Here is a 72089-nt window from a genome sequence, read left to right as displayed (position 1 = left end):
ACAGATTAGGATCAAGTACAAAAGTCTAACTAGAATCTTTACTCTCTGCAGATACAATGTCGGCTTCAAACCCTTTGACCCGTATTCTTGAGACCAACCGACTGACCGGAACCAATTACAAGGACTGGCTTAGAAATCTCAAAATAGTTTTGGACTGTGAGAAGATAGGTTATATACTCGATTCAGATATCCCCACATTACCAGCACGTCCCACTGATGTTCAGCGTGAGATGCATAAAAAGTGGTTGGACGATGACATTAGAGTAAAATGCTATATGATGGCATCTATGTCTAATGAACTCCAATGCCAGCATGAAAATATAAAGACTGCTAGGGACATACTGGCACACCTGCAAGAGTTGTATGGTGAGCAAAGTCGCACAGCTCGTTTTGAAGTGTCCAAGAGACTTTTCAAAGCGAAGATGCGCGAGGGGCAGTCTGTCCATGATCACGGTCTGACCATGATCAAGGACCTAGAGGAGCTTGAGAAGCTCGGTATGGACATGCACAAGGAATTGCAAGTGGATTTGATCCTACAGTCACTTCCTGATTCATTTGGTCAGTTTATAGTAAACTACCACATGAATAAGATTGAATGCACTAAGACTGAACTAATCAACATGTTGGTAACTGCTGAGGGAGCCTTGAAAGGTTCAAGGGGCAATGTCCTCGCTGCTGAGTTGACTTCTGGTTCCAAGAGAAAGTGTACTTGGAAGAAAAAGAAGCCTGCAAAGAAGCAGAAGAAAGACAAGAAGCCAAAGAAGAAAGTTCAAAAGAAAAAGGCTAACGACAAAGGAAAATGTTTCCACTGCAATGTCGAAGGCCACTGGAAGAGAAACTGTCCTTCATACCTCGAGAGCCTGAAGAACAAGAAAGGTGACACACCTTCAGAAGGTATAGACTTGCTCATTATTGAAACTAATCTAACGGTTTCTTCTACTTCTAGTTGGGTTATAGATTCTGGTTCTAGTGCTCATTTGTGCACTACCATGCAGGGTCTAAAGGAAAGTAGAAGGCTGGCGGAAGGTGCGGTAACCCTTCGGGTTGGCAACGGGGCAAAAGTTGCTGCTGTGGCTGTGGGCACCTACCATCTGCGACTACCGTCTGGATTTAGTTTAATACTTAGAGACTGTTATTATGTACCTGTTGCTAGCAGAAATTTGATTTCTGTTTCATGTCTAGCACAGGAAGGTCATGTTTTTACATTTGACAAAGACTGCTGTTCTATTTATTTGAGAAATAAAATAGTCGCACGTGGTTTCATGATTGACAGTCTCTATCATTTACATATGGATGTATCTGTGAATGTTACCGAACAAGATGTGAGTGCCAAAGGATCCAAAAGATCCAGAGATGAGATAAACCAAAGGTATTTGTGGCACCTTAGGCTTGGCCATATTGGAGAGGACAGAATGAACAAAATGGATAAAGATGGACTTTTAGGCTCATTGACTTCCGAGTCATATCCAGTTTGCGAGTCCTGTCTTCAAGGAAAAATGGCTAGACTGCCCTTTGTAGGACATGGGGAGAGGACCACTGAAATACTTACCCTAGTACATACAGATGTATGTGGCCCATTCGATGTGCTAGCCAGGGGACGTTATTCTTACTTCATTACCTTTACCGATGATTATTCACGGTATGGGTATGTGTATCTTATGAGACACAAGTCTGAATCCTTTGAAAAGTTCAAAGAGTTCAAGAATGAAGTAGAAAAACAAACTGGAAAACCTCTTAAGGCCCTTCGATCAGATCGAGGAGGAGAATACCTTAGTGGGGAATTCCGGGACTATCTCAAAGAAAACGGCATAGTCTCACAACGGACACCTCCGGGTACACCTCAACTCAACGGGGTGTCAGAGAGGAGGAATCGGACCCTATTGGATATGGTCAGGTCCATGATGAGCTTCACTGATTTACCTATGTTTCTTTGGGGAGATGCCTTACTCACAGCGATTTATTTATTGAATAGAGTTCCCTCTAAATCCATTCCTACCACACCGTATGAGATATGGCATGGTAAGAAACCAAGTCTGGGTCATCTCAAGATTTGGGGGTGTCCGGCCCACGTCAAGCGACTACAGGCGGACAAGTTAGAGGCTAGGACCATAAGTGCTCGTTTTATAGGATATCCTAAAGAGTCATTAGGATACAATTTTTACGTCTCAGAGGATCACAATGTGTTTGTGAGCCGTCATGCCATCTTCTTGGAAAATCAGTTTATCCTTGATAGAGGCAGTGGGAGGAAAATTGAGCTTGAAGAGAAAGTCTCTGAAAAGCAACGAGTCATGGATCCTATAGAACCCATTCATAAAGAGCCAGTACATGATGTCCCTCAACCACCTCGTAGATCTAGTAGGGTCTCCCATCCTCCCGATAGATACTTAGGTATACTAGAAGAGGATACCGAGGAAATGTTCCTAGTGGAAGATAGGGATCACATACAGGATCCCAAAACCTACAACGAGGCGATATCTGATATCGATTCCGAGAAATGGCTGAAAGCTATGAAGTCAGAGATAGACTCCATGCATTCCAACCAAGTCTGGACCTTAGTAGATCCACCAGAAGGTATTGTACCTATTGGATGCAAATGGATCTACAAAAGGAATATAGGTTCGGATGGAGAGGTAGAGACCTATAAGGCAAGGCTTGTGGCGAAAGGGTATAGTCAGCGCGAAGGTATTGACTATCAGGAGACCTTTTCACCTGTAGCCATGCTAAAATCCATCCGGACATTGCTTGCCATTGCAGCATTTCATGACTATGAAATCTGGCAGATGGATGTGAAAACTGCTTTCCTGAATGGATATCTTGATGAAGATATCTATATGGAACAGCCTTTGGGTTTCACTTCCAGTGATGGAGATCACAAGGTCTGCAAGCTGCAAAGGTCCATCTATGGACTAAAGCAAGCCTCTCGGAGTTGGAACACTCGTTTCGATGATGCAATCAAAACGTTTGATTTCATCAAAAACGAAGAGGAACCATGTGTTTATAAAAAGGTTAGTGGGAGTGCTGTCATTTTTCTCGTACTGTACGTAGATGACATTCTCCTGATTGGGAATGATATTTCCATGCTAACCTCGGTCAAGGTCTGGTTGTCAAAAGAATTCTCCATGAAAGACCTTGGGGAAGCATCCTATATTTTGGGAATAAAGGTCTATAGAGATAGATCTAAAAGGATGCTTGGCCTTTCACAGAAGATGTACATAGAGGAGGTGCTGAAGAGGTTCAGCATGGAAAACTCCAAGAGGGGTCTCTTACCCCTAAGGCATGGAATTCATCTCTCCAAGAAGATGTGCCCCAACACATCTGAGGAGATTCAACGCATGAGCAAGATTCCTTATGCATCGGCAATAGGAAGCCTCATGTATGCCATGCTATGTACACGACCTGATATAGCTCTTGCTGTGAGTGTCACAAGCAGATATCAGTCGAATCCAGGTGAAGAACACTGGACAGCTGTGAAGAATATTCTTAAGTACTTGAGAAGAACTAAAGATTTATTCTTGGTTTTTGGAGGATCATCAGAGTTAAAGGTAGAAGGGTACACAGATTCAGACTTCATGACTGATGTCGATGACAGGAAGTCAACATCTGGATACGTGTTCTTGTGCAATGGTGGTACGGTGAATTGGAAGAGTTCTAAACAACCGATCATTGCTGATTCGACTATGGAAGCCGAATACATCGCCGCCTCTGAAGCTGCTAAGGAAGGCTTCTGGTTCAAGAAATTCATTGCAGAGCTGGATGTGATGACATCAGATGCCATAACACTCTACTGCGATAACAATGGCGCCATAGCCCTTGCTAAGGAGCCAAGGTCTCATCAGAAGTCTAAGCATATAGAGCGGCGCTTTCACCTCATACGCGACTATGTGGAGAAGAAATATGTAGAGGTGCAGAGAGTAAACTCCGCGGATAACGTGGCAGACCCTTTCACTAAGCAGTTGAGTCGGCAAAAGACTGAAGCCCACCTTGAGAAGATGGGCCTAAGATATATGACCAATTGGCTTTAGTGCAAGTGGGAGATTGTTAGATGTATGCCCTAGAAGCCAATTTGGCTGACACACTGTTGATTCTAGGGACATAATTTTGTACTTGACTATTTATTATTGAATAAATAAAAGGCATCTTTTCATTCATATTGTTTATGTGTCTATGAATCGTCCAAGAAATTAATAAGATGATGATACATATTCTCAAGAGTTGAGAATTTGAGCCATGTATCATTGGTGATTAATTTCTAAATGCTCCTGATCAATGGATCATCACGAGGACGGTGATCGATCCGATCAGTGCACAGATCACTTTCCTTCTGGATGGACGAGACTTGAGTCCACAGTGTAGGGACACTGAAGTGATAGTGCAGGTGCTTGTTAGAGAACAAGGGTACTGAGCGTGACCAAGACAAGAAGTCACTTGGATGTCTATCCACTCGTCAGTGACTTGCTTGATGTTGCAGTAGTGTGACTGGTCCTTTGACCTGCGGTGCTTCGGCTACTCACAGTGAGGTTATTGTAGTTTGACTGCATACATACATGGTCTCTAGCCATATGGGTCCATGCAGTGTAGATTGGCTGCAGTAGGTTCACTGTAGGAGTAGGGTATGCACCTATAAGGAATCTATCGACCTTGATAGAAGAGGAGTGATCCTATGTGATTTGTTAGACTGAGTTCTAAGACCTTGGCCAGGGCAGTAAGTGGAAAAGGAGTTTTTCATTATCGAACTCGAGTCGAATAAATCTTGACATATGACAGACGATGGGGTTTGACGAGTTGTCCATGACCTCCGTCCTGTAGGGATCCACGATAGTAGGACTGTATCACACGTTAACTGCACCTAGAGGTTCATCATTCCATTCTGCTGGGTAGCCACTACATGCTGCTAGGTGTCACTGGTGGATGGTGGGACTCATAGGGATTATCTTGATGATCGATAAACCCTAATGAGTTGAGTTGGAATCGTTCCAACCCATTGAAAGGAGTTTTCAATGATATAGTGATAGAGATCACAATATATCTCACTACCAGTCAGAATAGAACCTATGGGGTCACACACACTAGAAGTAGTGACCGATCCGATGGTTGAAAAGTGATTATGAATCACGAGTAATCAATTTGATTGATATGAAGTTGAAGAAGGAACAAAGGGAATTAATTAATTGGACTTAAACACAAATCCTACTTCGAGTAGGATTCCTAGAGTCCTAATTGGATTAGGACTGGGAATCCTAGTTGGAGTAGGACTGGAATTCCTATTTGGAATAGGATTCCTACAATCCTAATGAGATTAGGAATTTTGAATTAAAATTGGATTCCTACTTGGAGTAGGATTCCTAGAAATCCTAATTGGATTAGGACTTCGGATTCAAATAGAGTCCTAATTGGATTAGGACTAAAATTAAAATACATCCTAATTGGATTAGGATTCCTTAAGTCTAAATTAATTATTAATCTAATGAATCAACATGACTCCTAATTGGATTAGGATTGAAGAGTTCAATTGAGTCATGATTCATTCAAGTCCTAATTGGATTAGGACTAGCATAGATTAAACCCAATTTGGTTAAGCCTAATTGGATTAGGACTTAACCACATTAGGGCATCCAAATCCTTACCTAATGAGGATTAGGGCAACCATGAAGGAGGGGCACACGCCCCTCCTCCTTTCATATTGCTTGGTGCGGCAACAAGAGGGGCCGGCGCCCCTCTTGGAATTATTTCAAGGGAGCTCCTAAAAGTTAGGAGCTCCACTTGTTATTTAAAGAGGGCTTCATGGGGGCTGACCTAATTCATGAGAAGGCTTCTTCCTTGCTGCCGTACGCCCCCTTCTTGCTCCTCCTTTGGTTCAGCCGCCAACAAGAAGAAAGAAAAGAAGAAGCTAAGGCGCCCTCCTCTTCCTCCTTTCCTCCTTCCAACGCAGGGAAAAGAAAGTAGGCTGCAGGGACTTTGCTTCTTCCTCTTCTTCATCCTTCTTCTTCCTCCTCTCAAGTGCAATCAAGAGTTGATTGAAAGAGAGGACATCAGCCATCAAAGCTATCTCTGCAAGGGAGCTAGCACCCCGGTGAGATAGAGAGCTTGGATCGGATCCTGCTTCGTGTGGATACCCGTAGAGGCCGGACGTTTGAACGGCTTCAAGCGAACCTTCTTCCAAAACCACGAATTCAGATTTGCGGTGATCATCTACCCGCGCAAGGTGAAGATTTGATCTTCCTAATAGTTTTAAAAGTTTTAATTCTTACCTAATTACGAAAGGTCTCGAAACAACGTTCATGTGATGAACGTCGAACCCGTGCATGCCGATTCCGCTGCCATCTGAAAAATTTTTGAAATATCAGCGGCATGGGCGGGTACCCAACAATAACAATGTAAACAAATAGAGTAAAGAGAAGCCCTCAAACAAGTTTTGTAGATGAGGAAACTCGGCTTCTTCTTTACTTGACCCTCTTCTGATTTCGCATGAGGTAGAGGATCACTGAGGCAGCACACAGTTGGAGAGGAAGCTTTGGGATTCACTTGGATGCTCTTCTTCTCCTACTTTTGCTTTGAATGGCCCTTTTGTGCTTTTGGGAGGTTTCTCTTGAAATCTCTTTGAAATCTCTTTCCTATGTGTTCTCTCCCACTTTCTTATCTTCTCCCATTGCTCTCCCCTTGATTTTATAGCTTTAGAGGGAGTGGGGACAAAAATCTAGCCGTTAGAGACAAAAATAGAGCCGTTGGAGTCAAGAAAAAACTAGCCGTTATGCCTCCCAGCGTGTTCGAGTCGACTCGGCTAAAGTAGGAGTCGACTCGGCTGAACTAGGAGTCGACTCGGCTGAAACAGGAGTCGACTCGTGAATAGGAGTCTGCCGGCACTGTAGCTGGAAGTCGACTCGAGCACTGTCGCGCTGAAGTTGGAGTCGACTCGAGCACTGTAGCGCTGAAAATCAACTCTCTGTCTTTTTGTCTGTTCTCAGTCGAAGTCAACTCGCAGAGTCTCGGAGTCGACTCGCAGAGTCTCGGAGTCGACTCGCAGAGTCTCGGAGTCGACTCGAACACTGTTCCTTGAAACTCCAGATGCCAGAGTCGACTCTGAACTTCCAGGAGTCGACTCGAGGACTATTCTTTTGAATCTTTCTTTGAATTTGCTCCTCCAACTTGAACCCTTTGAACTTAAAACTTGGGCCACTGAAGTATAACTTTCTTTCAACTTTTTGAGAGCTTTTGAGGCCTGTTCCTTGCAAAACAAATTATCTTTCTTCTTGCAACACAAATATTAGTAATTATACTTCAAGGTTTTGTGATCATCAAAATCAATCTTTAACTCAATCTTTGGGTCATCAGTCTTCCCCTTTTTGATGATGACAAAACTTGGAGTATGTGCAATATAAAATATCTTGTGTTCTAGAACTAATGCATAGCTAAGTTGCATGAAGTAGAAAATATATATCTTTAAAATATACTTTGTGATAATGCTTTAGATTTAATAAACTTAACATAATCAACACATAAAGCATTATGAGCATATACTCAGATATTTCTTCCCCTTTTTGACAACATCAAAAAGGTTGCAAGATAAGGAACATTAAGCGCAAAGATAATGATACTCAAATATTTTTTTTCCTTATTGTACTCTGATTTTCAGTTAATGCATGTCAAATTATTGCAAGAATATGAATCATATAACTCAAGGCAATAATGTCAGAATAAGATTAATTAGCATAGATCAGAGCCAATTAAGATGATTTCAGAGCAAATTATAATGAGAGCACATCGAATGTGATTCCAAAGATAGTTTTCAAATCAAGTGTAGGTGGAACATTTTTCAAGTTAATTCATGGAGTATCAAGACTGATATTTAAAGAAGGCACGAATGGAAATCTAACCCCCTTTTAAAGACTTTCTTTTACTCCGTTAAAAAGAAACACATTTTGATACATATAAAAATGAATTGGCACAAAATTGAAGCTCTAAAGAGCAAGCCAATAAGAACTCTTTAGTGAATTTCAAAATAAATTTTTTAATAGAGACAGATGGAATTCGTTTTCAAATAATTTTCAAGACAGCTGATTTTCTGATTTTAAAATCTATAAATCTATCATATGTAGCAGCTACTTTTAAATTTGTGTTCACAAGAGATACTCAAGAAAATTCAACACATTATTCTTCCTCTTTTTCATTAAACTAGAGGCTCTTAAAATCAACTATATGAATTGCAATTTGGTTCATGATTGATGCATAAGATATATTAACCAAATAGCAAGCCTCAAGGTGTATAATAGAGATTTTCATATTTAAATTTCAGATATTTATAATACATATTGGAGAGTATTAGGATCACTTCTCATTTAGTATTCTTTCTCTCGCCTTTAGTTATGGATTTATGCAATTAAGTTCCATATGATCTCTCCCTCTGAAATTTTCTTTCTCCCTCTTAATTGATCATTCCATTTAAGAGTTTAGAATTTGAAGATAATTTTCAATAAAACATTCAAATTGTTAATCTTGAAAATATATTTTCTACAAATTTCAGCATATTTTCAACTTAACCCATTGAGAGCATATTTGCAAGTATCAAATCATATTCATTTGAAATAATAAATGCTCTATAGAATTAAACTCAAAGTATAGGCTATATATAATTAAGACAAGTAATGGCAACACAAAGAGGTTCATCAAAATCAATTCATAAAATATTCAAGGAATGCATCAAGTGAAAGTGACTTTTGAATAAGATACATAATGCATTTAGATTAAATATCTAAAGCTCCCCCTCAAAAGGTGCATTCTTCTTTAATTATTCTTTTCTTTTTGTTGAATTTTAGATTTTGATGATAAACGTGAATAAAACTGAAATTCTATGATATAAAGAATGTAGAGTGATCTAGAATTATTCAAAATTTGTAGCAATCACTCTTTTTAATCTTTCAAGAACAAGTTATGCTTCCTCTTAATCTTTGAGAAAATGTTCTGAAATATTAATAAGAAAATAATTTATTTGAAGCTCAATTTCTTTCAAAAGTAATTACATTTTCTTTCTTTTAAGAGTTATTTGAGTGAGCTGAAATATTTCTAGCTTTAAGATCATTCACTCTTTTAAAAAATAGCTTTTTCCTTGAATGATAGAAACACTTTTAATTATGCAAAACAAAAAAAATATAGAAGATCATTCAAGTATATAGAATCCAATAATTTTACAACAATGTATATATATGAAACATAATTTTTTTAATATTAAGCAAAAATCATATATTTAGAAACATTTGTTTGCAATCAAGATCATTGAAAGATACATCAATTAGACCAATTTTAGTACACTTATAAGATACAAAATGATATATTTCGGATGCATATCAAGGCAATCAACCAAGGCATCAAAATTAATTCTATTTTTCTTAAGTTAAAATTTTCATTTAGGAATCATATTGAGTTATGCTCTAGAATGATGAGATCATTAAAGCATATAACTAAGGTTAAAAAGATGTAACGATATAAGCATTTTTAATTAAGTTGAAGCTTTTATACAAAATCAGACACTGAATTTCATAAAAATTTTCAAGAAGGCTTTCAAAATTATAAATCGAGTTATGTATCTTCCACATTGTAGCTCATCTTAAATCATTAAGAAGGTTCTGATACCATATTTCAAACACATTAGAGCACATTCAGAATCTTTATATTTAATATTGAGTTTCAGTATAAACTGGAGGATATTTTAACAAGTATTAGGACATTATGTACCAAAGTTAGGCAAGTAGAAGGATAGATCAAGATCAATTCATTTTGCCTAAATAAAAATATCCTTCTTTTCTCCTTTTTGTAAATCTATTTAACTTTCAGATTTCAAAGATGATTGTGAGCGACAAATCTGAAAAAAAATTTCAATAATACCAAAAAAAAATTTATGTAGTATTTCAAACATTCAATCAAATTATCCAAGCATAGAGCATTACAAAATATTGAGAACCCATAATTCAAAACATCATGCCACATGCAAAATATATTATGTGTTAAGTCATGCATTAAAGTATTAAGAACAAGCATGTCAAGGATCAAAATCAATTCTTTTCAAATAAACTCCCCCTATTTAAATATAATCTTGCACTGATTTCATCCTTAAGGTGTGTTTCCAAGTGATTAAAACTTGACTTGATTCTTCTTATATACTTTCATTTACTTTGTCATTCATTTCCTCTTTTTTTTTTGAATTTCTTTCCTTAACCAATTAACGAATATTTTGATTTTGTTTTTCGTTTTTACTTTCTTATGCTCTATACTCTATTTGCTCCCTATCCGGTGGAGTTGGAAGGGGCACGAGGTACTACCACTAGCCTCCCTCTTATGCCGTCCCTAATATACCCTACACCGAATAGTTGGGTCAAATAGTGCCGGGTACTACCACTAGCCTTCCCATTGGTACAATCCCTATGATGAGCAATATAGAAAGGTTAAAATGTTCACTTCAAACTCTTCCTGTTTAAGTGTAATTAATTACGGTTTTACACCTTCCAAAAGAATGCTCACACAAGTCTCACAAATGTGCCGAATATATTATGCTTGTTTTGCTTTTCCTTAAGATTGGAGTATTTGCCTTTACTTAGATTTTACTTCTCTTGAATAATGTTCATTTTCTTTTCTTTATCTCTCTCTCTTTTTATTATCTCAAGTAATTTACATGAAAGAGCAGAATAAAGAAATAATCTTATGTATCATATACATGTATATCAGCAAACAACATTTTCATTATGCTCAAGGATTCATAGCTTCTCACAAGTTATTTTAAATCAAAATTTTAAGCATAAACTTGTGTATTTCATGGTTATGACATAGGCAAAGATATATTTTAGTTTGGGCGAACCATGAAACAATTTCTAAAAGCATAAGTCAATCAATACATATATAGACATGATATCAAGAAATTAATAATTAAAGACTATAATCATGCCATAATAAGATTTAAATTATTGACTTTGCTCAGCTAATTTATGAGAGAGGTATCTAAAACTACCGATTCATTCTGCATTCTTCAAGTCAAATACCTACTAGATTTCTTATGTGTAAACTTTTGGCTGAAGAAGTTCCCCTTTCTTGTTTGCATGTGAATGTTTATTGTATCTTATGTGGAGGTGTCCTTCAAGTTGAAATCTCTCATTTTCTTACTTAAGGATCGTGCATTATTAACAAAATCTTTTTCTTTCTTGAAGGAAAGTCATTAGTTTCTTCAAGATACAAAACATTCATACAACATATTTTTTAACTAGATGACTCAACATAAGATATGACAATAATTGAATATTGAGTCACTTTACTCAAGAGATTGCCTAAATATAAGCAAGCACATGTCATTTGAACTAAATAGATAGTTTCATTAACCAAGATGGTTCAAGGACAAGCATGTGAGGCAATAGAAAGATTCATCAAGGTCAAATCAATTTCTTGTTTTCAGAATCAATTTAGCTTAGATTCTATTTGCTTAAGATAATTATCAATAAGACATGCTAGCTAAGTTTTAATCAATTTATCTTAAACAGTTGTTCTATCAAAATTCAGATTATGATTCATTTGTTATCAATAAAATATGATTCATTAGAGTTAGATTGAAGTCTTACACAAGGGCACATAATGAGCATACAATCTGGTCTACTAGCTGTATGATAAAATAATTATTCTATCATGCTTCAATACAGCTTTAAAACAATAGATCTACTTTGCTCATCCTTTTCAAATTCTACAAGATGGGGTCATAGACATACCTTCTTCATGCCAATCTTCTATAGGAGTTTTCTTGTGGACTAACTTTGGTCAATGAAGATCCCCTTTCTTATTTGTCTTAATTTGGAGTTTGAGAGAAAATGTTAATTCATTCATCATACATATTTCAAACTCACCTTGCATAAGCTTAGTAAAATCTTCATATAAATCTTCATTAGTAGAACCAAAAATAATGTCATCAATGTATACTTTGAGCAAATAAGATATTACAAATTCTTCTTTTTGATGCATAGATTTATCACTATTACTTTCTATCAAAAAAGTTACTCAAGCTTTTATATCATGCTTTTGGTGCTTGTTCCAAATCACATATTGCTTTATCATATTTGTAATGAGTGTTTTCAAATAAGATGGTTATTTTATATAGATCTCTTTTTTAATAAAATAACCACATAGGAGTGCATTCTACACATTCATTTGTCAGAATATAAAGCTCATAAAGCAAGCAAATGATAATGGTGATCTTTACTTTTAATCATGCAAGAATTTCATCAAGATCTATTTCATCTTTTCTTGATTGAATCTTTTAGTAGTCACCATTTTTTCTTCATTAAGTGCATTTATGAAAATTTCAATTTGGTTCTAATTATTAACAAGTTTTCAGATTTCATCGGCAAGATTTCAAATTCTATCTCTTTTTTAAAAAAAATGATTTAGTTTAACTCGACCAATTATAATTTTGTTCATTCTTAGGTGTTTTAGTTTCAGATTGTTATATGTAAGCAAAAGAATTAATCATATACATATCAAATAATCTGATTTTAGTGTCTTGATGAAAGATCATTAGTCTCATAAAAAATAAAATGAATTGATATTTCTACAACTAGAATCTTTTCATTGAATATTCTATATACATTGGTTGATGAATGATATCCAAGGATAGAAATATCTTTATCAGATTTGGCATTATTTTCATAAGAACATATCAAGCATAACATGTACGACTGAAAAATATGAAAGATATGCAATAGTTCATTTTCTATTTTTCAGAAGATCAAAAGAAGTTTTCATCAAAAAATAGATCTAATAGAAACTATATGTATGACAAGCAGTGATGATAACTTTTAACAAAAATCATTTAAGTAGATGACTATCATACACCATTGTCTTTTTCATTTCTTCAAGTATTCTATTAACCCTATTTTACTTATGGTGTCTTTGGTGCTGAAATAATTGTATTCAATATAATTTTCTGTATAAACCTTATCAGAATTTTAGTTTTTAACACTGTGCCATGATACTCTTTATCTTCACAGTTTGGAAACCTTTTTCTTTTGAAACACTTTTACAAGATTTAGCAAATACAGAAAATACTTCAATTTTATTTGCCAAGAACAAATCCAATGTAAGCTTTTGAAAAACTTAGTGATGGAAACAATATCTTTAGATTTAGAAATTGATTCTTGTTTGTTTTCTTAGTTAACATGCATAGCAAACTTTGACCTTTCAGAAGATAATCTAAGTACATACTAGCATGAGTTGATTTTATATGTCAAAAGTGGTTTCTTTACTCTTGGTATTCATAATGCATAAAAAATATACCAAGTACACATTCTTATGCCTAAGATCAATAAAAGATAATACCATGGATAAAAACTCTCAATCAAGCATATAGAGGACTCAAAAAGATATTTTAAGAAAATTAATTAATCATTAACAACGTATCCATCAGTAAGTAAAGTATAACATAGAAAGATGGAGGAATTTGAATTTATTTCTTCTATTTTAATTGCTTTTCTTGATTATATTTTAAGTTCCATTCTTTAACGTGTGTCTAGAACACCCATTTGTATGAAAGTTCTATTTGTTCCATGGGTATCTTGGCACAACTACATCTACATCCTCATATTTTTATTTTGGGTACCCAAGCTTGCTTGGGTCCTTGAGAGTGAGGACATATGGTTCCTTTTGGAACCCAAATTTGTTTAATAGAAATAACTTTACCATTTGATTTAATTGTACTAGAACTATAGGTAAAGTTGTTATGCCCATTCTTTTGATGTTTGAAATACGTTATCCTTTTTGATGATTTGCTTGACGAATTTATAACCTTTTTCTTTAGGGATTCATTGCTAAGCGAAGGAGTCAAGCCAAATTTTGATTTATCAAAAACAGCATGTTGGCTTTCAAACATCATTTTTAATCTTTCTGAACTTACAGTGAATTTGTTAATAAAAGATTTTAGTTGGTTAATTTCTTCACTTAAGTTTTGATTTTCTTTAATTAAATTTTGATTTTTCTGAATCAATTGTTCTGAATTTAACCTTAAGCTTTTATTTTCAGAATTTAGTTTGTCTTGTATTTCAGCAATAGAATTTCTTTCTTTTGAAATTTTCAGATTTAGTTTCTTAAAATTTTTTATTTTTTATAGCTAATTTTCTACATTCACCATACAAATCATGAAAAGCATTTAATAATTCATCATAAGAGAATTCTTCTTGAAAATTATTTGATGTAAAAGTAGATTCAGATTTTACCTTATCTTTTTGTGCCATAAAGCACAAGTTAGTTACCTCTTGTAGTTCTTTGGAGCTAATATCATCATTGTTGCTCCTAACTTTCATTTTCTTGCTCGACTCTTCCTTGGTCAAGGCTTTCTTTCTTTTTATCTCTTTCTTCCTTTCTTCTTGCTTCCTCTTCTTCTTTGTCTTTAGGAAGCTTTTGAATTTTTTTGTTGTTCTTTCTTCCTCGAGTCGACTCGGGTTTACTTGGAGTCGACTCGACTGACTTGAGAGGCGACTCGAGATCTTCGGAAGACGGCTCGTTCTCAGAGGCCTAAAAAACGATTCTCTGTCTTTTGAACTGATCTGCCTCGGAGTTGACTCGGGCTTTGTTGGAGTCGACTCGGCTAACTTGGGGGTCGACTCTGAAATACTTGGAGTCGACTCGTTCACAGGGTCTCCAAAACTGAGTCTCTGCCTTTCAGACTGTTTTCCTCTAGGAGTCGATTCGGACAAACTAGGAGTCGACTCGGCTGATGTGGGAGATTCTGCAGTCTCACTGTTAGTATACAATTGAAGCACATGTGAGCTAATCTGAGATTTATCATAAATAATTTCTAAAGTATCCCAGATTTTTTTAGCAGATAAGCATGCAGAAATCTTATTAAATATAGTTTCATGGATAGCACAATATAGTATGTTCGTAGCATTAGCATTCAATTGTGCTAAGTCTTTTTTATTAATAGTTTGAGAGAGTGTGTGAAGGTCATTTATTACGATATTCCATAAATCATAGTTTTGTGATTGAATAAAAATGCGCATGCGTGCTTTTCAATGTGTGTAGTTTATGCCATTAAATAGTGGAGGTCTATCAATTAATTGTCCCTCTCCTAGAAAACTATCTATTTGAGTTGTCATAATCTTTGGCTCTTGATCGTGAGATCAACAATTAATCTTAGAGCACCTGCTCTGATACCACTTGTTGCCCAAGGTGACAACCCAAGAGGGAGGGTGAATTGGGTTTTCTAAAAATTATGTTCCCTAATTTTTACTTTGAATTGAATGCAGCGGAATGATAAGATGTTATTTACTTAAGCTCTAGGCAATTACAAGTAAAGCAGTAAAAAATTAAGCTAGAGCAATTATACTATGGCTTTAGGGTGCAATTGATCTAAAATTAACTTATAGTTGTATGATCAATTTTAATCTATGTGTATAGTAAGAATGGAGTGGAAGCTAAGCAAATTCTAAACAATCACTTATAACTCTATAGAAAAACAAAGCTAGAGATATTACACAATCAAGTATGAATATAAGGCATGAAATACAAGAGATAAGGCATCACAAACACAAAGATGTATAGTGGTTCGGTGCATCCCAGCACCTACATCCACTCCCCAAGACCTCTTGGAAATTTCACTATAATCCCTCAGATTACAGCCGGTTGTTTTACAAGCTCACAACCTAACTTGTTGTTTTCACGAGATCACAACGAACTCGGTCGGTTTTCACAGGCTCACCGACTAGAACCAACCGATTGTTTTTCCGGGTTCACAATCAAACCCAGTTGGTTTTCCCCGGTTCACCAACCACAACCTTACACCGTTGGTTTTTCCTTTGGCTCACCAACAAACCTTAACCCCTTGATTCAATCCCTTAATTGAATCAAGTTACAAGATATTAAAACAAGAGTTTCAAACAAATCAAAGCTTCTTAAACAAGCAAATATAACAATGTAAACAAATAGAGTAAAGAGAAACCCTCAAATAAGTTTTGTAGATGAGGAAACTCGGCTTCTTCTTTACTTGACCCTCTTCTGATTTCACATGAGGTAGAGGATCACTGAGGCAACACACAGTTGGAGAGGAAGCTTTGGGATTTACTTGGATGCTCTTCTTCTTCCACTTTTGCTTTGAATGGCCCTTTTGTGCTTTTGGGAGGTTTCTCTTGAAATCTCTTTGAAATCTCTTTCCTATGTGTTCTCTCCCACTTTCTTATCTTCTCCCCTTGCTTTTCCCTTGATTTTATAGCTTTAGAGGGAGTGGGGACAAAAATCTAGCCGTTAGAGACAAAAATAGAGCCGTTGGAGTCAAGAAAAAACTAGTCGTTATGCCTCCCAGCGTGTTCGAGTCGACTCGGCTAAAGTAGGAGTCGACTCGGCTGAAGTAGGAGTCGACTCGGCTGAAACAGGAGTCGACTCGTGAATAGGAGTCTGCTGGCACTATAGCTGGGAGTCGACTCGAGCACTGTAGGGGCTGAAGTTGGAGTCGACTCGAGCACTATAGTGCTGAAAATCAACTTTCTATCTTTTTGTCTGTTCTCAGTCAGAGTCGACTCGCAGAGTCTCGGAGTCGACTCGAGCACTGTTCCTTGAAACTTCAGAGTGCCAGAGTCGACTCTGAACTTTCAGGAGTCGACTCGAGGACTATTCTTTTGAATCTTTCTTTGAATTTGCTCCTCCAACTTGAACCTTTTGAACTTAAAACTTGGGCCACTGAAGTATAACTTTCTTTCAACTTTTTGAGAGCTTTTGAGGCCTGTTCCTTGCAAAACAAATTATCTTTCTTCTTGCAACACAAACATTAGTAATTATACTTCAAGATTTTGTGATCATCAAAATCAATCTTTAACTCAATCTTTGCGTCATCACTTTTAGATTTCATAAAGGTATGAATCTAGATCCAAAGTTGTATCACTTATAGATTCCAATCCCCGAGGGTTAAACCTCTTTTGGGGCTCTTCATAGAGTAATCTTCAGAGCCTATTCGATGGGCATTCGAAGATTAGTTGAGTGTTAGATTAATTGAGTTTAGAACTTAATAATCTCATTTCAGATCTGAAATTAATCATGCAATGATTTTAGCATAATCATTTAAACGATCCCGGCATATTGATCACGAATACTTGTAGTGGTACTTTGAAATTTGATTTCTTATGCATGCTAGAATTAAAATGTTTAATTTAGTTTTTTCACTGCGATTTTCAAAATTAAAAGAACTACATGTGGCTTGATCCCTCTTATGAAGGGGTACGTAGGCTACCCGAACAGGTACAACCATTGATTCTGAAAAAGTTTTAAATTTCAGCATGCTATCACTACTAGAACTCATCGATTCACTTTCAGTGGTATCAGAGCTAGATTGTTTGTTTAATCTTTTATATTTTAATCATTGCAATTAAATTTGGAATCATGAATATGTTTAGATTAGATCTAAAGTATTTTTATGATTGATTTAATTGCAGATTATGCATGATTAACTAGATCTGAAATCTAAATGCATGTGATGCAGTGTTAATGAAAAAAAAATATGCAAAAGTTGTATGATGTTTGAATTAATTCATGACAGTTTATATATATGATGTATGAACATAAATCGTAATGATTTAAACATGAATTAAAAGGTGAATTACACATGATTAATTATCAAACTCAGATCTAAAAAATATTTTTAAAACTGAATATTGATAATTAAGGTGTAATTAAAAGGATTATGCAAAGATCTAAACTTTCATAAGCTTACACTTAATTAAGAATTAAGTGATATGAAAAACCTAGATCTAGAATTGTAACTCAATTAAATGACAATTGCATAAGCCTTTGGAGATTTGGGTTAGCTTGAATCAAGTTCTTAAGATTGGGTTAGACCTAAGGTTAGAATCATTCATGGACTAATAGAATTAATTGATCAAATCTAATTAAGTAGTAACTAAATTAGGTCAAGGTAATTCTAGTTTATTTTGCAATAGTTGTAGATTGATCAATTCCATGGCTTTAATTAGACCAAGATGGTACTTGATTAAGGCTCAGAGGTAGAGCCCGAGTCATTTAAGTAATCAAATCGAAATTGATTAACCAGTCGGTGTCCAAAGTAAGTTTGGCAGCTTGACCGGTGGTTTTTAATTGGAAGTGTTGCCCAAGAAGACAACTATAATAACCCAAAATTTTTTTTTATATATAAAAAGGGGATAGAATAGTCCTTTAAATTGATATAAGGGGCAAAATAGGAAGGAATCAAAAGATAATGGCATAGTTGTAGATGCGTCGAAGTGGCAAGGGTAAAATTGGAAGGAATCAGAAGTTAATGGCATAACAGCAGATATGTTGAAGTGTTAGGGGTAAAATGAAAATTTAATAATATTAAACAAAGGATGAATAGTGTGTGATGTGACTTAATTAGGGGGGTTTGGTGGCTCAGACGTGAAACAGAGAAGGAAGGGGGGGAAGTCTCAGGCGGTGGAAACATAGAGAGAGGGAAAAAAAGAAGAAAAAGAAAAAGAAGAAGAAGAAGAAGAAAGAGGGAGGGGATTCGAGGTGCAAGGAAGCTCCGGTTGCGCTGCCAGCAGGAGGAAAAAGTGTAGGTCTCCTTCCCCTCTACGCAAAGACCTCGATTTTCCAAAGAGAAAAAGGTAAATATCCATTCCTACCTAGTATTTTGATGAAATTAGGCTATACAAAGGGTGGATATAGTCTAGAGGGGTCGGATAAGAATTGTAGAGGCGGTTAAAAGAGGAAGAATCGGATTCTGACAAATTTTTCCGGCACTACGGAAAAACTATGTCGAAGTCCCAAATTCGGAGAATTATTTAGGGGGTCAAACGACCTCCGATAGCAATGCATGTTACCTCTTTGGCATTCCCTATGAGTGTAGAATGTTAGGTAAAAATTTCATCAAATCAGGAGTTTGGAAAGTGGATCAAACCCGGGATGAAGTAACCGGCTGTCGGTCCTGGTTACTGTTCATCCGGGTGGGAAAATAAGAAATTTTATGCCAAAGGGTATTAAGCCTAGATTAGGCTAAGGGAGACCTTGTACTAGTGCAAGGGAGTTCCTAATACACATAAATGATGAGTTAATTAATAGAAAAAGAAAAAGAGAAAGAAAAGAAAAGATTTAGGGAACGGAGAAGTTGAACCAATTAAAGTTTCCTATATGATAATTGGCACGTAGATTATGGCCCTTGATACAAGACTAAATGTATTGTAAATGCATGTCACAGTTGGGCAAGAAGCTAGGGAACAAGAGGAAAAAGTTTCTCACTGCCTGCTGTAGATTTTTAGAGGCGTATCAGGGCTGTGCCGGATTGACAGGTGAGTGGGAGTTTGTACTTTGCACCATGAGCACATTTCTTATTCATTTTCATGAATGTTGCCAAGTGTGACTTGATTCCACCTGAGCTTATTGATTAATTGTTGTGGTAGATTCCTCTATATTTTGTTCTCCATGCTTGATTATTCTGTACATGCATTTGAGGGAACATTGAGAGGAATTACGAGGGGTTGATGAGTAATCAAATTGGTTCCAAATTGTGAAATAATTTCTTTTGTAAATTGATTTCATTTTCTCTATTTCAAAGACTTGTCAGTGGTACCTTTGATTACACTCCTTTATGAGTAATTAAATTGGATCTGAATTGTGAAATGACTTTTTTTGTAAATTGATTTCATTTCCTCTATTTCAAAGATTTGTAGAGCCCTTCTTAGTGGTATATTGAATTGCATCGCACTCCCTTGACTTCTCACTCACAACCCTGATTTTAGTTATGATTGGGTCGTGGTCGAGTGAGTGGTAGTCTTGATTATACTCCTTTTTAGTAGAGTATTGGGAGGGTGCATTCTGGCATTTATGCATTGCTTGGCAGTATCTACAGGACACTTATAGTCGATGGGGTTAGACATCGGCCTGTGTGCACATAGTAGCCTTCTGGGTGGGCGGAGCCCAGTCCCTTTCTAGGGGGGACACGGCCCTAGGCGTAGGATCGGCCGGTCCTACGACTTATATTCTGCTTGCCGCCGGGCATAGTAAGACCCCGCGAGGTGCAGTATGGCTTTCCGCGGATGTAGAATTCCCGCGGGTGCCGTTTAGTATATAGATGTGAGATGGATTTCTGTTCTGGATACTGGCCAGCATTTACATTATCAGTATGGTGTCTTATCCTGCATACGTGATGAGAATGCAAAATGTCATATTTTTCTTTCTTAATGTTTAGTCTTTTATACTTATTTTGTGCCTAAATGTACTCATTATTCTTATATTTTGATTTAGGATGCAAATGGAAGCGTTAAGTACAAAACGAAGCTAATTGGATGATTTTGGACAGTTTCGACATTGCTTCGTAATTTAAGCATAACGTTCTCATCCAAGCTCTGATTGAGATGATTCAAGATGCTGTGGAAAGACAAGAAAACGCTCTACAACTTTCATGTTTTGAGTTTTGATAGATACTGACTTTATCAAGGTCAAAATTGATCTCGAAGTTGCTGCACGTCCTTAGCCTGCAAATGTGGATTTGACTCGGTCAATTTTCAGAAGTTTCCAGATTTGATGCACGAAAATCCTAGCTGGAAACACCACTTTCCCAGTTATATTAGGACTTTATTTTATTTTTCGTAATTAGTCAGATTTGAATATTTGTTAGGAGATTTTTTTGGAAGGGATAAAGGTGAAAGAAAGGGGGCTGAAAAGGGGGCTCTTTCTCTTTTCTCTTGGAGGACTCCTCTTTCTCTTTTCTCCTTGGAAGTTTGCATCCATGGCTCTGCGTGGCTAAAGCTTTTATTGGTCTAAGAAAACAGAAGCCTCGGAATCAATAAAACTGTGAGATCTGAATTTGTTTTCATTGTTCAATTCATGCTTTGATGTCGAATGTCCTTCTGTGCATATTTTCATGATTATTTTCGTTTAATGACTAGAAGGCCTACTAGTTTATTATTCGTTGCAATCTACTGCTAGGTTAGATATCAAATCCGTAATTGTTTGATTCCTCTAATCTGTGAAGCAACTAAGATCTAATAATTTGCTGCATCAGAAATTTTCAGATCTTAGGAAGAATACTCAGCTAAATCAAATGCAACCGCTTGTGTTTGTGTTGTTTAGTTTCATCGATCTCTCTAATTCTTAAGGCTGCTACTAGATTAAACCTTTAGCGCTTGTCTTGGGTTGTTTAGTAGTTCGGGTTAATTAGATCGCTTGTTTTTAATTAACTACAACTAAGAAGAGATAGAAAAATATTTCTATCGGTGGACATTCAAAGTGCAAATTGATATCTTTGCATCAATGATCAGTTGTAAAATTCCGATGGTGGATGTTGACTTAGACCAAGATTTGTTCTTTTGATTGATTTCAATACTTAAATCTGAATTCTTCTTTAGTTGTTTTATTATTTTCATTATACTCAAACCCCCCCCTCCGTCCTTGTTCAAGTTGCATAAAACTAGGCTAGATACTCTCCGTGGGAACGATCCTTACTCGCACTACTACATATATATTTTTAGAAGTATAGGTTTTATTTTTGGTTGCCTACGACAGCACACCAATACGCATGTGACAGTGGGGAGTTGTTGCTGGTTTGCCTGGGACGTAAAACCCACCTCCCGACAGCTGTCTAGCATTTACATTATCGATATGGTGTCTTATCCTGCATATGTATGTGACAGTGGGAAGTTGTTGCTGGTTCGCCTGGGGCGTAAAACCCACCTCCCGATAGCTGTCTTGTTGATGATTCAGCCTATTGACACCTGATTTATATGATTCAATACTATGACCTGTTGAGCATATTCACGTTATCATACATACTTATTTGATTATTCTATATATGCTCCAGATGAGTTGATTGGGATTGTGATGATTTACTCCTTATTTCTTATGTTGAGTTATGTGTACCCTGTTCTTGACGACTGCTCATATGCTCTTGAGATTTTACCTCGAGCCATGATTATATCTTGTCTCATGTGCATAGTACTCTCTACTCCACTCACTGAGTATTTATATACTCACTCCCCAGTTTGATATTTTTGATTGTAGGGCAGATATTGTATAGAGAGGAGCAGGATTAGTGGTTGCCTGCTAGCTGTGCCGCTCCATAGTATAGTATAATGTAGATAGAGGTTTATACCCTTTTGGTGTATTATAAACCTTCTGTTGTATATAGTATATAGTTACAGTCATAGATTGATAAGTGCTAAATAATGCATAAATTAATATCTTATTCATAGCACTTATCATTATTTTAATTCACATATTTTGTAAATTTAATTAAAAAATTGTGTTACCTTCATCATTGCATTTTAATAAATTATTAAAGGTAATTCGAGTTTTACTTATTTACTGATTGAGCTTAATGTATGCAGGTCAAGTCACGCTTAATTAGGTAAAGCCTAAACTACACTGCATCATTTCACAATTTTACATCCTCCAGAGTCGACTCCAAGAACTCTTCTCCAAAACCCAGTGCTTCCCATTAATTCCTGACTCTTCACACGTTCACTTAAATTTCTTCCCACTCGTTCCAACTCTTTTTCCACATGATCCAATTCTCCTATTTTAATAAAATCCCTTCAATTATTTGTTTCTCAGATCTCAAAGCATACCATCTAGTTGCACGGATCCCAAAGCCTCATCCCATCTCTTCTTCCCAGCTCATCTCCCCACCCACGTCATTTCGGATGAACTTCATCTCTCTTCCGAGTCCAACAAACAAAGCTTTGTTCCAGAACAGATCCAAGACCCCTCTCCCATGATCCACGGGATAGAATCGAACCAATCTTCTTCTGGATTGATCCCAATGTCCCGCACTCCATCTCCTCATCCTCCCGAATCATCCGCAGATCCAATCTTAGCTCCAAGCCATCAGCCGTGAGCTTCATCCGCATCCCCTGTTTCGCATGAAGTTTCGCGTCCAAATTCCCTCCATGATCCACGGGATAGAATCGAACCAATCTTCTTCTGGATTGATCCCAATGTCCCGCACTCCATCTCCTCATCCTCCCGAATCATCTGCAGATCCAATCTTAGCTCCAAGCCATCAGCCGTGAGCTTCATCCGCATCCCCTGTTTCGCGTGAAGTTTCGCGTCCAAATTCCCTCCACGTCCACGGCCTTCTTCCCGTTTGATTACAAAGATTATCTCTTCAACCGTGAACAGCATCCCCTGCTCCCAGCCAGCAATCTTCTTCCGGATTCCCTGCATCCCAAAACAAAATCGCATCTTCCGGCTTGATCCCAGGGAGTCATCCTCATCCCGTGAGCATCCCAAACCCCCTAGCCATCAGCCGAGATCCTTTTCTTTCCCAATATTCCACGGATCAGCTCCATCCTTGCGAGCTTCACGGCAATCAAACATATCCTCCCCTGTTTCGGAAACAGAACAAAGTCATCTTCCCATTCCGTGGATCACATCCCAGCCAACCAACCCATCCTCTTCCGTCGGATTGACCCCAGCAAACTTCGTGAAGCACCTTCATCCCGTTGTGATCCATCTTCATCCAAGATCATCCCAGCATCCACGTTTGATCCTAGCAGCAATATCCCCTTCAGCCGTATCCACGTCCGCAGCCCCCTACCATTCGTGATAGCCTTCAACCACCCATAGATAACTCCCAGCTCATTCCTTCCAAAGCTTCCACGGATCACATCCATCCAAATCCCTGCATCCCAGTCCGCGATTCATCTACATCTTCTCAGCATCAGGATAAGAACCAGCAACCATCCAACGCCCGGATCAGCTCACGTCTTCATCCTTATCGGAACAACTAGAGAGGAAGAGAGAGAGGGGATGCTGAAGCTATAAAGGGAGGGTGTTGACCCCCTAATGGATTTTGATGAATACAAAACACTAGAGTATAATTCCATTTATCTTAACAATTTATTTGAGAATTTCAGGTGATTAATTAACAATATTGTTAAGAAATGTCTAGGCAAGTTCCCATAATTTTTAAGGATTTATTGAAGAATTTTTGAGTTGAAGAAAATAGATCAGGGACAGCCGAGACGTCTCCGAGTTGTCTCAGAGATGTCTCTGGCACAAACAGGAAGAACTGGCACGTCTGGAGACGTCCCCGGCACCTGGCGAGGCGTCTCGCCATGGTCGGAGTCGACTCTCTCAGAGGCGGAGTCGACTCTCTCAGAGGCGGCAGAAAGGCCGATTTCAAGGGATGCACGCGAGTCGTCTCCACAGGACGCGGAGTCGTCCCCGCGAGTAAAAAGCAGACTTCTGGAGTCGTCCCCGAGGTAGCAGAGTCTTTTTCGATGATAAAACAGCGGAGACGTCCCCTGAAAAAGCGGAGTCCACTCTCTCAGAGAATTCCAGAGGACTTGTTTTTCGAAGATAAAACAGCGGAGTCGTCCCCATGCAAAAAGTGCAAACATCCCGAGACGTTCCCGTAAAGTGCCGAGGCGACCCTCTCAGAAAAACAGAAAAACAAGCATTCAAATGGTTCATCATCAGGGTCGTCCCCGTAAAGCGCCGAGTCGACCCCAAACAACGTCAAAAGAAAAATCTTACAGCCGAGACGTCTCGCGTTGAAGCGGAGACGTCTCCGGAGCGCCTGGAACGCGACTGACACCTTTTTGCAGGTTTGTTTGAATTTCAAACGTTTCTTTTTTTGTGTCTAACGGCTATATTTGCTTTTTGGGCTATAAAAGGGAGCTCTTAAGTGCCTTCCAACAACTTCTCACCAACCCAACACAAGATCATTCAAGAGAGAAGTAAGAGAAAGAGGTTCAAGGGAATTAGTGCATTCAAGTGAAGAAATCAAGTGCTTTCAAGCTTTCCAACTGATTTCGAGCTCAACTACTCTCTTCCGATCGGCATTCAAAGCTCACATTCAAGACAACGCGATCCACATCGGAAGAACCACCATTTTCCACGCTTCCAACGGCTAAAAGTGTTCTTCCGGGTTTTGTTATTTCTCACTGTTTTATCTGCTTATTTAGAGCTTTCAAATCTTTTGTAAAACCTTTGGTTATTGTGCTTGTTCCAGTCAAGGGACTTGGAACAAGGGAAAGGCGTCCCAAGCCTAGGTGAAATTGGGGGTGTTGCTGGTGGTCCAAACCGAGAACGATTGACACGACGGTGTGAACGGGGTTCCGCCTGAGTTGTCTTGGTTGGTGCTGGTTGCGCTCCACCTTCCGCCAAGGAACCTGCAAACAAGCCTTGCACCACCACCAGGGTGGTGATGGCCCTCCGACGGTCAAGTCAGAGGAGATTGGAGGAGGAGAGATGATAATCACAAGTGGGAGAGAGTGCTCTGGGAGGTATTGCTTACCCCCCCCCTTCTCCCCCCAGCCGCATATATACCTGGCTGGAAGGTCTCTCAGGGGGGTTTGTCGTCGTGGGGCACGATAGAATGGCCACTGACATGGCCGTTACGGGGCGTCGTGGAGCAGTGCTGGGTACGGTCATGGCAGGGCGTAGTGGAGCTCCGCTTCGTACGGTTGATACAGGAGATCGTGGGCAGCATCGGGTACAGCCGTTGCAGGGAGTAGTGGAGCAGGAGGCCGCGGCGTGCCTCTGGAGAATAGTCTGTCGTTATCAAAAGATCTCCGACTCGGGGTCGGAATGCTGGATCATAGGGCAGCCGACCCGGGGTCGGGCTGCGAAGCCGAGGAGGTCCGACTCGGGGTCGGAGTGCTGGATCATAGGGCAGCCGACCCGGGGTCGGGCTGCGGAGCCGAGGAGGTCCGACTCGGGGTCGGAGTGCTGGATCATAGGGCAGCCGACCCGGGGTCGGGCTGCGGAGCCGAGGAGGTCCGACTCGGGGTCGGAGTGCTGGATCATAGGGCAGCTGTAGCTTTCCTGGATACGCGTGCCGATCACGTGGGGCATGGCGGCTCAATTCCCCCATAACAGTAGCCCCCCACTTCCGAGCCTGGAACCAGAAGGGGAACAGGTGAAGGGAGTGATGTTTCGAGATTGCCGCCATCCTTCGGAGAGGCGCGCGCGCTTCAAGCTTCCCGCCTTCTTTATGGCGTATGGCGGTTGCTGCTGACCTGGCAACCTGAGGACTTCGGCGGACATCCTTCCTTAATGGTGTCGATTCGCCTTTGGGGTGAGAGCGACCCTTCGGCGGCCAGGCGTCTTCTGGCGTCATCGAGGTGTCACTTGCCCTTTCGCCTATTTAATCGGGGGCCCTCCCCCGTCCGTCTTCTTCTTTACGGACATTTTCGAGTTTCTCCTTTGCGCTACCATTGTTGCCGCCGGAACGTTCGCTTGCTTTTCCTTTGACGCTCTCGGAGCCGTTCTTCCTCCTCTTCAAGTGAGTTTCCCACTCTTCCACTTTGAGCTCTTCATACTTTTTCTTTTTGTACTAGTGCACCCCAGTCGTTCCGGCCCTTCCCTCCTTCTTGACCCCGTCCTGACCGTAGATTTATCGGCCATTAGGGATGGGCGAAGTGGGAGCAGATAGCATCCAGTCAAAACTGGTCGCCGAGGACTTAGACGGATTTGTGGCTCGGTACCACCTTCCCGAGGCCTGCAATGTCACGCTCCCAGGGCCTGAGGAGAGGATGTCTCATCCTCCTCGAGGGAAGATCGCCATCAATGAGGGCATCCTCCAGGCCGGGTTCCGCTTTCCCCCTTCAGACCTAGTCTTACAGGTGCTCCGGGGTTTAGGAATGGCACCGACGCAACTGGTGCCGAACTCGTGGCGTGCTCTGACGGTCTTCCAAGTTCTCTGTCGCTTGCATGCGATTCCCGCCACCTTGAACGTTTTCTGGGAGCTCTACGGCCTGAGCGGCCACCCTCAGGACAAAGGGTGGTGGTGCTTCGCAGCGCGGCGAGGGTGCGGCCTTGTCAAGGAGGGTCCTACCTCCATTCACCACTGGAAGGAGCGCTTCTTTTTCATTGATGCAGACCCCTCCTGGGAAATCAGGGCAATCTGGGGGACGCCGGTGAAGTCCCCAATTGGCCTGTCGAAGTTGTCGAGGGAGGAGTCCGAGGGCGTCGCCGCCTTGAAGGGGTTGGTCGCCGAGGGCCAGCTTCCCCCGGTGGGCCGCCTTATTTCTGAGGATACCTTGGTGAACGTCGGTTTGAGCTCGGTCCCCACCGACCGTGAGTCCGCCATCGTTTCTTTAGCTCTTTTCTTCTCTTTCGTTCCTTCTTCCTTTCAGTTTCTCAGTCCCTGACTATCCCGTCCTTCTTGCAGAGGTCGACGACGTCATGCGGTCGGTGAAGTCGAAGGCTGTTGGTAGGGCGTCCCTGCTGGAAGCAGTCCGGAGGAGGAAACGAGCTCTTCCGAGCGGGGCCCCACCGGCGAAGAAGTCCCGTAAGGAGATACCTCCGATGCCGACCGACGAGTCCGGGCCCACCGGTCAGGGAGATGTCGTGGGCACCGACCGGCAGCTGACGCTGTATCAGCCCTCCGGTGGTAAGGTTGCCGCTACTCCGGAGGTGCCACCCGAGCCTGCTCAAGACGGACGGGTCGGACGTGATCGGTCCCCGACCCGGCCTTCGACTCGGTCGGCTCCTGATGACTCGAGGAGGGACGCGCCGAGGCTCCGGCCGAGCGGGACCTTATCAATTCCTGGGGCGACCCCCGCCCCGAGCGCGATCAGCCGGACTCTTCCCCAGGCGATGGATAAGGGTAAGGCTGCAGAACCACCATCCGGCTCCGGGGAGAAATCGGGGTCTGCCTTTACTACCGATGGCGCCCGAAATCTCATCGAAACAGTGTTGCTGGAGAAGGACCGTCGGCGGGTCCGGGAGTTGGATGTCTCTGACGTTGGGGCCGCCAGCTGCGTCTGTCTCATGTCGGTGAGTGTTCTTCTGGCCGTCTTTCACCATTTATTGGCTCTGTTGTTCTCCGCCTGACTCCCTTATTTTTCCTATTTCTTAGCTCGCCCAGTACATGATCCGTCTGGAGGAGTGCTACAAGGAACAGGCGGGGCTCTTGGCGAAGGCCGAGGACCGGCTGAAAGCAATGGAAGAGGGAGGCCGGGCTGCGGCAGGCAGGACGACCGGGGACCTCGAGGCGAGGCTCCGGGAGGCCGAGGAGCGGGCACTCGGCTTCGCCGCCCTGGAGGAGCAACTGTCAGAGGCTCGGGAGCAACTCAAAGCCGCCTCGGGCCTCGAAAGCAGGGTCAAGAAGGCGGAGGAACGGGCTGAAAAGCAGTCCCGGAAGATCGCGGACTATCGAGAGCGGTGGGAGAAGGCCCAGCGGTCTGCCGACAACGCCTGCGACCGAATCCGCTCTTTTGAAGCCAAACTAGGCGAACTGGAGTTGGCCCTGGAGAAGTCATGCACGGACGTCCAAGAGCTCCGTTCGCGCCTGAAGGAAGCCGAGGCCGCTCGGGTTGCTACCGAGGCGAAGCATAAAGAGGCTCAGGCTGATCTGCTGAGGGTCTCCTCTGAGGCCGAAGGCCGGATTGTGGCGAAGGTCTTGGAGGCCAAGGCTCAGATTATGGAGCGAGCTGAGGCGGAGCTGGCCGAGAAGAGGGCGGAAATCGGGCGTCAGGCGGTTGAGGCTTATCGCCAGTCCGCCGAGTTCGCCCATGATATGTCGGAGGCAGTGCGGACCTATCGCCAGTCTGACGAGTTCGTCCGTGACGCGTCGGACGCGGGGGCCGAAGCCTTCACCTTGGGCTTCGAGGAGGGCCTGGCAAGGGTGTCGGCTAAGTATCCCGAAGTCGACCTGAGCGAGATCTCCCTCCCGGACTCCTCTCCGGCGCCATCGCCTGCTGGTTCTCCTGCTGCTTCCCTACCTCCCGCGGACGAGCCCGGCGTTCCCGACCCGGGAGTTCCTCCAAGCTGACCTCTTGTACCTTTCATTGTCTTTTTTATTTTTGTATGTCGGCGTTTTGCCCAATTGTATGGGCCTCGGCCCTGAAAATTAATGCACGTTGAATATTTCTTCATCTCGCCCTCGTCCTCTTTTTTTTAGCTCTTGGTTGCTTCTTGCTGACTTTTGATTCCCGAAGTTCTTCCGGCGCTAGGCCAGGCATCCGAGGGTTAAACCTCAGGAAACTCTTCCGGCGCTAAGCCAGGCATCCGAGGGTTAGGCCTCAGAAAATTCTTCCGGCGCTAAGCCAGGCATCCGAGTGTTAGGCCTCAGGAAACTCTTCCGGCGCTAGGCCCGGCATCCGAGGGTTAGGCCTCAGGAAACTCTTCCGGCGCTAAGCCAGGCATCCGAGGATTAGGCCTCAGGAAATTCTTCCGGCGCTAAGCCAGGCATCCGAGGGTTAGTCCTCAGGAAATTCTTCCGGCGCTAAGCCAGGCATCCGAGGGCTAGGCCTCAGGAAATTCTTCCGGCGCTAAGCCAGGCATCCGAGGGTTAGGCCTCAGGAAACTCTTCCGGCGCTGAGCCAGGCATCCGAGGGTTAGGCCTCAGGAAACTCTTCCGGCGCTGAGCCAGGCATCCGAGGGTTAGGCCTCAGGAAACTCTTCCGGCGCTGAGCCAGGCATCCGAGGGTTAGGCCTCAGGAAACTCTTCCGGCGCTGAGCCAGGCATCCGAGGGTTAGGCCTCAGGAAACTCTTCCGGCGCTAGGCCAGGCATCCGAGGGTTAGGCCTCAGGAAACTCTTCCGGCGCTAAGCCAGGCATCCGAGGGTTAGGCCTCAGGAAATTCTTCCGGCGCTGAGCCAGGCATCCGAGGGTTAGGCCTCAGGAAACTCTTCCGGCGCTGAGCCAGGCATCCGAGGGTTAGGCCTCAGGAAACTCTTCCGGCGCTGAGCCAGGCATCCGAGGGTTAGGCCTCAGGAAACTCTTCCGGCGCTGAGCCAGGCATCCGAGGGTTAGGCCTCAGGAAACTCTTCCGGCGCTAAGCCAGGCATCCGAGGGTTAGGCCTCAGGAAATTCTTCCGGCGCTAAGCCAGGCATCCGAGGGTTAGGCCTCAGGAAACTCTTCCGGCGCTGAGCCAGGCATCCGAGGGTTAGGCCTCAGGAAACTCTTCCGGCGCTAGGCCCGGCATCCGAGGGTTAGGCCTCAGGAAACTCTTCCGGCGCTAAGCCAGGCATCCGAGGGTTAGGCCTCAGGAAATTCTTCCGGCGCTAAGCCAGGCATCCGAGGGTTAGGCCTCAGGAAACTCTTCCGGCGCTGAGCCAGGCATCCGAGGGTTAGGCCTCAGGAAACTCTTCCGGCGCTGAGCCAGGCATCCGAGGGTTAGGCCTCAGGAAATTCTTCCCGTTGGTCGGCCAAGGCTGGCGCAAGCCGAGGCGACCGGTCGGGGCTTCCGGCTAGTCTGCTCCCGGGATGATCATCGGGTTAGCCAGGCATCCGAGGGCCGAGCCTCGGGAGATTCCACTCGTTGGTCGGCCTAGGCTGGCGCAAGCCGAGGCGACCGGTCGGGGCTTCCGGCTAGTCTGCTCCCGGGATGTTCATCGGGTTAGCCAGGCATCCGAGGGCCGAGCCTCGGGAGATTCCACTCGTTGGTCGGCCTAGGCTGGCGCAAGCCGAGGCGACCGGTCGGGGCTTCCGGCTAGTCTGCTCCCGGGATGATCATCGGGTTAGCCAGGCATCTGAGGGTTGTCAAGCCTCAGGGAAATTCCACTCGTTGGTCGGCCTAGGCTGGCGCAAGCCGAGGCGACCGGTCGGGGCTTCCGGCTAGTCTGCTCCCGGGATGATCATCGGGTTAGCCAGGCATCTGAGGGTTGTCAAGCCTCAGGGAAATTCCGCTCGTTGGTCGGCCAAGGCTGGCGCAAGCCGAGGCGACCGGTCGGGGCTTCCGGCTAGTCTGCTCCCGGGATGATCATCGGGTTAGCCAGGCATCCGAGGGCCGAGCCTCGGGAGATTCCACTCGTTGGTCGGCCTAGGCTGGCGCAAGCCGAGGCGACCGGTCGGGGCTTCCGGCTAGTCTGCTCCCGGGATGTTCATCGGGTTAGTCAGGCATCTGAGGGTTGTCAAGCCTCAGGGAAATTCCGCTCGTTGGTCGGCCTAGGCTGGCGCAAGCCGAGGCGACCGGTCGGGGCTTCCGGCTAGTCTGCTCCCGGGATGTTCATCGGGTTAGCCAGGCATCCGAGGGCCGAGCCTCGGGACATTCCACTCGTTGGTCGGCCACTTGTCGCTCGCCGCCCATCGGGGTTTCTCCGTGCCCAGCCGCGACCGTGTTTCTCCTCTCCTCCAAGCGTTGCCTGGGGGGAACACGAGAAGGGTATTAAACGCTAATTAATGCGTTACCTGGGAAATCAGATCGCCAGTTGCTGCTGGTGAGGAGTGTTAGTTGAGCGGCCGCGATACGCGGGTTCTTCGAGGAGGATGCGGCCTGGGCGCGAGCGGAGACACGTGGACCTAGGGGTATACGTCACCCGGATCGTCCTGCACAAAGAATGCGATTTAAGGAGAATGACGCTTAGGAAATCGCGGGGAGATACGCCTCGGGAGCCGGAACGGCTCCGGATTCAGTGCGCCTGCATTTATTGGAGCCACCCGTATCGGAACTACCAGGGGGCCGCAGCTTGGCTATAAATACAGGTGCAGGTACGATGGAATTTGCCAAGCCGGAGCTGCAGGTTGCCATGGATCGCGGACCTCCTCCTTGGCATATGACTGAGAGACTCCCGTCGAAGGAAAGGGGAGGCGCTCCCCTTACAACTTCAGCCAACTAGCCGTTTCATCTGGGATCAACAAGGAGGGTCTCCCCGGCGGAACTCCGCTCTAGGCGTTTCATCCGGGATCACGTCTCCCCTCCTTGAAGTTCGGCCTCCCGGTTGAGCTCTGCGCCGGACGCTCAATCCGGGACCGCGCCTCCATATACTCTTCCCCCTCGAATCCCTTCTCTTCCCTACCACTGGGGAAGATGGGAATATCCTTTGGAGGCGGCGTTCCCCTGGGGGCAGCGGGAGCTTCTTCTGCGGCGGCTCCTCCTCTTTTTGGTGAGGTGCTGGATGGCGCCTCCGGTTGGAAGCACCCACTTCTGGTGGGACTGCAGCCGCCCTGGGTTGAGGGTTTGGGTCCCCACCTCTTCTTTACTTTCTTTACTCCCTAATTCCCCTCTGGGAATTCCTTGTAATCACACGAGCACGCCATTGTAACCAGAAATTATTGAAATGAAAAGTATTGCACCTTTTTAAATTGTCTTTCTGGCCTTGTTGTTCTACTGGTAATACATCCGCAGGTTAGCGGAATTCCAGCCCCTTGGAATTTCTCGGCCATCTAGGGCTTCCAACTGGTAGGAGCCAGGTCGGTTTACCCAACGAACTTTATACGGGCCTTCCCAATTTGGCGCTAGCTTCCCACCTTCCGTAGGTTGAGATGCCTTAGCTCGCCTCAGCACCAGATCTCCAATTCTGAAAAGCTTCGGTCGGACTTTGGAGTTGTAATATCGGGCCACCCTCTGCTGATACATTGCCATCCGAACCTGAGCCATTTCCCTTGCCTCTTCCAAGAGATCCAAGTTCCCTCGGAGTTGCTCTGAATTGGCCTCGGGTCGGTGCGCGGCCACCCGAGGCGAGGGGAGTCCGAGCTCCACGGGGGCAACGGCTTCCGTGCCATAGGTTAGGCTGAAAGGCGTCTCTCCAGTAGGAGTCCGTTGTGTGGTCCGATACGCCCAAAGGACATTCTCGAGTTCCTCGACCCAAGCTTGCCCCGTCCGGCCGATCCGCGCTTTGATACCTTGGAGGATTGTCCGATTTGTGACCTCGGCCTCGCCGTTGGTTTGGGGATGCGACACGGATGTGAACCGATGCTCGATCCCGAATTCCTCGCAGAAGTCCCGGAAGTGCTTGTTATCAAACTGTCGACCGTTATCCGAGATGAGGACCCGAGGTACTCCAAATCGGACAATGATGTTCTTCTTCACGAACTTCCGGACTTGTGCCTCCGTGATGGTGGCCAGTGGCTCTGCCTCCACCCACTTGGTGAAGTAGTCGATGGCGACAATCAAAAATTTCCGCTGGGCCGAAGCGACGGGGAATGGTCCGAGGATATCCATTCTCCACTGTGCGAAGGGCCAGGGCGCGGTGATTGGCGCCAAGGGGACAGAGGGGACTCTCTGGACGTTGGCGTGGCGCTGGCAGGCGTCGCATTTCCGCACGTGGTCCTTCGAGTCCTCCAACAAGGTCGGCCAATAGTAGCCTTGCCTCATGATCTTATGCGCCAAGGACCTAGCCCCCAAGTGCGATCCGCAGATGCCTTCGTGGACTTCGCCGAGGGCGTAGGCCGCTTCCGCGGGGCGGAGGCACCTTAAGAGGGGGGCGGTAAACGAGGTCCGATACAGCCTCCCTTCATAAAGTACGTAGTGGGCGGACTTCTTTACAAGCCGCCGGGCCTGATCTTCGTCTTCAGGGAGGATTCCTTCGGCGAGGTAGGCGACGAGCGGGTCCATCCAAGACGGCTCCGGATCAATTGCCATCACCGCTCCAGCCCCGTCAATGCTCGGGGCATCCAGGGTCTCCAGGTAGATTGCCCTCGACAAGTTGGGCGCGTCTGCGTCCACTAGGCGGGACAACCTGTCGGCCCTGGCATTTTCGCTCCTCGGGACCTGCTGAATGTCAACACTGCCGAGGTCGGGAATGAGTGTTTGCACCTTCCGGACGTAGCTCTGCATGGTCGGGCTCCGCGCCTCGAACTCCCCTCGAACCTGCCCGACCACCAGCTGGGAGTCGGTGAAAACTTTCAGACGCCGGATGCCGAGCTCCTTGGCGAGTTTGAGTCCCGCGACTAGGGCCTCGTACTCCGCCTCATTGTTGGTCACTGGAAATCCGAACCTCAAGGCATACTCGGCTATCACTCTATCGGGATTGGTGAGGACCAGCCCCTTCAGGGTTCGACGACCCGTCAATGTGGAGCGTCCAGATCGGGAGATCGAGGCTGGGTGTCTCCGGCGGCTTAGGTTCCGCCTCCTGCACAGTGCACTCAGCGAGAAAGTCCGCGAGCACCTGGGCCTTGATGGCTGGTCGGGGCTGGTAGCGGATGTCGAACTCACCAAGTTCTACTGCCCACTTCACCAGCCGTCCCGCATTCTCTGGATTGCTGAGAATCTGCCGCAGTGGTTGATCGGTCAAAAGGGTGACAGAATGAGCCTGGAAATAGGGGCGAAGCCTCCTGGTCGCAGTCAGCAGCGCGAAGGCGATCTTCTCAGCCTTCGTGTACCGCGTCTCGGCATCCCGGAGGACTCGGCTGATGTAGTACACAGGCTTCTGAAGTCTTGCCTCTTCCCGAACCAGTACTGCGCTGACTGCGGTTGGGGAGACCGCCAGGTAAAGGTAGAGCATCTCCCCCTCTTGCGGCTTGGACAGCAGGGGAGGAGACGCCATGTACTCCTTGAGCTGGTCGAACGCCGCTTGACATTCGGCCGTCCAGAGGAAGTCTTTTGGGCGCTTCAACACCTTGAAGAATGGTTGGCAGCGTTCGGCCGACTTTGCCACAAATCGTCCGAGCGCGGCGACCCTTCCAGCGAGCTCCTGAACCTCCTTCACTTTGGTCGGAGGGGACATATCTTGGATGGCTTTGATCTTGTCCGGGTTGGCCTCGATCCCCCGTTGGTTGACAATGAAACCGAGGAACCTCCCGGCCGAAGCACCAAAAGCGCACTTCGCTGGGTTTAGCTTCATGCGAAACTTTCGCAAGGTGGTGAAAGTCTCCTCCAGATCTGCAATGTGCTGGACTGCATGGCGGCTTTTTACCAGCATATCGTCCACGTACACCTCCATATTCCGGCCGATCTGCTCCTTGAAGATTTTATTGACGAGGCGCTGGTAAGTGGCGCCAGCGTTCTTCAGACCGAAGGGCATTACCTTGTAACAGTACAGCCCCCGGTCTGTTATGAAGGCAGTTTTCTCCTCGTCCTGTGGAGCCATCATTATTTGGTTGTAGCCGGAGAAGGCGTCCATAAAAGACAGTAGCTGGTATCCGGAAGTCGCGTCGACCAGTTGGTCTATCCGTGGAAGCGGAAAGCTATCCTTGGGGCACGCCTTGTTCAGGTCGGTGTAGTCGACGCACATCCTCCACTTCCCGCTCGCCTTCCGGACAAGTACGACGTTTGCCAGCCACTCGGGGTAGCTCACCTCCCTTATGAAACCTGCCTCCAAGAGTTTGTCTACCTCCTGGTCGACCACCCGGATCCGATCCGGGGCACAGTGTCTCTTCTTTTGCTTTACTGGTCGGTGGGTCGGGTCGACGCTGAGGGCGTGAGAAACGACCTCCGGGTCGATCCCAGGTACATCGGCCGCCGACCAGGCAAACACATCTGCATTGGCTCGGAGGAATTCCACTAACCGGAGCCGAGCTTCCAAGTCGAGGTTGGCACCGACCCGGACCGTGCGGTCTGGGCGGCCTTCTTCGAGGGGAACTTCGATTACGCCCTCAGCCGGCTCCCCGTGCCGCAAGGCCACTTCGTCTCTGGCGTCAAGTGACTCGACGCTTAGGGCCTCCATGGGCTTCTTCCCTTTGAGAGTTGCTAGGAAACACTGCCGTGCGGTCGGCTGGTCACCTCGGACCTCTCCAATCCCGGCCGCCGTGGGGAACCGCATGAGCAAATGGTAGGTAGAAGCCACGGCGCGAAGGGCGTTCAGTCCGGGTCGTCCGAGGATAGCGTTGTAGGCCGAGGGGACACGGACGACCAAGAACCCGAGCCGCACCGTGGCTTCTGCGGGTGCAATGCCCGCAGTCACAGGCAGCTCGATGACACCTTCGGCTGAGATAGCGTCTCCAGTGAATCCTATGAGGGGGGTGGATGTTTCGTGCAACAATTGTCGGGACAAGCCCATCTTTTGGAAGGCCTCGTAATACAAAATATCAGCTGAGCTTCCACTATCCACAAGAACACGCCTTACATCATAGTCCGCCATAGTGAGAGAGATCACCATGGCGTCATCGTGGGGAGTCTGAACCCCCTTTACATCTTCATCACAAAAAGTGATTACATTTCCTACCCGCTGCCTCTTCGCGGCGGCCACTCCTGATACTTCCGCCGAGCCCCCTGCGTTCCTCACGGGCCGAGAGCAGCCCCCAGTGATGGTGTGGATCACTCCCGCAACGGGTCGATTCTGCTCCCGAGGCTCCTGAGGGGCCGGGTCGGCTGGACGTGGATCTGCGGGGGGACGTCGGTCGTTTACATATCGACCGAGGCGCCCTCTGCGAATGAGAGCCTCGATCTCGTCCCGAAGCTGGAAGCAGTCTTCGGTATCGTGGCCGTGGTCTCGGTGGTATTCACAGTACGCCCGTGAAGGCTTCCTCCCAGGGATCTTCTTCATCTGCCTCGGGACCGGGAGGTCCTCCCGCCCCTTGACCTCCATGAGGATCTGGGCCCGGGGGGCCAGGAGTGGGGTGTACCGGTTGAAGCGTCGGTGCGGAGAACGAGGGCGTATGGCGCCGTGGTTCCTTGCTGGCGACGGGCTTCTGCGCCGGCGTTGAGGCGTCGGGCTCCTCCTCTGGGGTGCCTCTTTTCGCCTTTTCTTCCCGGGCTTTAGAGGGGCCTCGGCGGCCTCCTTATTCCGGTGGGAAGCTGCCTCCTCGGCGTCTGCATACTGGTTTGCCCGAGACAACAGCTCCGGGAAGCTCCGCGGCAGGCGTTTGTCCAGGGAGAAGGTGAGTCTGCCCTTCCGGAAGCCTCGCTTCAGGGCTGAGAGAGCCACCTCCTGGCTCAAATTCCGGACCTCCAGTGTTGCCTTGTTGAAGCGGGTGAGATAATCCCGCAGGCTCTCTCCCTCGTTCTGCCGGACATCGAAGAGGGAGTCGGAGACCAGTCTTCGCCGGCTACTGACGGCGAAATGGCTGATGAAGAGACGGGTGAACTGGTGGAAGGACTGGATGGAATTAGCCTCCAGGCCGGCGAACCACGCCCTTGCCGGGCCGCGGAGGGTCGCCGGGAAGGCCTTGCAGAGGAGAGGATCCGATGCTCCATGGAGGAGCATAAGAGTCCTGAAACTCTCCACGTGGTCCCGTGGGTCCGCCGCCCCGTCGTAGGGTTCGATCGCCGGCATTTTGAACCCCGGCGGGTTTAGGGTCCGCAGGATCCTTGAGGCAAGCGCCGGCTGGGAGGAGATCTCCAAGTCGGCGAAGGGATCTTTGGAGTGGCCCTTCAGGACCTGGAGCTGTCTGTGGAGATCATCCACCCGCCGTTCCAGGGAGCGCGACCGGTGGGTGGGAGACAAGGAGCGGCGCGAGGGGGACCGACTGGAGTGCGGGCCCCTCGAGGACTGGGGTGTCTGAGAACGCGCCCGGGTCCGCCTCTCGTACCCCGCGCAGCTCCGATGAGAAGGTCCTGGCAGAACGGACCGCACCCGAGAATCCTCCTCGCGCCGGCGCTCCTCTCCATGGGAGAGGAAGGAGCGCGGGTTGTGAGGAAGAGGCGAGTGCTCGGGGAGCAGCGGCTCCTGAGCCCGCTGCGGCACCCGAGAGATCACACCCTGTAGATTCTGCACTGCCTCCGCGAGGGTGCGAACCTGCTGGGCTAGCTGGTCGAACTGAGCAGGTTCGACCGTCTGAATGGGAGGAGAAGCGGTGGAATGCTGCTGAGAGTGTGTTGGGGGCGCAGCAGCCTCCCGGCCAGAGGCGCGAGAGGCTCCGCGACCGGAAGCATTGGAAGCTCCGCGACCACCTCGCCGTGCCATTACGATCGTTCTGAGATTCGGGTCCCTTCCTCTAGCGCCAACTGTTGCTGGTGGTCCAAACCGAGAACGATTGACACGACGGTGTGAACGGGGTTCCGCCTGAGTTGTCTTGGTTGGTGCTGGTTGCGCTCCACCTTCCGCCAAGGAACCTGCAAACAAGCCTTGCACCACCACCAGGGTGGTGATGGCCCTCCGACGGTCAAGTCAGAGGAGATTGGAGGAGGAGAGATGATAATCACAAGTGGGAGAGAGTGCTCTGGGAGGTATTGCTTACCCCCCCCTTCTCCCCCCAGCCGCATATATACCTGGCTGGAAGGTCTCTCAGGGGGGTTTGTCGTCGTGGGGCACGATAGAATGGCCACTGACATGGCCGTTACGGGGCGTCGTGGAGCAATGCTGGGTACGGTCATGGCAGGGCGTAGTGGAGCTCCGCTTCGTACGGTTGATACAGGAGATCGTGGGCAGCATCGGGTACAGCCGTTGCAGGGAGTAGTGGAGCAGGAGGCCGCGGCGTGCCTCTGGAGAATAGTCTGTCGTTATCAAAAGATCTCCGACTCGGGGTCGGAATGCTGGATCATAGGGCAGCCGACCCGGGGTCGGGCTGCGAAGCCGAGGAGGTCCGACTCGGGGTCGGAGTGCTGGATCATAGGGCAGCCGACCCGGGGTCGGGCTGCGGAGCCGAGGAGGTCCGACTCGGGGTCGGAGTGCTGGATCATAGGGCAGCCGACCCGGGGTCGGGCTGCGGAGCCGAGGAGGTCCGACTCGGGGTCGGAGTGCTGGATCATAGGGCAGCCGACCCGGGGTCGGGCTGCGGAGCCGAGGAGGTCCGACTCGGGGTCGGAGTGCTGGATCATAGGGCAGCTGTAGCTTTCCTGGATACGCGTGCCGATCACGTGGGGCATGGCGGCTCAATTCCCCCATAACAGGGGGTTGTAGGGTTCGTTGTTAGCCCGGTGTAAAACAACGAGTTGGGTAGTGCACTCGCAAAACTACCGGACTGTAATCTTGGATTATAGTGAAAATTCCCAAAGGTGCTTTGGGGAGTGGATGTAGGAGCAGTGGAAGCTCCGAACCACTATAAAACCTTGTGTTTGCGATTGTCTGTTTTCATACCTCTATTTTTATCTTAGCTCATACATTTGTGTGTTTTATTTTTAATTGGACAAAAAGTTTTAAAACACCCAATTCACCCCCCTCTTGGGTGACCATCTCTGGGCAACAAGTGGTATCAGAGTAGGTGCTCTGTGTATTTCTTAAAGACCTAACCGTCTTGGCCAAAGATCTAGATGGCAACACCCTTCAACAATGTTCCTACTGAGGGGCAGGCAACCAATAGACCTCCACTCTTCAATGGGACAAATTATACCTATTGGAAGACTAGAATGAAGATCTTTATTCAAGCACAAGATTATGCCTTGTGGAGGGTCATAATCAAGGGACCACACGAACCATCTCACATGGTTAATGACATTCAAATTCCCAAACCTGAGGAGGATAGGGATGAGAATGATAACAGGATGGTTCAACTCAATGCTAGAGCTATGAACTCATTATTTTGTGCTCTAGATGTGAATAAATTTAATAGAGTCTCCACATGTAGTTCCGCTAAGGAAATATGGGATAGGCTTGAAGTTACTCACGAGGGTACAAATCAAGTCAAAGAATCTAAAGTGAACATTCTAGTTCACAAGTATGAGTTATTTAAGATGGAACCCAACGAAACCATCTCATGCATGTTCACACGCTTCACCGATATAATAAATGGTCTAAAGAATTTGGGCAAATCCTACACTAACCCAGAACTTGTGAGTAAAATTCTCAGGTCCTTGCCAAAAGCATGGGAAGCGAAGGTCACGGCGATCGTGGAAGCTAAAGACCTCAACACATTGGGACTTGAACAACTATTGGGCTCATTGATGACGCATGAGCTCACAATGAAGCAACATGAAGAAGAGTTGCCAAAGAAGAAGACAATCGCACTCAAGGCTACTTCGAGTGTGTGTGAAGAAGAAAGTAGTGAGAGTGAAGAAGAAAGCGAAGATGAGGACTTGGGTTTAATAGTAAGGAAATTTAAGAAATTCATGAGAAGAAAGAAACCCTTCCCAAGAAAGAAGTTTGGAGGGAGAAATGATTGGGAAAAGGAAAAAGATAAGGAAAGAGACCCAATCATTTGTTATGATTGCAAGAGACCGGGACACATCCGTTCCGAATGCCCTCAACAGAAGAAACATTTTGGAAAGAAGAAGAAGAAGACATTGAAAGCAACATGGGATGATAGTGACACATCATCCTCCGAGGAAGAGAAGGAAGAGACCGCCAATTTGTGTCATGGCATTCGAAGACGATGAGGTAAGTCATAGCTCAACTACAAATTTTACTTTAGAAGAATTATATGAAGCTTTTCAAGAACTCATGAGTGATTGTAGTATGTTAGGAGCAAAGAATAAAGAATTAAAAGCCTCCAATCGAAAACTAAAGGATGATATTGAAAACCTATTGATTGAGAAGGAGAGCTTCAAAAATGTTAATACCATTGACCTAGAAAATAAAAATTCAAAACTTAGCATTGAAAATGAAACGGCAAAAACACAAATTAAGGAATTAAATCTAAAAGTTAAATTCCTACTCAATAGTAATACCTTACTTGCGCAAAATGTTGAACTCCTTAAAAAGGATAAGGAAGAATTAGTTAAAGAAAATGTGGATCTCAAGAATGAGGTACATAAGTACAAACCAATTGTTGAAAAATTTACACATAGCTCTGAAAAGTTAAATCTTATTCTATCCAATCAAAGAGCTGTTTTTAATAAAGCCGGTCTAGGATATAAAACTAGCAAACAATAAAAGTATCTAAAGAATTTCTTTGTGAAAGTAAAAGATGTCAAATCTGAAAAACCTACATGCTTTCATTGTGGAAAAAGTGGACATAAAGCCTACTCTTGCATTCAAAGAAAGATTCAAACTAACAAGAGTACATTTGTAAGAGGTAAAAACATAACTAAAGTGTGGGTGCCTAAGGGAACCAACTATACTAACCAAGAAGGACCCAAGAAGACTTGGGTACCTAAGAGCATCACTTGATTATTTTGCAGGTATGCCTTGCAGCCGGAAATAGAAAGAGAATGTGGTATCTTGATAGTGGTTGCTCAAGGCATATGACCGGTGACAAGAGTCTCTTCGCCACCTTGAAATCAAAAGAAGGATGAGTAGTCACATTTGGAGATAATGCTAAAGGTCAAATCGTTGGTGTTGGTAAAATCTCCATATCACCCTCCTCTTTTATTGACAATGTATTGTTAGTTAATGGACTAAAACATAATTTATTAAGTATAAGTCAATTTTGTGACAAGGGATTTAAAGTGTCATTTGAATCATCACTATGCATAATTAGTAGTCCAATTGACAATGAGATCATACTCACAGGACATAGGCATGGAAATGTTTACATGGTACACTACAAAAGAAGGAAGAACTCCCGACGCTTTTTTTTGTCTCTACCGACGCTTATAAGCGTCGGCGAATTCCCAGCCCACGCTTCCCAAAGCGTGGGTCAGATGTCGGGCAGGTGGGCGTGGGTCGGGTTTAACCCGACGCGTCAAAAAAGCGTCGTTGGTCTATGCCGACGCTTTTAAACGTCGTTACGTTTACCATACTCCGACGCTTAAAAGCGTCGGCAAGAAGGGTTGGTTACTACGGCTTTATGCCGACGCTTAAAAGCGTCGTTAAAGGCGTGCCAGTTTACGTTCCTGTTGCTTTTCCCGACGCTTTTAAGCGTCGTTTCTTCTATCAGACTCCGACGCTTATAAGCGTCGGCGAGAAGGGATGGTTACTACGGGTTATGCCAACGCTTAAAAGCGTCGTTAGAGGCCTGCCATTAGGTTTACATTTCCTGTTGCATTTTCCGACGCTTATAAGCGTCGGCATTAAATTTTTTTTTAAAAAAAAATTTGTAAAAGTAATTTTTAAATACTCTGTGTACATTAAATTCTTACAAAACAATAGAAACAAATACACTGAATCACATATATAACAAAATATAAGTCACAAACAAGAACTTTGATTACATTCATATTATCATATTTGATTACATTGTACTTCAAAAACATTCTAAAAACATACAAGTCAAATTCCTAAGTACACAATCTACAATATGTATCAAGGGTCGGCATCATCATCTCTACAATATTGTCATTAAGCTTGGGGCGAGCCCAGTCAACCAAGCTCTGCTGTTTGCTCGGGACCCTTTGTTCTCATAGAAGCCTTCTGCTGCTTGCAGGGGCAGACACCTTTGTTCCCATAGAAGCCTGGGGACACGCAGAGGCACTTCATGCAGCATTTCTGGCAGAAGAACATGCATGGGTTGTGGTATTGGGTATTCGAGCATCTCCTTGAGCATTGAGAGGGGCATTCTGATTACAGAAATTCAGAAGTTACACAAGGTAAAAAAAAAAAACTACAATAGTTTCAAAACAATTGATCCAAGAGCTAAATTTTGGAAAGTTTACTGCTCCTAAGTCATATGAGATGTGCAACATCAATATCAAATGGGAGGGGGCTGTATGTGGTGAATTGCATTTTCCAGTCTGAAGGATAGAAAGAGTAGAAATCACTAAATAATTATTTAGAAGAGTATGATAAACACTATATTATAACTTATTAACAAACTTTCAGTAGAAGTAGATGCAATTTGACATAGGTAGAAGTGAACTGGGAAAACAAATGATTGTTAAGCTTAGAAACAGAAGATAAGAGTTGCAGAAAGGTAATATAACACCATAACTTGATACAATTCAACTTCTTAATTACTCATAATCATTTACAAATACCCAAGGCCTAGTTCTGTGATTAGTGAGAGTCGAATAAACATATCGCAATCTAGGGGCATCTAGCTAAAGTCACCAGAAAAATCTATGACAGGAACAATGCCTGCCACTAGGTTTTAATGTTTAATCTTCACAGTGAAAAGTAGACAATGGGATTCCAGAACCAAGCAATAAGACAGTTCATGGCATGAGATAACATGAAATTTATAAGCTGATCCTCTCATCAGAGGATCAATCTGCGTACACAAGAAAATACAGTAAACAAACACAGCTTCAAGGCAGCAAAATATATACAGTAGCAATATAAACTAAAATCCTGGCCTTCTCAACAAAGAGCAAAATACTTGTCTTGTTATAATTTGCTAACCTGTATGGTCTCTCTTGCCCTGGCACCAGAACTGAAGAAGCATAAGAGTCTTACGGATATCACCTAGACAAGATCTGATTAAGTGCTCCATCAATTGGGCAGAAATTTGAGCTTTCTCAGAAGCACAAATCTACAGAAAAATTGAGAATGAACAATTTGGAACACCAATTAACGCATCCAAGGTACCCAAGGCATGTAGAAATGACAGATATATGATTTCAAAATTGCAATTTTTTTACCATGTGTACAAGTGACAGCAGCTCCTCAGATGATGGATGTTTGAACTCCAAAGTGACCCGGTCCAGAAGCTGTGGTAAGATAGGATTCTTATCTACATATCAGATAAATATACAAGGGATAAGAAATTTATAGTCGCTAACAATCTCTACCATGGATTGATTAGTTACTCACTATTGCTTGTAAGTATTATGGGTCGCTTTGCAATTTCAGCCAGCTGAAGTATAGTAGAAATAAAACCACGATCTTCATCAAAAACAGTATCTACATTCTCAAAGAGAATTAGGGTTTTATTTGCAACTTGGGTCAGGGCAATTCTCTAAGTCCTCAGCTTCTCTCATGCAAACTGTGTTAGGCAGTAACTCGGAGTTATGCTTTTCCCTCGGACCTATCAGTTGAGACCTGGATGAAGGAACACAAGCACATCATGTTAATCTTCATCAATAAAAATAATATAAAAACAATGCAGTTTGTTTTATCCCTGACTGCATTGCAAAAGCAGTGGAGCAAAATACAATACATGCAAACATAGACAGTCTGTCAAAGTCATCGCTCAAAATATACAGAGAACAATCAAATGAAAATATAGCTTAAACAAGCTATAACACCACCTATTTTATGTGTTGCATTCAAATGGGTCAGCACTTGTTCCTTTCAGATTGATAGAATAATAGAACCATCATAAAAAAAGATCCGTATAATCCTTCTGTGCGGCTCATCTCTATCATAGTAGATATTTAATACTGCAGAGAGCTTTTTCACAGAATCTAGAGAATATTTTGTACCGAGATCTAAAAACTAGAGAATATCTTGCTAAAAGCAAACTAAAGAAGAACATGTAAATTAAGTTGATAAACAGCGAGAGGGAACTGGCAGAAATTAATGAGCAAACTAGTAATGTTATAATTGATTTACTTTTGGATGTGGAATCTGTGCTAGTGCTCCTTTCTGTAAGTGATGATGGCTCCATTTCTCCTGTTATATTTGTATATTTTTCATGCAATGCCTCTTCAGATAAACTTGGCTGAGCATTCCCATATGCTGCAAGCATTACAAAGTAAGGTATGCGAGATTGCTACATAGCTAGAGTTGATGCCAAGATATAGGGGGGGAACTACTTACGCTTGATATAGGTAAGAGCCACAGTGAAAAGGATATTGAAAAGGATCGTATATCCGGCCAATGCACCCGTACCAATCCAGTACCATTTGGCCTCTGTAAAAATTCCACGCCTGTGGAAACAAGATTCACACCTTGTACATATGCTTGGCATGCCTGTGGAAACACATCTTTTGTGGAAGTATTTGTCCATATATAGTTAGAAAGCTAAGGAGAAATTAAACAAAATTAACCACCTAAAATATGGCATACAACTTAAATTTCTATAACTAACAAATGCATGTTTTTTGGCTGGATGATGCCAATTCAATACTTCAATTGATCAAGCAATAGTAATACGTGTTAAAAATTCTCACCCTGCAAATCCACTATGGATTAACTCAGCATTACTGGGATGCTGGACCTGTACCAAGTAGCAGCAAATGATCCATGTCAGTCACTAATTTGCAGAGAAAAGAGCGAGAAGACTTGTCAATAGTGCAAGGGTTATACCATTATACCAGTAATGGGACCGGTCTATTGGCCCTGGAGCCCGTTAGGACCTAAAATGGAGTGGAGTGTCTAGATAGTGTTTCTTCCTTTGGCTGAGGTTGACCGAATCTGCATTATCTATCTTAAACCGATCAAACTCTACAAACTAATTGTTATACATAAGATTTTGGAAACCATGTTCCTGTCAAGTCAACATAGAACATACTAATTAAAGTCCTTTCCAAGATCTATACTTATCAAAGTTCTGGCATAATCGTATTTTGCAGAATTGAGGTGAGTATCAAAAAAAAAAAATTAAAACAATCTAAAAACATTCATCTCAAAATCGTAAGTACACAATCTACGATGTATCAAGAGTCGACGGCATCATCATCTCTACGATGTATTTTGTAGATGAAGTATCAGCAACCTACAAGAAAAAAATACTTTAAAAACTAAAAATACGAAAGTCATCACGCTCATACAAGAATACATTATAATTATATAAAATATTCAAATATATTTAGTTATGTACCGGAGGAGCAAATCTCTGCAAAAAAGATGAAATATGGTCAAGCTGATCCTGCAAAGATTGTATCTTCAACTCTTGGCTCTGCTTCAACTCCGCCATATCAGTCATATGACTCTGCCTCATCTCCTCTATCCTTGTCTCATATGACTGCTTTAACTGTGCCATCTCTGTCTTCAAACTACAAACCTCTGCAGTGCTAGTACCTTGTCTGGCATCTTGGGTATATCGGCTCACTGCAGACAGCTGAGTGGGGTTAACTCCGATACCGTAACCCCTCACGCGTCCATAACGTTCTGGGCCCATCAATTCTGCATAGACTTGAGCCTCGACGCGACTGGCCGCGTCGGATGATGATGACTCCCCGACGCGCTCTGAAATGAGATTTGTAGCTCTTTCCTATATCTCTCTCAAAAAAATAAACAGTCACATTAATAATTTAAAGGAAGTAAAATTAATAAAATAATTATGATCAAATAAAAAATGAATACATACAACTATATCTCTCGACTCGTCCCGGACAAAGCTGCCATCTCGGTGAGTGTGGGTCATCTTATAAAACTCTACCTCACCAGGCTTCCTTCCATGCTCTACTATCTACACATATGGAAAGTATATTGCCAAACTATATATCATGATACGTGCTATATATTAGTAGAGTTTCAAATAGTTTCAAACAAACTTACGAATTCATTTCTACGTCTCGCATAACTCTTCGAGCCTGAAGTATGAGGAACTGCTTGAGATGCTCGTGCAGCTCTACCAATATTAGAATATGTCTGCCAAAATAAAAGCACACAGTATAATATTATTCAATGTATATATTTGCAATCTATATTAATAATAAAGATAATATAAGATATTGAAACAATATACGTGACCTGTCCTTTTTCAGAAAACCAGTAGTGAACAAGCTCCCTCCACTGCTGAGGGTATACATCAGGAGGAGTCACACGAGCAACCTCCTCCTCTGTCATACCCTCACGCTTAAAGTCCGTCTTCAATTTTGCTTTATATTCTTTCCATTTGCGGTTGAGGGACTTTAGCACCCAATCATGGCTCTCTGGAGGGAGTACAAACTTACCCTACAACAAGATACAGAATGTTATAATAATATTAAACCTCAAAAGTAAAATCATGGCAGTAAGCAAAATAACATGCAGGAGGTGTCAAATTAAAAAGAACAAATTCAATTCATTACCTCTATGAGTCTAAGAAGCTCAACCTTATACGAAGGAAGCATGTCATTTCACTTCGTATAGTTGAGCGGACACAGCTGACCCTTGCATGCAACCGATCCTAAAAAGCTTGATAGAAGACTTCCAGCTCTATTGATGGGCTGCCCCAATTCGTTGCATCGGATGATGATCTTCTCACCCGGAGGAAGCTTCCACACATCCTTTGCTTGAGTGGGTCCCCGTCTCGTCCTCATTGTCCCTTGTCCATCTATTCAAATTAAATAAAATGTCTTAAAAAGTTGAAGACAAATATGAACATAAAATATGAACTTTAAATCGAATTACCCTGGATCCGGAGCTTATCCTCCGGACAATCAGCAGGAGGCTCGCGCTGAGATCCTGACTCGTGCTGCTGGTGCTCATATGGCTGCTGGGACTGCAGGGACTGCTCAGAAGTAGATCCCACCTGAGAATGCTGGAACTCCACATCTCTAAATCGCCTCCCTCGGGGCATATTGTTACCTGGTATGTACAAAAAAGAATCAATATTTGGTTAAATGATAAATTTATACTAAATAAAGGGCTAATAAAAGAGAATATAATAAATCATTCAACGTATGCTTCATAAATTTTACTTACCATTATGAAACTACATTCTCATTCAACATCCATCCTAATCAAACTCGTTGGCGCATTTACTTCATCAGTTGGCACAACATTATAAGGCATACACTGAGTATAAGTATCATCGTCCTCCTCTTCCAACCTTTTTCCCATATCATACAAGTCCCTAGGTTTCGTCTTAATAACGAGAGACCAATTTTTATCTTTTGAGTCTTGCACATAAAATACTTGTCGAGCTTGAGATGAAAAAACAAATGGATCATCTTTCAATAACACACCAGTATGTATCAACCTTGAAAAATTTACAAGTGTGAATCCATTTATGTCTTGCCTCAAACCTCTAGGTGAGTTTATATCCACCCAATCACATCGAAATAATACTACCTTAAAATTTCCATAATAATCCAGCTCATAAATATCTGTTAGAGCACCATAATAATTTTTTCCATCCGCCTCAACCATAACCCCACTATTTTGGATTTTTCTAAATTTCTCACGCTCTTTAGGATAAAATTTAAAACCATTTTTAATGAACCCACCATATCTGTTGACAATATTATTCGGACCTCGAGCAATGACTATTAACTCCTCGGAACAATTCCTCTCCATCATCATTGGTACCTAAAAAGAATTATAGAAGTAATGATTAATTTCTCTCTATAAAATTTAAAAAAAAAGCTTAATATATTAGACATCTAACCTGTTTGAAAAGCCATTCTGGAAATAACTCAACCAACCATCGTTGCTCAATCCTTCGTGTAGGACGAATGTTATGGTTGAGACTTCGCTGAGCTATTAAAAATTCTCTGCACGATCAAGGTTATCTTTAATTAAATACCAATATTACATTCTCCTGACATGACAGTAAATTTAGATTTCAATTAACCGTACTAACCTGCGAGACTCGGATATTATATCACTATGAAGTAAGACATAGCGATATGCCTGTGCCAACGATTTCTGGTCAAGAACAACACTTTCAACTTTTCCCAAAACTCTTCCGCCAGATGAGAACTTGTAAACATCTGCATTCTCTATGATATCACAATTCCTTTGAGGTCGATTGAAAACCGTTTCAATACCTTCAAGATATCTCGAACAAAATGTCAAACACTCCTCAGCAATATATCCTTCAGCAATCGAACCCTCGGGATAGGCTCGATTGCGTACATAATCTTTTAAGCGCATAAGAAACCTTCAACAATAAATTTTTAAAATAAATATCAAAATCAAACTGATTATAAAATAATTATATTAGAGTTTAGAAAAATCACCTCTCAATAGGATACATCCATCGGTAGTGAACCGGGCCACCAAGTTTAGCTTCCGCCGCTAAGTGAATGAGTAGATGAACCATAATAGTAAAAAACCCAGGAGGAAAGATCTTTTCCATATTGCATAGTGTAAGTGCAATATTAGACTCCAATTGATCAAGCTCCTTAGGATCAAGAACTTTGGAACATAATGCCTTAAAGAATGATGATAATTGAGAAACAATTGCAAAAACTTGTTTCGGTGCTGACGATCTTAAAGCCAATGGAAAGATATCTTGCATCAAAATGTGACAATCGTGACTTTTAAGATTTGAAAGTTTTCGCTCTTTGAGATTTACGCATCGTGAAATATTCGATGAGTACCCATCAGGAACCTTCAAATTTTTCAGAACTGTTAGAAAAAGATCTTTCTCTTGAGTAGACATTGTATAACATGCAGGAGGTATATAAAATTTATCATTGGCAAGCTCTGTCGGATGAAGCTCTTGTCTTATGCCCATATCTTTCAAATCAAGACGCGCTTTCAAGTTATCTTTAGTCTTCCCTTCAAGATTTAACAATGTTCCAATCAGGTTATCACAAACGTTCTTCTCTATATGCATCACATCAAGGTTATGTCGAAGAAGATTATACTCCCAATAAGGTAAATCAAAGAAAATGCTCTTTTTTTTCCATAGTTATTTTTGTGTAGATGCTGCCATTGAGTCATCATCATTTTTCTGACCATATATGTTGTCTTCATTCTCAAAAAAGTTGTCAGCATCCTCAGCAACCTCTGCTATTAATCCTTCATTCATTGTGCTGCCAACATGCTCCCTCCCCCTCTTCTTTGAACATTTGGCGACCTTACCCGGTATATAATTGGTGTCATGCATTTGTCTGAAGACTTCAGTTCCAGTTGGTGGAACAAGGGCAGATCGCAACTCTATGGTACAATCAAACAAGTCTTTCTGAAATCGAAATGGATGGTTTGCTTCTAACCACCGACGATGGCCCATATAACAGAACTTTCCTCCATGTTTTAACCAATACGAATGGGTTGAATCTCCACAAGAAGGACATGCAGTACGCCCCTTAGTGCTCCAACCAGATAAATTAGCATATGCAGGAAAATCATTGATAGTCCAAATAAGAGCTGCACGCAATTTGAAATTTTGGCCAGCAAAAGCATCAAATGCATCAATACCCTCCCATAACTGTTTCAATTCCTCTATTAAAGGCTGCAAAAAAACATCAATATCATTACCTGGGCCCTTATCACCTGGAATAACCATTGACAAAATGAGTGAAGACTGTTTCATACACATCCATGGTGGTAAATTATATGGAACCAAAACAACCGGCCAAGTGCTGTATGTAGAACTCATAGTTTGAAAGGGATTAAACCCATCAGTAGCCAAACCCAGTCTGACACTGCGAGCATCAGAAGCAAATTCGGGATGCCTATCATCAAATGCTTTCCATGCGGGACTATCCGCTGGGTGTCGTAACATTCCATCCTTTGTACGGCCTTCGTCATGCCATCTCATCGAGGAAGCCGTCTTCGGTGATGCAAACATCCTTTTCAATCTTGGTATAAGAGGAAAATACCTCAAAATTTTAGCCGGTTTTTTCTTAGTCGGTGCAGCATCCACTTCAGTCAACGAATCATTCTCGTCATCTTTATGTTTTCCCCATCGTGAAGTTCCACATATTCGGCACGACTCTTGGTTCCTATTTTCATCACGATATAAAATGCAGTCATTCGGACAACTGTGTATCTTCTCATATCCAAGATCCAACTCTTTTATCAGTTTTTTGGCTTCATATGAAGATGATGGCAGAGTAACACCTTCCGGAAATGCATCCTTTAATAATTGAAGAAGCATGGTAAAAGACTTGCTGGACCACCCATTCAAATATTTCAAATGTAATAAATGCAGAAGAAAAGAAATCTTCGTAAAATTCTTACAACCCGGATACAATTCTTGATCACAATCTTTCACCAAGTTATCATAATGAGCTGTGTCATCAGCATGTATAGATTCCTCAACATGCATGGACTGATCAATAACTGCACGCTCATCTTCTCCTACAGTTCTGATATTATGTCCAAGAGCATCTCTAAGTAGGCCCCTTATATCATCTTCTTCTACAGAATTTTGTCCCGTGTCACTACATCCAAAATTGAAGGTGTCTTCTAGATCGGAGGGTTGGTTACATGAAGGTATGAACTCTCCATGGAGTACCCATTCAGTATAACTCTTTAGAAAACCATTCCATACCAAATGTTCTTCAACAATTTTTGGATCAAGAGCAGAACCGTTTACACATTTTTGACATGGACATAAAATTTTCCCGTTCATATTAGATTTCTCAAAGGCAAACTTAATGAAATTCTGAACTCCATCCAAATATTCGGCACTGGATCTTAACTTATTTATCCAACTTTTGTCCATTCTATTAGAATACCGATTGAACTGCAGTTCATATAAAAAAGATAAACACTATTAGAAGGATGGACTACATATAAATTGCATGAAGAAAAGCATGTGACACTTACTATAACCTCACAATATATTGCCTGACATTCAAAATACAAAAATAATGCGCTGTAATCATTCTCAAAACAAAACCATAGCTTGTTAAGAAACCTACCTTACATATGTAGTTTCATAGGAGCCTAAAGTTGATCTTATCATTTCTCATAAGGGTAAGTGCACCAATCCAAGATATTACGAATCAAGATCTAATATGCATAAGGGCAAGTAATGCATAATGCATCAAAGTTATATCAAAGTAATGCATAAAAGTTAATTTTGGCTTTCACTGCAAAAGTCTGTTCTCTCTCCCATGCTTGTCTGACTTCTGGAGTGCCTTCTAGTCTAAAGTTCTATTAACTAAATGAAAAGATAAAGTTTCCCAAGATGTACCCTTGTTCCTCTTTAGTCCTTGCATCCTGCTCCTTTCTCCTTTAGGTTGCAGCCAAGAATCTATCAAGGTCTCTGATCTCTGAGGTTTTTTATTCTTCTTTTGATGTCTGTACTCTTTTTTAGTGCTCCACAATATTGGCTCTTGATAGAAATTTCAGCTTATTGGTTTCTTCCACTTATGTTACAAAGGGGAATGTGGGCAACTGCCTATATGGGGTGGGAATTCTTTATGGTTTAAATTGGATTTAAAAGCAGACAAAGTAGTTGGATTTAAATTTAATGAAATGAAGTTCAAACTGTCCCTAAAACTTGGATCAAGACTATTATGCATTTCACTCTGGTTACTGCAGTGATTTGAAACTCCATGGCAACAATCCTGGATTCTTACTCTATGCAATAACCATCAACCAGCAGATCAGTAGAAATGAAAAACATTTGCAGGTATCCCATGGATGATCAACATTCAGGATATAACACCAGAACATACAGAGATCCAAGATCTTCTGTTGTATTGTTGCCTACTTGATCCTAGTTAACATGTCTTTTTTGAGCAAAAACCTGGTTAACGTGTCAATAAGACAATTTTGGTATAACTTGGGAGGCTGTTTGCTATGCCCCACATAGGTGAGAACCGAGAAATAGCTCAGGGAAGAGACCTAGTGTTTTGTAGGCTAGCTTAGATGAGGCTGCTGATTTTTCAATGACGAGATTCTCAGAAGGAATTCATCTAAAAAATTGATTTCTACTAGCCAAAATTCTCATGATTGCAAAACTGGTGGCGGGCCTTGATCCCATGCTCTTCTCCCTCTATGCACATACTCTATTCGGGCCTTCTCACCCATGTGGAGTATAATACACAAACATGGGAGCCAGGCATGGAAGTAGGTCCTAAAAAATTAGCATATAAGATGCATCATCCTGAAGTATAAGATGAACATGTATATAACTTTTTGAGACCATAAACTGTGAGAACAGCCACAATATAACAAAAATAGCACATAGGCACAACCTCAAGGGGCATTGACACACTAAAACAATAAAACCTTTAAACAAATCTTTAACAAAAAAAGAAGACTTACTAGGACAGAGTTGGATCCCATTCTTATATTTCAATACTGTAAAACAACTTATGAAGCAAGTACCATGCATTACAAAAGAGTGGCTAATGCATAATAAGAAAATGAGTGATTGAATAGGTCATAAGAATTCTATACACAGAGGTCACTATTTTAAAACAAAACTAATTTGGCCTAGGGTAATAGGGCAATTAACCTTCCACTAGAATATGATAAAACAAACATATTGAACTTTCCTCTTCAATCAGAGACCTGTCATCAACTGTTCAACTCCACTATATCTTATCACAGAGTCCTCAGTTAACAGACAGGATAGTTGCTGGCTGACCAGACAACCATAAATCATTCATGTGGCTTTACCAGAAGAATCCATGAAATAACTGTTGGTACACAAGTCAAGTAAAATTTGCAAACAACAAAATCGTGATCCTTCCCAACCTAAAAAATATGTACTCATGTTAGTACTAACATTTGCTAATAATACTGAGTTACATGCTCAGAGTACTCGACATCACACACTATATTTAATAATGTCAATGTTAAATTTGACCACTTCAGTGACAGATGGTTTGCTTTGCAATAATGAAGGAAACGGAAAGGAGGGAGACAAACCTCTTTAAGTTCCTGTAGGAGATGTTGAACACGTGAACTAACTGATGAACGGGCACCTGTAACTCCAACAGAGCTCACCTATATAAAAAATATATAACAAATCCAACAATTAAAAAAGTTAAAATTAATGTAGTAGTTATTCGAATCAAAGCTTTCAATACCGATTTCAGTACTGTATCAATGCCCAACTGGTTCTATAATTTACATGAGGAAGATGGAAGGTTCTATGTCATCACCTCAATAGGGAAGAGGAAAGTTTCTTAAGGCTGAAAAGATCTTGTAACAGGAATTGCCTCAGCATTATTATGACTGTTAGATTTGAAATATAAGGACTTGAGTGGTCCATATATTTCACAATTGCACTGGACTACTAATGATCTACACGGGATCCTACAGCATCAGAATAGTGGTTCTATATGTCAGAAAAAACCGCCACCAAATGTAATGCACGTTCATCATGGAATCAGCAGGACATACAGCCAGTAGGTAGCCATTATGGGAGGGGCGGCGTGCCCCCCAAATCAGTCAGGCCGAGCCCTTACTGCCCCTTAGTAAGGCATTTATCACAAATTAGCAAGTTCAAACAAAACTAGTGATCCACTAAAACCGACGTTAATGATATGTTAGTAGTGATCTATTATATGTTAGGAGAGTGATGCAAACGCAGAATTTGTGAGTGTTGGCTTCTAAGTCTTGATACAGTTCCTCTTGGAAAGGAGCGAAGCAATCCTAGTTTGACTTAAATCAAATGCAAAGTAAGCTACCATGTCAGTAGACCTGAGCCCAATAAACAACATGAAATTGATCTTGTCAAGAGAGGAACCAGTCTACCGATCCAGATAGAAACTTCATACAAGTTGTAACAGTTTCTCTTATATGGATTTGAGAGGACTTCACATGGAAAGCACTATAGCAGATATCTAGTGATGCACTAAAAACATAAGTTGAACAATCCAAAACTGCAATAAAATAAGCTAATGTTAAAATAAATTACAATTAATGGGTTTCCTTGCAGCAAAATTAGGCCAAAGAAAAGAGGAAAAAAACAACAGAAAATCTATTAATGATGCAGCAACAATTAACCTGAAATATCAGAAGATAAATAACCTCTTCAAGGTAGAAGAAATTGCATTTGCCTTTTCTAGATTTTCCTGTTTGGTGCTTGTGCTTGGTGAATGGTGGTTTGGTGGTGTACGATTTTATGTAATTTAACACAAAAATGTCCATTAAACAGGGCAACATAATGATTTCAACCAGTTTCACAGAACAACTTACAAGATATATGAAACCTTCTGAAGCTTCTACGATGGCTTTCACTCTTTCTGTTGGAGTTGTGGGTGTTGTAAGCAGAACCTGCAGTGCAGTGAAAGAAAATCAAAAGAGAGAACAATTTGAACAAAGGAAGCAACATTAATTCTTTAAACAAGACGAGCTTTCAATTTACCAATATAATGAATCATCAATTTACACAATAGCATGGACTTTTGGATCCAAAAGAACTTATACAAAGTTAATGATGCTTGGTCCTTGCACACATAACTATACTCAAATGAATAAGAGAATATATAATTACCAAAGCATGCGATGAAGTCATGCACTATAGTCAACAGTTGGCAAAGTTAATAAAAGATTTTGAACCGTAACACATATTCTAGTTAGTAAGGTCGCTGTGAAAATCTTGTACTTGAAACAATATTTTATGTTGACTGGATATAATAATAGCAGCATGAAAATGAAAGAGGGAACGGGTGAAAATTCAAATGCAAGAACAGGGAACTAAAGGCCTGAAAGTATGTTGGAACTGTTAGAACAAGATGTTAGTAAAGTCGGACATATCATATTAAAAGATACTTTAGTAGTAAAATATCATTACCAATCAAATTCAGTCCAACAATATGAAGGGCTATAATACTAGTTTTACTTAAAAGTGGCTTAAATAAATATACAAAATAAATTGTTTATGCAATGAACTTCAGAAAGAAGAGAAATAGAAGCAAGAGCTCATATGAAATAGTAGAGGGGATGCTTGCAACTCAGGTATGGGAGAGCAAAGATAAAGTTATTAAAATCCATCTTTCGATTTAGTAATGCACATCATGCAGTGTGATGCTGACAAGCTTTGCTATCACTAGTTTGTATTTCCCAGAACCCTATACTTGTTTATTTTTCAATATCACAGTATGTGGCATGATAGAGTAAAGAACCAGTTGAATATCAAGGATCATTGATATACCTAGTAACATTATTGAATCCCATAATTATTCACATAAATGAGTCATATTGATAACCTTCTAAAGTTTCAAACTAAATCCTCATGGTCTGAGATGTGCTTTAATCCCGAGGAATTAAAAATCAACCTAAATTCCCTGCAATTCAATGCACAGAAGTGGTATTATACCTCCAAATATTGATAAAAATATCAGGATATTGTTCATTGTTCTTCCTAACAGAACATTCTCTGTTACACCCATAATTTGTATGAACCCCTATACCTAAATGGTACAGTTAGCATAAGAATTGCCTCGCGTAATTAAGATTCTGGTCGGCTATCCACATCCTGTAAGACAATATGCTAATTTCTGCATCTAACCTTTCGCAATATAAACCACAACTTTATCAAGGCATAATCTGCTATTTATGCCAAAGTATGAATAATGAATAGAACATCAATAGCAATGAAACAAGATAAATATCCGCTTGCTCAAAAGAAAGGGAGAGAGAGAGAGAGCATACGATTGCTGGAGCCGAAAATGGCTGCGAACTCTCTTCGATCGCTGAGACGGAGAGGATGTGGATCTGCGGCATACCAAGGGTTTTCAGCCCCTATCTTAGCTTTAAAAGAACGCTGGATTGAATTAAATTAAAATATAAACTCCAACAGGACATCGAACTTCCAATCCGTACCTTCCTCTACCCCGAGATAGGCGGTGGGTTGGATCCAAGTTTTCTCCTCGGGCGGAGGCGGGCCTGAATCGATCGGGACTTGGGGCCGGTCGGTCGACGCCGGAAAGGAGAGAGAACAAACCCAGAACACCCGAAGAAGAGGAGGAGGAGAAGAAGGAGAACAAGCGAGACGGTCGGAGAGGAGGGAGGAGGAGAAAAATACCTCCGGCGGAGCGGGTTGGGATCGGTCCGCGCCGGAGAGGAGGTAGCGCCGGAGACGAGGAATGGGGGCTAAGGCAGCGCCGGAGACGAGGAATGGGGGCTAAAGCAGCGCCGGAGACGAGGAAGATGAGCTTGAGAGGAATGGGGGCTAGGGCAATTTTGCGGGCTCGGGGTCGGCCGCTGGGTATTAAGTGGGCTTCGGCGACGCTTATAAGCGTCGTTTGGTGTTCGGTCCGCGACGACGCTTTTAAGCGTCGTTAATTGCTTCGAATTACCAACGCTCCTACAAAGCGTTGGAAACATGGGGCACGGGAGCGGAATTTGCCGACGCTTTTTCCTAGCGTCGGCAGATAAGCGTCGGCGTTTTATTATTTTACTGTAGTGGTAGATCTTGATGATCTCACCATGAAGGATGGCCAATGTCTTGTAGCCATGGATCCCAAAGTCAATGAGACTAGTTGGTTATGGCATCGTAGGTTAGGGCATGCTAGCATGGATTTAATCTCTAAATTAATTACAAAAGATCTAGTCAAAGGACTACCAAAAATAGACTTTGAAAAGAACAAAATTTGTGCTGCATGTCAATTAGGGAAACAAACAAGAAGTTCTTTCAAGTCTAAGAACATAGTCTCAACATCAAAACTCTTAGAACTAATTCACATGGATTTGTTTGGACCCACTAGAACTGCTAGTCTAGGGGGTAAGAAATTTGGTCTTGTAATTGTTGATGATTTTTCACGTTTTACATGGGTTTCATTTCTTGCACATAAAGATGAGTCCTTTCTCGCTTTTATCAAGTTTCATAATAGGGTTTCGTATGAACTCAATCTCAAACTAAAAGCAATTAGGAGTGATCATGGTACCGAGTTTGAAAATCAATACTTTGAAAAATTTTGTGACGAAAATGGTATCAATCACAATTTCTCGGCCCCTAGGACACCCCAACAAAATGGGGTGGTAGAAAGGAAGAATCTCACACTAGCAGATATGGCTCGTACCATGTTGTGCGAATCGGATCTACCAAAATATTTTTGGGCTGAAGCAATAAATACTGCATGTCACATTTTAAACCGTGCATTAGTCAGATCTATTTTAAAGAAAACACCTTATGAGTTGCTGAATAATAAGAAGCCAAATATATGTTACTTTCATGTTTTCGGTTGTCGGTGTTTTATTTTAAACAATGGAAAGGACAATCTAAGTAAATTTAGTACTAAATCAGATGAGGGGATCTTCTTAGGTTATTCCTCATCTAGTAGAGCATACAGGGTCTTCAACAAGAGAACTCTCGTTGTTGAAGAATCCATTCATGTTGTTTTTGATGAAGCTAATGGAGATTCTTCTAGAAAAGAAGAAGATAGTGATGCAGGTATACTTGAAGACAGAATGAAGGAGTTCTCCATACAAGACAAACAACTTGAAGATGAAGTCAAGGAAGATACAATTCAGCAAGATGAAGAAGATCAACCTCAAGCAAGAAATCAAAATCTTCCGAGGGAATGGAGGTATGCACATGGTCATCCAAGGGATTTAATCCTTGGTGATCCCTCACAAGGGGTAAGGACAAGATCCTCTCTAAGAAATACTAGTAATTATCTTGCTTTCGTTTCACAAATAGAGCCTAAGTCACTAGAGGAAGCCGAAAAGGATGAAAATTGGATAAATGCTATGCAAGAGGAATTAAATCAATTTGAAAGAAATCAAGTTTGGACTCTAATGAAAAGACCCCCTAATGTTTCAATCATAGGCACCAAGTGGGTGTATAGAAATAAACTAGATGAAGATGGAATAGTTATAAGAAACAAAGCTAGACTAATTGCCAAAGGCTATAATCAGGAGGAAGGAATAGATTTTGATGAAACTTTTGCTCCTGTTGCTAGGTTAGAGGCTATTAGGCTACTTTTGGCATATGCTTGCTTCATGAATTTTAAACTCTATCAAATGGATGTAAAAAGTGCTTTTTTAAATGGTTATATAATGGAGGAAGTTTATGTAGGACAACCTCCAGATTTTGAAAACCACTTACATCCAGATTATGTTTATAAATTACATAAAGCATTGTATGGACTGAAGCAAGCCCCTAGGGCATGGTATGAAAGATTAAGTAATTTCCTAATTGAAAATAAATTTAAGAGAGGAAATGTAGACAAAACCCTCTTCATTAAAAGAAAAGAAAATGACTTATTGCTTGTACAAATTTATGTGGATGATATAATTTTTGGTGCTACTAATGATAGTCTTTGTCAAGAGTTTGCCAAGCTTATGCAGGGAGAATTTGAAATGAGCATGATGGGTGAGCTCAACTTCTTCCTTGGGCTACAAATAAAACAATCAGAGGAAGGAATCTTCATCAGTCAGTCCAAATATATCAAGAAAATGTTGGAAAAATTCAAGATGAAGGATGCAAAGGAAATCAGCACACCCATGGGCTCAAGTTGCAAGCTTGACAAAGATGAAAAAGGTAAAAGTATAGACTGCAAATTGTACAGAGGTATGATAGGCTCTTTACTTTACCTTACTGCTAGTAGACCAGACATATTATTCAGTGTTTGTATGTGTGCTAGATACCAAGCATGTCCTAAGGAATCACACTTGCAAGCTGTTAAAAAATTTTTTAGATATCTAGTAGGGACATCTAATGTAGGCTTATGGTATTCTAAACAATCTGACATAAATTTAATTGCTTATTCCGATGCTGATTTTGCCGGGTGCAAACTCGACAGAAAAAGCACAAGTGGCACATGTCAATTCTTGGGTGCTAATTTGGTTTCTTGGTTTAGCAAGAAACAAAATTCAGTTGCCTTATCCACAGCTGAGGCTGAGTACATTGCAGCTGGAAGCTGTTGTGCCCAAGTTCTTTGGATTAAGCAACAACTTGAAGACTTCGGTATCAAAATGGACAATATACCAATTAGATGTGATAATACAAGTGCAATTAATTTAACAAAAAATCCTGTCCAACACTCAAAATCAAAACATATAGAGATTAGGCATCACTTTATAAGGGATCATGTGCTGAAAAATGATGTGATGATTGAGTATGTATGTACTGAAATTCAATTGGCCGATATCTTTACAAAGCCCCTTTGTAAAGATAGGTTCAACCTCTTAAGGAATGCTTTGAGCTTGTATGATCCCAGCAAATAAATTGAACTTGTATTGCAATGCTTTGCTACTCAAACTTGTAATCCACCTCAAAGTCACAAATAGCAAACCTAGTATTCATTAAGTAAAAGCATGAATCTATCTAAGTTAAATGACGAACTGTTTGACTTTCCGGAGGATGGTTACCCTCCCTTGGACTCTTCATGGAGATATTTTCAGAGCCTATTTCATAGGTATTCGAAATTTGGTCAAACATTCCTCATTTCAATATTAATAATTCAAAAATTATTATCAAACTTTTATAGGGTATATTATTAAAGGGAAGGATCACAAACAAACTCACCCTATATTCACCAAAAGAAATCATGTTGATTAGTGTGGTTAAATGAAATAAATTGGGAAAAGATAGGATTCAGTCTGAAATTTTTCAGTACCGGAGACGTCTCTGGCAAATCGCAGAGACGTCCCCCTGGCGAGACGTCTCGCGTTAGTCGCGGAGACGTCTCGGGGACCGAACGAAGGTTTTTTAAATAGGTCGAAACAGCTCGAGCCGACCCGAGCTATCCCTTTCGTCCCCAACAAAACACATAACCCTAGCCTCCATTTTTCTCTCCACCTCAAACCGAACCAAAACTCCCCATTTCCCTAGGGTTTCTAATCCATGGCACCCAAAAGAGCTAGGAGAACAAGTGGGAGGCGTCCTAGGGTAGCGACCGACGCCGAGGAACGGAGGGAAGAACCTTCCGCACCGTCTCCTCCGGTTGCTCCGCCAACCTCGACCATTTCCTGTGCGAATCGCACAGTAACCATGGGTAGGTTTATAGATTTCCACTTTTTAGAGAGTGAGGGGTTCTCTATTGGAGAGAGACTCCGTGCCCAAGGTTGGAAATATCTTTGTACTCTCAACACATCAACCTACCCCGGTCTAGTTAGAGAGATGTTTAGTAATATGGCCTTAGGGGACTCGGGGTACACTGCCTATGTCCGAGGGACATTGATAGAGATCAATGAGGATACCCTATCTAGTGTATTACAAATCCCTAAAGACGGTGAGGCTCCGACCTCACATCCCCAAAGGGAAATAGCCCTAAACCTAGTTTTAGGACGAGAGGACTGCGGCCCTCTTGATGTGGTTAACTCACAAGACCTAAATGCCGAGATGAGACTACTTTTGAGTATTGTCAACCGGGTCTTGTTTCCAAAAACCGGTCGCTTCGATTTTGTTTCGGAGCGAGATTTAGTCATCATGCACCACATCCTACTAGGGATTCCCCTAAATCTCCCTAGACTTATGCTGAACTATATTTCTATATGTCATAGGTATTCTAGGTTTAGCATACCCTATGGGATGATCTTTACCTTAGTATTCAAACATTTCAAGGTTCAAATTCCAGAAAATGAGCCTGCAAAACCCTTGAGAAACACCGACTACTATAATGAAAGCACAATGCGTAGAATGGAGTTTCACAAGGTAGATGGGTCTTGGGTCAAGGTACCAAAAAGAAAATCTCAAACCTTAGAGCCCGAGATCCCACATCAGGAGCCTGACCACCACTCTCCTCCACATAGCCACATGGCCTTCCCTGATGTACCCTCCAGCTCAGCTGGACCTTCCACATCTGTGCCTCCTCCTCCTCCAGTCAGTGGGCCCTTCTCCCTATCAGAAGAACAGATGCGCACTTTAGCATCTGTAATATGCCAGCAGATGAGGGAGGAGATGAGATCGATGATTTCTGCTGAGTTGGCCCCCATCAGAACCTCACATGAAGGGCTTCTACAAGAGTTGAAGGAAATTAGAGCTCAGATAGAAGCTATAGCGACAGAACTAGTTCATGTGAGTGCCACCCAATCCTTCAAATCAATTGAGCTACAGGATGACTTGAAGAGCATATCAAAAAGCCTTCAAGAATTGACAAGCCCTGGAGGCAATGTGGGCACTGTGGTTGCCCAACTTAGAGGAAGAATTGAAAGGGCAAGCATTGAATTTGAAGCACTAGTGGCAGCCTTCCATCAGTCTCAGGGAGATCAGTTCAAAACACTGCTAGATTCAATTAATGCATTTATAGATGCAGCTACTAGGGCTTATGAGCAACGTCGCCGATGAGGGACATTTTGTAGACATCTAGGGTTCATCTGTTTTTGTAAAACCCTAGGCTCATTGTGACACTTCTTTTGTATTAGGAATCAATACTTGTAATGATTTCCTCTTTTTTTCAACCTTGTAATGCCTTCAAATGATTGCAATGACATATGAATGACATACAATCTCTTTTGAAATCTTGTGTTTGTTTCAAATCCTGTGGAATCAAACTTTATGTATGTGATTCTGTGTTGTGCCATAAAAATCTCATAACATACCTTAAGTGTTCAAATTTGACACAATTTATCAATGCATATAAAACAGGGGGAGCACATCTTGTGATAACTATTTTAAACAAAAAGAGGAGTCTGAAATGAATTCCAAAACAAAGGGGGAGTAAAATGAATGCTGAATTCTTTAATAAAAATAACTTGAATATCCTTGAGTGGTTCATGGTAATATGCTGAATTCTACTAGGAATTGAGTTTTAAGTACCTAAGGATAATTTGTCCCCTTCATTGTTGATGACAAAAAGGGAGAGTAGAACCAATATGGATATTGGATATATTGGAATGCAAAATTTATGGAGTGTATTGAGTAGATATATATATATGGAGTATATGGAGTAGAACCTAAATATGGAATGCAAAATTTACACTCATACTTAAAAAAAATTGAATTAGAAAAAGATAAAATTGAAGAATATTGGCTTTAAGATAATTGCCTTTCTGGAAAAGAAAGGGGGAGTCAAAAAGAACTTAGCCTTCAATTGTCTTTAGCATCAATATTTCATTAATTTAAATTTTAACTTGATTCAAATTCAGTTGATATGCTAAAATTGCTTAAGAGCTATTAAGATCAATCTTATGCATAAGGATGGAACTGAAAGTTGACTATTTTGAATTATGCACACTGTATCTAGCTCAAATCAAAACATTATACTTGTACATCTGATCAAATACTGTGTATATGTTTAAATTTCGAATTTTGCATATACTCAGTGTTTTGTCATCATCAAAAAGGGGGAGATTGTTGACCCCCTAATGGATTTTGATGAATACAAAATACTAGAGTATAATTCCATTTATCTTAACAATTTATTTGAGAATTTCAGGTGATTAATTAACAATATTGTTAAGAAATGTCTAGGCAAGTTTCCATAATTTTTAAGAATTTATTGAAGAATTTTTGAGTTGAAGAAAATAGATCAGGGACAGCCGAGACGTTTCCGGGTTGTCTCAGAGACGTCTCTGGCACAAACAGGAAGAACTGGCACGTCTGGAGACGTCCCCGGCACCTGGCGAGGCGTCTCGCCATGGTCGGGTCGACTCTCTCAGAGGCGGAGTCGACTCTCTCAGAGGCGGCAGAAAGGCTGATTTCAAGGGATGCGCGCAAGTCGTCTCCACAGGATGCGGAGTCGTCCCCGCGAGTAAAAAGCAGACTTCTGGAGTCGTCCCCGAGGTAGCAGAGTCGACTCTCTCAGGGTATTCCAGAGGATGCTTTTTCGATGATAAAACAGCGGAGACGTCCCCTGAAAAAACGGAGTCGACTCTCTCAGAGAATTCCAGAGGACTTGTTTTTCGAAGATAAAACAGCGGAGTCGTCCCCGAGGCAGCGGAGTCGTCCCCATGCAAAAAGTGCAAACATCCCGAGACGTCCCCGTAAAGTGCCGAGGCGACCCTCTCAGAAAAATAGAAAAACAAGCATTCAAACGGTTCATCATCAGAGTCGTCCCCGTAAAGCGCCGAGTCGACCCCAAACAACGTCAAAAGAAAAATCTTACAACCGAGACGTCTCACGTTGAAGCGGAGACGTCTCCGGAGCGCCTGGGACGCGACTGACATCTTTTTGCAGGTTTGTTTGAATTTCAAACGTTTCTTTTTTTGTGTCTAACGGCTATATTTGCTTTTTGGGCTATAAAAGGGAGCTCTTAAGTGCCTTCCAACAACTTCTCACCAACCCAACACAAGATCATTCAAGAGAGAAGTAAGAGAAAGAGGTTCAAGGGAGTTAGTGCATTCAAGTGAAGAAATCAAGTGCTTTCAAGCTTTCCAACTGATTTCGAGCTCAACTTCTCTCTCCCGATCGGCATTCAAAGCTCACATTCAAGACAACGCGATCCACATCGGAAGAACCACCATTTTCCACGCTTCCAACGGCTAAAAGGGTTCTTCCGGGTTTTGTTATTTCTCACTGTTTTATCTGCTTATTTAGAGCTTTCAAATCTTTTGTAAAACCTTTGTTTATTGTGCTTGTTCCAGTCAAGGGACTTGGAACAAGGGAAAGGCGTCCCAAGCCTAGGTGAAATTGGGGGTTGTAGGGTTCGTTGTTAGCCCGGTGTAAAACAACGAGTTGGGTAGTGCACTCGCAAAACTACCGGACTGTAATCTTGGATTATAGTGGAAATTCCCAAAGGTGCTTTGGGGAGTGGATGTAGGAGCAGTGGAAGCTCCGAACCACTATAAAACCTTGTGTTTGCGATTGTCTGTTTTCATACCTCTATTTTTACCTTAGCTCATACATTTGTGTGTTTTATTTTTAATTGGACAAAAAGTTTTAAAACACGCAATTCACCCCCCTCTTGGGTGACCATCTCTGGGCAACAGAGGGGAGTTCTCTTCTCTCGGATTCATTCCTCCTTCCCCACCAGGGGGGCATTCCCTCTTCCCCCACCGGGGGCTGCTCCCATCATCTCTCCTCAGAGGCCAAGTTCCCACGGGGAGAAGAAGAGCTTGGCTCTTCTCAGGGAGTTCCCACAAAAAATAAAAAAAAAAGAGAGGAGGGAGAGAGGTTTGGCTATTTTGAAAATATTTCAAAGGAGAAAGAGAAGGAAGGAATGGGAGCCCGCTGCTGTGCTGCTGCTGCCGTCCACCACTCCATGGAAGGCTGATCTCCTCTCTAGGGCTGGATGCAGCCCTAACACAGGGACATGGGTTTTGTATTTTTGATTATGTTCTTGGAATTGTATAAACTTCTTTGATCTTAATGAATATTTCTTTAATTCCATATTTGAATTCTGTGATTTTAAATATGATATTTATACAATTGTTCTTCATGATCACTAAGTAAATATAAGATAGTCCATGCTTAAGGAAGATGCAGTGTGCTACCACCTTAGATTAGGGTAGACATTTCATGCCAACTGAAGATGGATTATGCCCAAATTACTTTTGTGAATTTTTATTTAAATGTTTATTAGGCTTGTAGCCAATTTGCATGTTAATCCAAGAATGAAATAAAATATAAATAACCCTTGTTCTGATGTTAATGGTGAATTCCTTGCCCTAGGTTTTTCCCAAACTAATATAATTTTAATTGCATTTTGCTTTATTAAAATTTCTTAGTTTAATTTTCTTCACCAACTCTTCCTTTTTAAATATTTTATTTTTTTTAAAAGAAAAACAACTGTACCCCAATCCCTGTGGATCGATACCCGTAATCACTATCCTACCAGATACGTGCTATTGCGTGGTCTTTAAAATTGACTATCAATTTTTGGCGCCGTTGTCGGGGATTGCTAGTATAGTTTTTTTTCTTTTCATAAAAAAAAACTTTCAAAAAAAATATATATATTTAAAATAAAATAAAAATATTTTCTATTTTTGTTACTTTTCTTATCTCTTTTACCTCTCACTAATTTTTGATTTTTCTTTTGATATTATTTGATCAGGAATCAAAGAAAAAAAAAGTCTGGGATGATCAAAAAGGGAATTGCTGGAAAAGGAATGCTGTAGAGGTTTGCTTTTAAAAAAAATTGCTGGAAAAAGTCCCTTTGGTAACCTCTAAACCTTTCTTATTTAGATTGATTCCCAATTAGCCAAACAAAAAAAAAAATTTTTGTGGTGATTGTTTAATTTTAATTTCAGCAAAAGTGTGAATGCATGCTTGATACACATACACCAATTAATCCGCACATAGTAAGGGCAATCACCCCAACAAGATAAGAACTGGATTTCATCACCAGATTCTTGACCAAATTAGATGAACCAATTCGCACATAGCTATCACTTTAATTAAAATCAATTAGACGTTGGCCCCTAGGGACATTCGAGCTCAATAGGACGAAGATCACCGAAAGTTGCACCAATTTCGCTCTGTGGCTCAGTTGATGTCTAGGCAAGCTTTGTCCCAAGGGAGACAGTTCATCTGTTCGAGGCAAGTGGTTTTTAAGTGGGACCTTTGCAACGCATCGTGACCCCCCCACTTACCTGGGAGCTTACCTGGTCAACTAAGTTCATTAGACCGAATTGGAGGCTTAGGTGCCCTCTTTAAATCAGTTAGGAGCTGTCTAGTGATTTTAGGGCAAATACAAGGATTTGATGTGTTTTTCTTTTAGTGCATGCTTGACTGTACGTGACTGATTCGAAAAGTATTGGTGCATGCTAGGGTGTCGTTCCAGATCTCCTGAACTATTACCTTTTAACCCTGAAATAGAACGGACCCTAAGGAATATTCGAGCTGAGATCAGAACATTAGAATCAACTATACCCGGTATGATTTGATAAGGATGCGCTGCGTCTGGCTGAAGACGTTAAACTTAGCGCTTGTTGGGAGGCAACCCAATTCTCATAGGTTATTTTTGCATATTTTCTTGTCGCATTTTTTTCAGGAGTCCTCATATTACTGATGCAACTAAGGTAAAATGCTTCTATCCTCTATATGCATCATATTTTCGTCCAAAATAAAATAGAATAAAATAATAATTTTTTTTATCTAAAAAAAAATATTGAGGACAATGTCTGATCTAGGTTGGGGGTAGAGCTGATCAAAACCCGGGCCAGGCCGGGCTCGGGCCGGGCTCTACAGCAAAAATTAGGCCCGATGGCTATGCTCAGACCCGGCCCGGCCCGACTGTCGGGCTTAAATTTTTGTCCAGGCCCGACCCAACCTTATAAATCTAGTCCCAGGCCCGACCCGACAGGCCCGACACGACAGGCCCGACCAGACAGGCCCGACCCGATAGGCCCGACCCGACAGGCCCGTTTTTTTTTTTTTTTTTGGAAGCTAGAAATGGGCCAAAATGGCCCAACAGCTTAATGGACTCTCTAAAACTGGATGTATTTTCTATCTTTATTTTGTTTCTCCAATGGTTAATTAATGTTAAGGATATAACTAGCCTATTTCAAATAGATAGTGTTGGTGGTGGTTTCAAACTTTGGAATTTGGATATATCTACAAACATTAAAAAAGAAAAAATTTGCAGCTTCAAGCCAATAGAAAGAAAATAAAATGTATGAAATACTGTTGTCCAGCTAAAAATTACAATCCAACAATAAAAACTACAAACTTAGATAATTACATATTTAGACAAAATACAAATTACATTGTCCCATTAACATTATAACAAACATGCATCTTTGTGCATTCAAAAGTAAATGTAATCATAATTCTTGAAGCCACTTCCATAATAGAAAACTGTAGAAGAACATCCTTGCATCTTCTAACTCTCAAAATCTACAAACACAAAATTGAAACATTAGCAATCGTTAATGATTGAACATGAATAATTATTAGAATTATTAATAGAATATCTAAATGACCGAAGTCACCGAACCATCCAACCGGAAAAAAAAAAAATCAGAAGCTCATCTCAGCCTCTCAGGGGAGAAGAAACCAAGAGGCGAGAGGAGAAAATCAATCTTTCTTCCTGATGGCCCAGCTGGAACCGGAGCAATGTGAGGGAAGGAAAACGAAGACCAAACCAAAATCAAGCCAAGCAAATCCCTCCTCCTTTCTCTCCAGTCTCCACCCAAAACAAAACTATTGTCCCCAACTTCCCAAAATCGAGCTCTCTCACTCCCCCCCCACCTCTCTCTCTCTCTCTTCCATCCGGGATCGAGCTCGAAGAGGAGAAGGAGGAGAAAAATCTTATCGGTGATTGTGAGTCGGTGACCGGAGCCGCAGAGGTTGCCGTCCGGGGGAGAAGGATGCGAAGAGCCGCCGGTCGGTCGTTGAAGAGGCGACGACCCCGAGAGGCGGCGGCGGCTACAGGGAAACTGGCGTATAGGGAGCGGCTATCAGGCTCTCAGCGAGGAAGGAGGGGGGGCGGCGGCTCTCAGCGAGGAAGGAGGGGGGGCGGCGGCTCTCAGCGAGGAAGGAGGCGAGGAAGGAGGGGGGGGCGGCGGCTCTCAGCGAGGGAAAAGGAGGGGGGGCGGCTCTCAGTCTCAGCGAGGGAAGGGGGGTTAGGGTTTCTCAAAATTTTTTAATGTATTATATCAGTGTTTTATAGCCGGGCCGGGCCGAACCGGGCCATGTTTAACAGTTTCCAGGCCCGGCCCGAGTTTTTTGGTCGGGCCGCTTTTCCTGCCCAGGCCCGACCAATGGGCCCTTTTTCAATGCCCAAGCCCGAAAAATTTTGGGCCGGGCTGGGCGGGCTGGGCGGGCCAGAAGGCCCGTGATCACCTCTAGTTGGGGGGTATAAGATTCGAATTTTATAAGAAATTTTTTTTTTTGCATTTTTGCATTATTGAATAAGTTTTTCGGAAAAGAAAAAAAAAGAAAAAAAAAAGAAAAAAAAAACCTAATTTCTATGCCTTAGTGCTGAAATGATAAACACATGAAGTATATAAAATCTAAAAGCCCAATGATTAGTCAGAAGTAAGACAATTTAAGTTCTTTTTATTAAAGGTTCTTTTAGCGAGTTGTAAGATCATTTTTACTTTGGAATTTCACAACACACATGGCCTGCACTTCTAAGGGTTAGGTTCAACATTATGTTGTTAAGTCTGGTAGCAACCTTGAGTCCTGATGAATCATACCTATCTAATTCACTATTATTCTAAAAAAAAAAGAGTGAATTTAGTCAGGTACATCGAAAAGGGCTACCTATTGTCAAAGGTCAGCGGGCTTGTGATGATGAACCCGAGCATAGGTCCATAGGGGAGTCTTGATGCCCAACACCTTATGCCATCTGGTGTGGGAGTGTTGACTGAATGCTCGCTACACGGAGGAATCATTACAAGAGTAAAAGTGCATAAATTATTTATAAATACAGAATAAAAAAAAATATAATATTAAAAAAAAAGAAAAAGAAAAGAAAGAGAAAACAATATTGACCTTGAAAAAGACGATAGTGTGAAAGCCGTCGTTGTAAAAATTCGAGTAAACTGGAATATTACAGATAAAGCCCATGAGGTATTAAAGTAAACATCCACAACTCTCGAAATCCTGCAAGATAGGATGATTTTGAATCAGTGAATAGGTATTATCTGATCAATTCTTGGAAACTACTAGTTTTAGCAGTATTTTGGAGAATCTAAAGCCTTAGCTTGTGTATGGTCCAGATATCACCGAGCACCTAAGTATAAATTAGCCTTACAACTCTCTAACAGGAACTTAATGACTTCAACTTAAGTTGCATACTGACCTAGGATTTGGGCTGACTTAGTAATTAAAATTTTTTGTGCTTTTGAAATTCTTGGCATTAACGCATTTTGAAATTAGATTTTATAAAACAAAAAAAAAATAAATTCTTTCGACAGCAGTTTGTGGGTATCTGCACCGGAAACCCTCACGAGACAAAACTCGTCCACTAGGGCCACCTAGGGGTTTAAAGCCTTATTGCATACGGTAAATGCAATCGCGATTCCTGCGAATGTGAGTTAGTTTTTTTTTATTATTTTGCTTGAGGACTAGCAAAATGTAGGTTGGGGGTGTGATAAGTGCTAAATAATGCATAAATTAATATCTTATTCATAGCACTTATCATTATTTTAATTCACATATTTTGTAAATTCAATTAAAAAATTGTGTTACCTTCATCATTGCATTTTAATAAATTATTAAAGGTAATTCGAGTTTTACTTATTTACTGATTGAGCTTAATGTATGCAGGTCAAGTCACGCTTAATTAGGTAAAGCCTAAACTACACTGCATCATTTCACAATTTTACATCCTCCAGAGTCGACTCCAAGAACTCTTCTCCAAAACCCAGTGCTTTCCATTAATTCCTGACTCTTCACACGTTCACTTAAATTTCTTCCCACTCGTTCCAACTCTTTTTCCACATGATCCAATTCTCCTATTTTAATAAAATCCCTTCAATTATTTGTTTCTCAGATCTCAAAGCATACCATCTAGTTGCACGGCTCCCAAAGCCTCATCCCATCTCTTCTTCCCAGCTCATCTCCCCACCCACGTCATTTCGGATGAACTTCATCTCTCTTCCGAGTCCAACAAACAAAGCTTTGTTCCAGAACAGATCCAAGACCCCTCTCCCATGATCCACGGGATAGAATCGAACCAATCTTCTTCTGGATTGATCCCAATGTCCCGCACTCCATCTCCTCATCCTCCCGAATCATCCGCAGATCCAATCTTAGCTCCAAGCCATCAGCCGTGAGCTTCATCCGCATCCCCTGTTTCGCGTGAAGTTTCGCGTCCAAATTCCCTCCATGATCCACGGGATAGAATCGAACCAATCTTCTTCTGGATTGATCCCAATGTCCCGCACTCCATCTCCTCATCCTCTCGAATCATCCGCAGATCCAATCTTAGCTCCAAGCCATCAGCCGTGAGCTTCATCCGCATCCCCTGTTTCGCGTGAAGTTTCGCGTCCAAATTCCCTCCACGTCCACGGCCTTCTTCCCGTTTGATTACAAAGATTATCTCTTCAACCGTGAACAGCATCCCCTGCTCCCAGCCAGCAATCTTCTTCCGGATTCCCTGCATCCCAAAACAAAATCCCATCTTCCGACTTGATCCCAAGGAGTGATCCTCATCCCGTGAGCATCCCAAACCCCCCAGCCATCAGCCGAGATCCTTTTCTTTCCCAATATTCCACGGATCAGCTCCATCCTTGCGAGCTTCACGGCAATCAAACATATCCTCCCCTGTTTCGGAAACAGAACAAAGTCATCTTCCCATTCTGTGGATCACATCCCAGCCAACCAACCCATCCTCTTCTGTCGGATTGACCCCAGCAAACTTCGTGAAGCACCTTCATCCCGTTGTGATCCATCTTCATCCAAGATCATCCCAGCATCCACGTTTGATCCTAGCAGCAATATCCCCTTCAGCCGTATCCACGTCCGCAGCCCCCTACCATTCGTGATAGCCTTCAACCACCCATAGATAACTCCCAGCTCATTCCTTCCAAAGCTTCCACGGATCACATCCATCCAAATCCCTGCATCCCAGTCCGCGATTCATCTACATCTTCTCAGCATCAGGATAAGAACCAGCAACCATCCAACGCCCGGATCAGCTCACGTCTTCATCCTTATCGGAACAACTAGAGAGGAAGAGAGAGAGGGGATGCTGAAGCTATAAAAGGAGGGGAGTTCTCTTCTCTCGGATTCATTCCTCCTTCCCCACCGGGGGGGCATTCCCTCTTCCCCCACCGGGGGCTGCTCCCATCATCTCTCCTCAGAGGCCAAGTTCCCCACGGGGAGAAGAAGTGCTTGGCTCTTCTCAGGGAGTTCCCACAAAAAATAAAAAAAAAGAGAGGAGGGAGAGAGGTTTGGCTATTTTGGAAATATTTCAAAGGAGAAAGAGAAGGAAGGAATGGGAGCCCGCTGCTGTGCTGCTGCTGCCGTCCACCACTCCATGGAAGGCTGATCTCCTCTCTAGGGCTGGATGCAGCCCTAACACAGGGACATGGGTTTTGTATTTTTGATTTATGTTCTTGGAATTGTATAAACTTCTTTGATCTTAATGAATATTTCTTTAATTCCATATTTGAATTCTGTGATTTTAAATATGATGTTTATACAATTGTTCTTCATGATTACTAAGTAAATATAAGATAGTCCATGCTTAAGAAAGATGCAGTGTGCTACCACCATAGATTAGGATAGACATTTCATGCCAACTGAAGATGGATTATGCCCAAATTACTTTTGTGAATTTTTATTTAAATGTTTATTAGGCTTGTAGCCAATTTGCATGTTAATCCAAGAATGAAATAAAATATAAATAATCCTTGTTCTGATGTTAGTGGTGAATTCCTTGCCCTAGGTTTTCCCCAAACTGATATAATTTTAATTGCATTTTGCTTTATTAAAATTCCTTAGTTTAATTTTCTTCACCAACTCTTCCTTTTTAAATATTTTATTTTTTTAAAGAAAAACAACTGTACCCCAATCCCTGTGGATCGATACCCGTAATCACTATCCTACCAGATACGTGCTATTGCGTGGTCTTTAAAATTGACTATCATAGATCCTGTTGTGGATATGGGTTTGACCATGGATGGAATGGGAACCAGATTTTTATACAGATGAGTTATATGCTTGTGATGATGTATTGATATATATTGTCCAGGTTCATAATGTGACAGGTTATGTGATTGCTGCTCTGACAGGTAGTGTTGTTGTATGTAATGAGATAATCCTGATAGGTCACCATAGGAAAGGTGATCATTTTGTGCATGCATCATGCCAAAATTTTTCAGAATTTATTGATGATTGATAGGTAGTAGGGTTCTACGTGGTGGCTGGTGGCCTTATGCCTACCCGCACCCTAGGACCGTCGCGGCGGCCCGCCGGGAACGGGGCGGGGGTCTTGACAAGAAGTGGTATCAGAGCAAAGGTTAAAGAAGAGTCCTGTCAGAGCAATAGGATGAGTTAGGATTAAGTATAGGATTATACTATGGAGCGTAGGATTTTTCTGTATGTTATTTTATGAGTCATTTTCAATTCAGTAAAATATATTATGGCTCTGTGTAACGACCGCCCTCTCTTTTTGACTCTTTTAGAGACATATAAAGAATACTTCCAAGAAAAATGGAGCCAGATATAGCATTGGATGCGGGTTCTGCACATGTCGAGCCCCAAAGAGAAAAACCTCCTCCTGCTGATAGACGGAGGGTTGATGATCAAGGAGAGGTAGGAAGTAGAGATGCATTGATGGAACAGTTACTGGCGGAGAATCAGGCTCTGAGGGAGCAGATTGCTCGGGAGAAATCTCCTGCCCCGTCAGTAGTATCCATCCCACCTCCTGTAGCTGTGCCAAGAAGTTTGGCCAGGCGGGCTCTAGATGATGAGGGGATTACTGTACAGAAATTTCTGAGGCTCAGAACCCCAGAGTTTAAGGGGAAAGAAGGTGAAGATCCTCAGAGATTCCTGGAGGAGACTGAAAAGATGATACGGAGACTGCCCTGTTCTGATGCAAGGGCAATAG

At 42.6% G+C, this 72089-nt stretch overlaps 1 protein-coding gene and 2 long non-coding RNA genes across 3 annotated transcripts; all 3 read right to left on the bottom strand.

The window, feature by feature from the left end:
• Positions 1-41494: 41494 nt before the first annotated feature.
• On the bottom strand, positions 41495-43231 carry LOC149753150 (uncharacterized). The gene is made up of 4 exons (XR_016395928.1): positions 43057-43231; positions 42885-42976; positions 42646-42775; positions 41495-41864 (listed from the first exon to the last, which is right to left on the bottom strand). It is a non-coding gene; the product is annotated as an uncharacterized LOC149753150 (long non-coding RNA).
• A 2770-nt stretch (positions 43232-46001) lies between these two features.
• Positions 46002-50573, bottom strand: LOC148702924 (uncharacterized). The gene is made up of 6 exons (XM_089924052.1): positions 48802-50573; positions 48078-48753; positions 47699-47998; positions 47504-47609; positions 46525-47424; positions 46002-46447 (listed from the first exon to the last, which is right to left on the bottom strand). Exons 1-5 carry the CDS (start codon positions 50513-50515, stop codon positions 46837-46839), a joined length of 3384 nt encoding a protein of 1127 aa, XP_089780178.1. The 5' UTR covers positions 50516-50573; the 3' UTR covers positions 46002-46447; positions 46525-46836.
• Positions 50574-52867: 2294 nt separating this feature from the next.
• Positions 52868-55776, bottom strand: LOC149753149 (uncharacterized). The gene is made up of 3 exons (XR_016395927.1): positions 55582-55776; positions 55411-55473; positions 52868-54030 (listed from the first exon to the last, which is right to left on the bottom strand). It is a non-coding gene; the product is annotated as an uncharacterized LOC149753149 (long non-coding RNA).
• Between the last annotated feature and the right edge of the window lie 16313 nt (positions 55777-72089).

This window comes from Phoenix dactylifera, chromosome 7 (assembly GCF_051530095.1).
Source record: "Phoenix dactylifera cultivar Ajwa chromosome 7, Ajwa_hap1_PhDact_Kaust_v1.1, whole genome shotgun sequence".
Classification (NCBI taxonomy): Eukaryota; Viridiplantae; Streptophyta; class Magnoliopsida; order Arecales; family Arecaceae; genus Phoenix; species Phoenix dactylifera.
The sequence above is the reverse complement of the archived record's forward strand: the minus strand, read 5'-3'. Positions and strand labels throughout refer to the sequence as shown.

Bases quoted from the DNA above. Each gene is read 5' to 3' on its own strand.
- LOC148702924 (XM_089924052.1), bottom strand. From the start codon at position 50,515: ATGGACAAAAGTTGGATAAATAAGTTAAGATCCAGTGCCGAATATTTG. The intron at 47,999-48,077 runs GTGATTTTTCTA...TTATTGTTGAAG, and splicing joins TGGATGTATCCTATTGAGAG to GTTTCTTATGCGCTTAAAAG. The intron at 47,425-47,503 runs GTTAGATGTCTA...AATTCTTTTTAG, and splicing joins CAGAATGGCTTTTCAAACAG to GTACCAATGATGATGGAGAG.